Source organism: Bufo gargarizans, chromosome 11 (genome assembly GCF_014858855.1).
Source record: "Bufo gargarizans isolate SCDJY-AF-19 chromosome 11, ASM1485885v1, whole genome shotgun sequence".
NCBI lineage: Eukaryota > Metazoa > Chordata > Amphibia > Anura > Bufonidae > Bufo > Bufo gargarizans.
The window spans coordinates 46,400,523-46,472,611 of record NC_058090.1 but is presented as its reverse complement, the minus strand read 5'-3'; the positions used below and the strand labels follow the sequence as shown (position 1 = coordinate 46,472,611).

At 45.9% G+C, this 72,089-nt stretch overlaps 1 protein-coding gene across 1 annotated transcript; it reads right to left on the bottom strand.

Annotated features, from left to right (window-relative positions):
- Positions 1–12,923: 12,923 nt before the first annotated feature.
- Positions 12,924–57,430, bottom strand: LOC122922179 (carbohydrate sulfotransferase 9-like). The gene is made up of 4 exons (XM_044272694.1): positions 57,382–57,430; positions 20,225–20,359; positions 15,752–15,778; positions 12,924–14,214 (listed from the first exon to the last, which is right to left on the bottom strand). Exons 2-4 carry the CDS (start codon positions 20,319–20,321, stop codon positions 13,361–13,363), a joined length of 978 nt encoding a protein of 325 aa, XP_044128629.1. The 5' UTR covers positions 20,322–20,359; positions 57,382–57,430; the 3' UTR covers positions 12,924–13,360.
- Positions 57,431–72,089: the final 14,659 nt, after the last annotated feature.

The window sequence follows — 72,089 nt, the reverse complement described above, 5'->3', positions numbered from 1 at the left end:
AGCCCGCAATGTAATATGGGCAGGCGAGGCGGCACTTATGTTTTCCCAAGGGGCGGGCCCCCCCTTCTGTACTCAGCAGGGGGCGCCCGGCGCCCATTGCGGTAAAAAAAAAAGTTGCTTATATAAGTTGGGGGCGGCTGGCGGCGCCCCTCATTCTGCGCCGCCTGAGTGGCTTGCCGCTCTAAAGAATCCTGCCTGCGCCTGTTAATGTAGCGTGGCCGAGCTCTGTTAGGTCCGCGGTACAGGAGCTTTTGTTTCCTGTACCCGGCCGGACTGACAGGAAGTGCTCACTTAGTGTGCACTTCCTGTCAGTCCGGCCGGGTACAGGAAACAAATGCTCCTGTACCGCGGATCGAACAGAGCTCGGCCACGCTACACTAGAGGTGGAGGTGGGAGTAGAAAGAGAGTGACAAGGGGGGAGGAAATAATGAGAGTGATGGGGGGGGGGGGAAATAATGAGTGATGGGGGGGGGGAATAATGAGAGTGATGGGGGGGAATAATGAGAGTGATGGGGGGGGGATAATGAGAGTGATGGGGGGGGAATAATATGAGTGATGGGGGGGAATAATGAGAGTGATGGGGGGGGAAATAATGACAGTGATGGGGGGGGAAATAATGACAGTGATGGGGGGGAATAATGAGAGTGATGGGGGGGGGAATAATGAGAGTGATGGGGGGGGAAATAATGAGAGTGATGGGGGGGGAATAATGAGAGTGATGGGGGGGGAATAATGAGAGTGATGGGGGGGGAATAATGAGAGTGATGGGGGGGGAATAATGAGAGTGATGGGGGGGGAATAATGAGAGTGATGGGGGGGGGAATAATGAGAGTGATGGGGGGGGGAATAATGAGAGTGATGGGGGGGAAATAATGAGAGTGATGGGGGGGGAAATAATGAGAGTGATGGGGGGGGAATAATGAGAGTGATGGGGGGGGAAATAATGACAGTGATGGGGGGGGGAAATAATGACAGTGATGGGGGGGGAAATAATGACAGTGATGGGGGGGGAAATAATGACAGTGATGGGGGGGGAATAATGACAGTGATGGGGGGGGAATAATGACAGTGATGGGGGGGGAATAATGACAGTGATGGGGGGGGAATAATAACAGTGATGGGGGGGGAATAATGAGAGTGATGGGGGGAATAATGAGAGTGATGGGGGGGGAATAATGAGAGTGATGGGGGGGGAATAATGAGAGTGATGGGGGGGGAATAATGAGAGTGATGGGGGGGAATAATGAGAGTGATGGGGGGAATAATGAGAGTGATGGGGGGGGGAAATAATGAGAGTGATGGGGGGAAATAATGAGAGTGATGGGGGGGGGAATAATGAGAGTGATGGGGGGGAATAATGAGAGTGATTGGGGGGGGAAATAATGAGAGTGATGGGGGGGAAATAATGAGAGTGATGGGGGGGAAATAATGAGAGTGATGGGGGGAAATAATGAGAGTGATGGGGGGGAAATAATGAGAGTGATGGGGGGGAAATAATGAGAGTGATGGGGGGGGGAATAATGAGAGTGATGGGGGGGGAATAATGAGCGTGACAAGGGAGGGCGGGTGGAATAATGAGAGTGACAAGGGAGAGGGGGGATAATGAGAGTGACAAGGGAAGGGGGGGGGGAGAGAGTGACAATGGAGTCCCCAGAGCCAGACTGCAGCCAGAGTCCAGATCATCTTATTGTCCTGGTGGTAAGTAGACAATGCAATATGTTTATTATTTAATTGTTTAGTTATTAATACTACATTGGAAACAAATTTTCTCAGCTGGACACCGGCCGACACTGTGCATGCGCTGGGAGCCTCACCAGCGGTTAGGGTAGGGAAAAAGCACTGGCCCGTACGTAATTGTTCCCTTCCCTAACCGCTGGTGAGGCTCCCGGTGCATGCGCAGTGTGGCCGGTGTTCAGCTGAAAACATCCATCCGATCACTGCGCATTGGCCCATAGTTTTTCCCTACCCTAACCGCTGGCGAGTCTCCTGGCGCATGCGCACTCTGCTGTGAAATTTCCCTAACCTCTCGTTGTGCGCCTGCGCGGCGCTGCACACCTCCTCACGTCATGTCCGGTGCGACCGGAAGTGACGAGGGTAGGGAAATCTCACGAACTAGGGAAGTATAACATTACACCGGCCTTTGGGGTGTGAGGGCTGGTAACTACTTGGTTGGATAGTCAGCCAGCCTATGCCATGATGCCAGCAACAAGCAGTGTTTTTTTTTTTTTGGGGGGGGGGGGGGCGCCACAAGGTTAGCTCGCACAGGGCGCCTGAACACCTAAGGCCGGCCCTGGTCTGGATTGTCAGTTTCGGTGGCCGGCCATGTCTTGGTAGGTTTGCAGTTGTGCCATAATCCATCCATTTTCAGATGATGGATGAAACAGTGCTCTGTGAGCAGTGCTCAGTGCTCAATCATCATTCCAGGGCAGCAGATTGTGCTGTCTTAACAGCACTCTGCTGCCCAGAGACAATGAATCTGTATGGGGACAAGCAATAGTAGCAGCCATCGGAGGTGATCTCTGCATGTAAATGCAGCAGCATCTTCACTGAGGAGCAGGCAAAAGGAAGGAACGCTTCCTTCCCGACAATCGGCTGCTTCATCAGGCTGTGTAAATCCATTGTCAAACTGACATATCTAAAGGGCCCTTTACACGGACCGAGAATCCACCACATAATCGCTAACGAGCATTCATAGCTCATTAGCTACTGTCTTGCGGTGTAAAAGTGCTGCCGATTACACAATGAACAAGCAAAATGCTCGTTCATTGGGTAATAGATCATTCATGCGGACACAAATTGTTTGCAGGCAGCAGATCGTGCTGTGTGAACAGCATCTTCTGCTGGCAAACAACGAGCCTGTATGGTGATGAGAAATGGCATTCGTAAACGCTTCTCCCAATACATAGTTACATAGTTGATAGGTGGGGACGCGAATCCCAGAAGGAAGTGAGACTCAGATTTCTACACGTTTTCATAAGCATTAATGTTGTTTACCTTTAAGAATTCATCTAAACCCTTTTTAAAACTGTCCACTGTTCCTGCTGTGACAATGTCCGGAGGAAGTCTATTCTACAGATTCACAGTTCTTACAGTAAAGAAGCTTTGACGCTTCTGGAGACTGAACTTTTTCTTCTCCAGTTGTAGGCCCTTGTCTTTTGAGGTCATTTTACATGAAACAGTTTTTCACTGTATTTTTTTTTATGGCCCATTTATATATTTGTATAGGTTACAGTACAGTAATCATTATAGACGTCTCTATAGATGTCTCTTCTCGACTAAATAAATTCAATTATTTTAATCTTTCCTCATAACTAAGACCCTCCATGCCCCTTATCATTTTAGTCGCTCTCCTCTGTACTTGTTCCAGCTGCAGTGCATCCTTTCTATGGACTGGTGCCCTGAACTGAACTGCATATTCCAGATGAGGCCGCACCAACGCATTGTAAAGTGGTAATATTATATCCCTGTCGCGAGTCCATGCCTCGTTTAATGAATGACAATATCCTGGTGGTATTAGAAGCAGCTGATTGACATTGTATGCTGTAATTTAATCTACCATCTACAAGGACACCCAAATCCTTCTCTATAAGTGACTCTCCCAGTTTTACATCACCTAGGACATATAAAGCACAGAGATTACTGCCAAAATGCATAACTTTACATTTATCCACGTAGAACCTCATTTGCCAAGTTGATGCCCAATCACTCAGAGTGTTCAAGTCAGCTTGGAGTTTATGGACATCTTCCATAGACCGTACAGTACTACACAGCTTAGTGTCATCTGCAAAAATAGAAATTGTGCTATTAATCCCATCCTCGATATCATTAATAAATAAATTAAATAGAGGGCCCAGCACTGAACCTTGGAGTACACCACTTATAACCCCAGACCATTCTGTATAGGAATCATTGACCACTACTCTCTGGACACGGTCCTTCAGCCAGTTTTCAATCCAATTACAAACTATACTTTCCAAGCCTATAGACCTTACTTTACCTTTTAAACATCTATGAGGAACAGTTTCAAAAGCCTTTGCAAAATCCAGAAACACTACCCCTCTGTCCAGGCTACTACTCAGCTCCTCATAAGAACAAATCAGGTTAGTCTGATAACTTCTGTCCTTGGTAACCCCATGCTGGTTATCACTTATAATATTATTTACAGTCACATACTCCTATATATCGTCCCTTAAGAGTCCTTTAGACATTTTTTCCACAACAGAAGTTAAACTAACTGGTCTATAATTACCTGTGAAGGACCTAGATCCTTTTTGAATATGGGCACCACATTTGCCTTGCACCAATCACTTGGCACTGTACTAGTACCTAGAAAATCTTGAAAAAATTATAAACAGGGGCACAGCAATGACTGAACTGAGCTATTTAAGCACTCTTGGGTCTATTCTATCTGGACCTGGAGCCTTGTTCACATTTACCTTATTTAACTTATCTACAGTTAGCCAATTGAGTATATTCCTGGATGTATTAAGAGCCCAAGCACCACAGCTCCTTTCTCTTCTTTTGTATATACAGAGCTAAAAAAAACAATTAGTAACTCTGCCTTTTCCTTATCTTCAGTGACTACCCCCCCCCCCCAACTTTACCGTTATTTAGGGGACCTACCTGCTTGGAACTTGTTTTTTTTAGCATTTATCTATTTAAATAATTTTGGGGGATTTGTTTTGCTATCTTTTGCTAATTTTATCTCCTTTTTACAGATTTTATTAAGCCTTTTGTAATCTTCAAACGCTACAGCTAACCCCTCAGATTTGTATTTTTTAAATGCCCTTTTTTTGTCTTGTATTGGCCTTTTTACAGTAGCTGTAAGCCATGGGGGGTTTAATTTTAGCAGTTTATACTTGTTGCCTAAAGGAATAAATGTTTTAGTGCAATTACTCAATGTGGATTTAAAGCTCTCCCACTTATCCTCAGTATTATTATGTGACAGTAGCTGTTCCCAGTCTATGCCCTGAAATGCTGCCCTCAACCCAGGGAAATTAGCCTTTTTAAAATTCAGTGTCTTTGCTCTGCCTGACAAAGTTTGCTTCTTATAGTTTAGGGGGGATATAATTATATTGTGGTCACTATTGCCTAGTGTTTCTCGAACAGTAACATTTCAAACAAGCTCTGCATCATTAGAAATTTCCAGATCCAATAGAGCATCGCCCCTAGTGGGAGCTTCTACAAACTGGCCCATAAAGTTGTCCAGAATCATGACCCCAGTCAATGTCTAAGAAGTTAAAATCTCCCATTATGACCACTGTACCAGCCTGTGCCGCCGCTCTATTTGGTTATACAGTTGTGTTTCTATCTCCTATGTGATGTTAGGGGGTCTATAGATTACATCAAGTATTATTTTTTCAGTGTTTATATCCCTTTGAACTTCCACCCATAAGGTTTCCACATCCTCACCATCTTCACCCACAATTGCCTCTTTCACACTTGTCTTCAGATCACCCCTCACATTCAGACACATGCCACCACCTTTTCTATTGACCTGGTCTTTCCTAAATAGTGTAAAACCCTGAATATTTCCAGCCCAGTCATGCAAATAATCCAACCATGTCTCAGCCACATCAACTACATCTATGTGTTCTTCTAGTACCATAGCCTCCAGCTCTCCCATTTTGCTAGGTAGACTTCTGGCATTTGTGAAAATACATTTTAAATTACTATTACCTGTAAAGTGAATATCTGGTATTTTTGGGTTACCTTGGTTGATGTTTGTATGTAACAGGTTCTTGTTACCAGCAGTTCTATTTTTCATCGTGTATAGTTCTGCCCAGTCTTATCCCTACTTTCCTCACTAACCCCTGCCCCCACTAAATCCCCACGGTGCCCTCCTATATCCCACTCTCTATCTACACTATCTACCCCCTTATTAGTATGACCCCCCAACCACCCAGATCCTAGTTTAAAAGCTCCCCCAGCCATATAACTATTTTTTCCCCCAGGGCAGTTGCACCCTCCCCTTTAAGGTGCAGCATGTCCTTACTGTAGAGCCTGTAACTGGCCGAGAAGTCAGCCCAGTTCTCTATAAACCCAAACCCTTCCTTCCTGCACCAGCTTCTGAACCACTTATTTAACTCCCTAAGCTCCTGTTGTATCTCTGTTGACGCTCGGAGCACTGGTAGTATTTCTGAAAACACTACCTTGGAGGTCCTGGACTTGAGATTCTTTTTCATTTTTAAGGACCTTCCATCTCCCCCTGACTTTGTCAATGGTGCCAATGTGTACCATGACCTCCGGGTCCTTCCCAGCCCCACCCAGAAATCTGTCAATCTGATCCGCAATATGCCGAACCTGAGCACCCAGAAGACAACACACTGTTTGGCATTCACGGTCTCGGCGACAGATGACCCTGTCTGTCCTAATAATAGAGTCCCCTAACACCAGCATCTGTCTAACCTTTGCAACACTCCTTTTCCTATCCTTCCTGCAGCGTTCATCCTCCTGGTTGCTAGGAGAAACGCCCTGCTGCAGTGTTGCTGGCCCTGGGCTTTCATCCCTAATATCAGCCAAACAGGCATATTTACTAGGGTGTTCCAGCTCAGGACTAGCCTCCCTGGCACTTTTCCCTCTACCCCTTCTTCCTACATTAACCCAACTGCTGACCTGATAGTCCTGATCTTGCCCTCCTCCTCCCACCTCCATTTCACTGACCCCAGTCAGCGCCTGCACAGTCAGGGTCTAAGCCTCTCTCCAGGTCTGCAATGCCCCTAAGTATTTTAAGCTTCTTATTTAGATCCAAGATCTGGGCTTCCAAATATGCAACATGATTGCATCTAGTGCAAATGTATTCACCCTCGAATGGTTCTTCAAGGCACGCATACATTGCACAGGGCACACACTTAGTAGCATTGTCCAGGCTGCACATGTTTAAATGGGGATGAACAGTAAAGAAGGATTACAATTAGACCCTGTCTGCTGTAGTTGGAGTACTAGCTAGAATCAAGCCAACAACACACAAGGAAAATCTATCAAACCTTAGTTTATTGCTCCTTGTCTTAAACGCCCGTTCTTTAAACACCACTTATTCACAAGCCCACTTAGTACAGCAAGCCCAGGTGGAGCGAGCTCAGGATGAGTTCAGTGGTGCAATTGACACTGGGTTCACACCTGAGCGTTTTACAGCGCGTTCAAACGCGCTGTAAAACGCTCAACACATGAAACCCAATGCTTCCCTATGGCCCTGGTTCACACTTGAGCGTTTTACAGCGCGTTTGAACGCGCTGTAAAACGCCCTACGCTCAAAAAAGTTCTTGAGCTTCTTTGGGGCGTTTTGTCGCGCGTTCCCGTACAAAGACTTTCGGGAACGCGCGACAATGGGCGTTCGCTTGTCTCTGTATGCGCGATTGCAAACGCCAGGTACAATCGCGCATACAGAGCGCTCCTTTCAGAACGCTCAGGTGTGAACCCAGCGTAATAGCATCTGGAAGCACAAACCACTCTCCTTAACCAGGTACACAGCAGAGAAAAAAAATGGATTTAAATGTCAGTACCAAAAAGCAAGCATTTAACTCACAAGGACCTTTGCTATAAACTATATGCAGCTATTTGCAATAACTCCCACAAAATCACACTCAGCGACAGCACTCCGGTTCTTTAAACTCCACTTTTTCACAAGCCAACTTAGTACAGCAAGCCCAGGAGGAGATCGCTGCATGTAATGTAAATGCAGCACTCTCCTCCACCGACAAGCAGGTGCTTGTCAGCAAGGAACGCTTCCTTCCCTGTTGCCGCTGGAACTCCGGCCTGCCCCCATTATAGTCAATAAAGCCGGAGCAGTAGACCAGGGGAACGCGTGCACTAGCGGCAGCACGGATCCAACAGGCTGTTCACCCGCCCGAACAGCCTGCTGAAGTTCCTTGCCGCTAGTGGGAAACTAGCCTTATTTGTTAAGTTATTTCCATCAGTTATTGTGAGCCAAAACCAGGTGCGGCTCTAAACACAGCACAGGTGCAGGTCTTTCTATTATGCCTTATCTCTGAGTAGGCTTCACTAATGGTTATGGCTCACAATCAAGCCTCATTCACACATCCGTTTCCATTCTAAAATCTGTGAAAAGGTGGTCAGTGATGCATCCGTGAAGCTGTCCGTGTGTCCGTTTTTTTGCTAACTGTGTGTCATCCGTGTTTCACTGAACCTGCACAGCCGAAAAATAATTTTCAAAGCATCTCTTCCTAATGATCCATGAAACACGGATTCAACACGGATGGCATCAGTTTTGCATCTGTGGCTTTCACGGATCCATAGACTATAATGAGCATGATGGATCTGTGAACATGGACAAAATAGAGCATGCATCTGTGCTAAAAACATGGACTGTGCTAAAACACTGATGTCTGAATACACACACTAAAATGAATGGGAACGTGTGCTGTCCGTGTTCTCCATGGAACACTAATGTGTGAACAAGGTTTAACTGATGGAAATAACTGACCAAATAACTGAAGTGTGAACTCATCCTAAGGCCTCATGCACACGACCGTTGTTCTGGTCCGCATCCGAGCCGCAGTTTTTGCGAATCGGGTGCGGACCTATTCACTTCAATGGGGCCGCAAAAGATGTGGACAGCACTCTGTGTGCGGACCTCACATTGCATTTCCGGTCGCGACCCCGAACTTCCGGTCCGCGGCTCCGCAAAAAAATAAAACATGTCCTATTCTTGTCCGCAGCTGCGGACAAGAATAGGCGTTTCTATTGGGGTGCTGGCCCGGGGTTTTGCAGATCCGCAAAAGATTCCAGGCGTGTGAATGCACCCTAAGGGCTTGTTCACACGAATTTAAGGGCTCCGTGCCCATGCTGCGGGCTGCAAATTGCGCTGGCACCGACCGTGGGGCAGCCGCATGCGGATCGCAGATCCATTCACTTGAATGGGGTCTGCGATCCGTCCGTTCCACAAAAAGATAGAACAAGTTCTATCTTTGTGCGGAACGGAACACTACAGAAGCACTCTGTAGTGCTTCCGTGGGGTTCTGTTCCGTGCTTCCGTTCCATTCCGCACTGTATTTCCGGATTTGCGGACTCTTTCAAGTGCCGGTGACCCGTGTATTGCGGATCCGCCGTATGCGGCCCACAGCACGGGCATGGAGCCCTTACGTTCGTGTGAACAAGCCCCAAGTCTATTACGGCAACAAATTCTGCCCTGACCCAAGGTTAAGCTGAGACTTGCTACTGTAATACAGGAGTACAAATGTAAAACTGGCTTTCATGCAGTTGAAAAGACCATAAGGCATCATGTACACAGCTGTATAATGACTCTGTATAACATCCAAAAGCCTTAATATGCTGTATGGACCCCTACACTACCTCTATATGCCCCCAACTTCATATGGAAGAAAAAATAAAGAGATGTGCCACATCATTTCTTCATCATATTCCTACATAATATCCTACATCATATCATGCCCAATGGAGGCACCATGCAATGACAAATGTAGTGCCTGGGGTTATATAGTACAGAGATACAAGGGCTCATTGTGCTGCCTAAGAGGCTTTGTCTGCGTTCTTTTTCAAAACATTTTTATCTCAGCAGGTGAAAGGTAAGGACGTTGAAAAATGGTGAATAACTACGGCATAAAACAAATCAATATGATAAAATAAATTATTATTTGTGCAATGCTTTTTACTTCAAGTTTACATCACTGAAGATAGATTCAGCCACTCCACATAGAAACAGCATTTATAATCTACAATAAAAATTATCTGTTTAAAAGTTCTTTAACCCCTTCAGGACCCTGCCATTTTTCACCTTAAGGACCAGGTCATTCTTTTGCAAATCTGACATCTGTTACTTTATGTGGTGATAACTTTAAAACACTTTTACTTATCCAGGCCATTCTGAGATTGTTTTCTCGTCACATATTGTACTTCATGACAGTGGTAAATTTGAGTTAAAATATTTCATTTATTGAAAAAATACCAAATACCAAATTTCAATTTCTCAGCTTTTATTTTAAAACAGATAGTGATATTCCCATAAAATAGTTATTACTTTACATTTCCCATATGTCTACTTCATGTTTGGATCATTTTGTAAATTAAATTTTTTATTTTTTTTGGGACGTTAGAAGGCTTAGAAGTTTAGACAAAAACACAGAAATATAGTGGCAAATCTGGGGGAGCTGCTCAACCCCTAACACTGTAGCGTGTTTTTCATTGGGGGAGCAGCCCCACCGCATGTGGACCGCAGCAAACGACTATCCCCAGCAAAAAATATTTTGCATACGGTGGAGGATGTCGGCACGGTCCACATGCACCACAAAGGCATCCTACACAAAACGGAGCATTGTGCGGATGAAAATATAATCATAAATCACAGAAAAAATGCACCAAACGGATATGCCACTGACTATACTGGCTAGTCATAAATGCAGATATTAAAAGCTGAGACTTTTGCCAATATATTCCTGTCAGGAAGATATCGGAGCCCCAAGCACCACGTCACGGTTCTCAGCATGGCAAGGGGTCCTACCACTACGCTACCTATGGTGTGAACAAGGTCTGAAGGTGATGTAATCCAGCTCACAGCCAGGCTTCCACACAACCGCCTAGCAGGACAACTAGTGCAATGTGAACAAAGCCAGACTGTAAGCCACACCCATATCAGACCATGTGATGGAGGCTACCAGGTGCAGAGGATAGTGTTTGAATGCCAGGTGAAGGCACATACACTACATATAAAACAAGACAAAAACACAGAAATATAGTGGCAAATCTGGGGGAGCTGCTCAACCCCTAACACTGTAGCGTGTTTTTCTGTGATTTAAGGCTTAGAAGTTTAGAAGCAAATCTTGAAATTTTTCAGAAAATTTCCAAAAGCCAATTTCCGAAGGACCAGTTCAGGTCTGAAGTCACTTTCTGAGGCTTACATAATAGAAACCACCAATAATTGGCCCCATTTTAGAACCTACACCCCTCAAGGTATTCAAAACAGTTTTTACATACTTTCTCAACCTTTTAGGTGTTCCACAAGAATTAAAGGAAAATGTGAATGAAATTTCAGAATTTAACTTTTTGGGCAGATTTTCCATTTTAAACTATTTTTTTCCAGTAACAAAGCAAGAGTTAACAGCCAGACAAAACTCAATATTTATTGCCCTGATTCTGTAGTTTACAGAAACAACCCACATGTGGTCATAAACTGCTGTACGGGCACACGGCAGGGCGCAGAAGGAAAGGAATGCCATTGGAAGACACCCTGATGCACCCCTAGAGTAGAAACTCCCAAAAAGTGACCCCATTTTGGAAACTATGGGATAAGGTGGCAGTTTTGTTGGTACTAGTTTAGGGTACATATGATTTTTGGTTGCTCTATATTACACTTTTTGTGAGGCAAGGTAACAAAAATTGCTGTTTTGGCACAGTTTTTATTTTTTGTTATTAACAATGTTCATCTGACAGGTTACATCATGTGGTATTTTTATAGAGCAGGTTGTTATGGACACGACAATACCAAATATGACTAATCAGTGTTACATAATAAAGCATTTTAAAAAATATATATTTTTAGTACCTTCATATTCTGAAAGCCATAGTTTTTTTTTTTTGTTTTTTGGATGACTGTCTTTTGTAGGAGCTCATTTTTTCGGTATGAGATGACGGTTTGATTGGTACTATTATAGGGTGCATATAACTTTCTGATCGCTTGGTATTACACTTTTTGTGATGTAAGGTGACAAAAAATGGCTTTTTGACACACTTTTAATTTTTTACGGTGTTCACCTGAGGGGTTAAGTCATGTGATATTTTTATACAGCAGGTTCTTATGGAGGCGGCGATACCTAATATGTATCCTTTTTTTATTTATTTTTTTAAACAAAAAAAATCATGTTTTAGTATTCTGAGAGCCATAGTTTTTTGTATTTTTGGGGCCATTGTTCTAGGTAGAGTTAGTTTTGAGCGATTGTCACCTGAGGGGTTAGTTCATGTGATATTTTTATACAGCAGGTTCTTACAGACACGGAGATACCTAATATGTATACTTTTTTTATTTATTAACATTTTACACAATAACAGCATTTTAAAAAAATAAAAAATCATGTTTTAGTATCTCCATATTCAGAGAGCCATAGTTTTTTTTATTTTTTGGGTGATTGTCTTATGTAGGTTCTCATTTTTTGCGAGATAAGATAACGGTTTGATTGGTATGATTTTGTGGTGCGTATTACTTTTTGATCGCTTGGTATTGCACTTTTTGTGATGTAAGGTGACCATAAAATAGCTTTTGTGACACCGTTTTTTAAATTTTTTTATGGTGTTCACCTGAGGAGTTAGTTCATGTGATATTTTTATAGACCAGGTCTTTACGGACATGGCAATACCTAACATGTATACTTTTTTATTTAAGTTTTACACAATATTATCATTTTTTTTTAAACATAAAAAAGTCATGTTTTAGTGTCTCCATAGTCTGAGAGCCATACTTTTTTTTTTTGGGGGGGGTGATTGTCTTAGGCAGGGTTTTTTTTTTTGCAGAATGAGGTGACGGTTAGATTGGTACTATTTTGGGCTGCATACGCCTTTTTGATCGCTTGGTGTTGCACTTTTAGTTATGTAAGGTGACCAATTTTTTTTTTTTTTTTAGCACAGTTTTTATATATTTTTTTTACTCTGAGGGGTTAGGTCATGTTATATTTTTATAGAGCCGGTCTATATGGATGCGGCAATACATAATATGTCTACTTTTCTTTTTTTCCCTATTTTTTACAAGTTTTGTTTTACTTTATTTTGGGAAAAGGACACTTTTTTTTTTTTTTTACTTGAAACTTTTAACTTTTTTGTAAAACTTATTTTTTTACTTCTTTTTCTTTTTTTGTCCCACCCTGGGACTTCAACTTTTGGGGGTCTGATCGTTTTGTAATGCATTGGCTGTAAGTGTATTACCACTGTAATATGCTTAAGCCTGCTTGTCTGTGAGATCCATCGGGCTGCCTTCCCTGCCATCGGGTACCCGTCACAGCCCCGGACCTAGTAGGATCCCGCAGGTGCCGCGGTCAGCGCTGACGGCGGCAGTGCAAGGGTTAATGCATCGGCATCAGTGTTTTCATCTGTGTTTTGTGGCAGGAGTTCAGGCAGGCTGTTATGGCAGAGAACCAGCTCCAGCATTGGCAGATGTTACCAGAATGTCTGTCTGCCCCATTGACTATAATGGGTCCGTGGGAGATCTGGCTGGTACCTGGCAAATATACTGGGAGTCAGCCGGACACATTTCTGCCGGAACCCATTACAGTCAATGGCGCTGGCAACACACAGAACTTTTTGATGTTTTGGCCACTGTGATCTAGGTTTCACTATGTCCCACCAAGGTTTTAAAAATGATCAAAAAGTAGTCTAGAAACATCTACGAGCGATGCCATTAATAGATGTAAGTTGTTTTAGGGATTTTAAAAAATTCACTTTTGTAATAACTATATTCAAACATGGAGAAGTCAAGTCCGTAGATCTTCATAAGTTTCCTAAATAGAACTGGAGGAAGCATTTCTAGGTAATGTTTGCTTATGTCTTCACTTGTACGGGACTCATTAGAATGATGTTTAATTGTGGGGTATTTCAAATTTTGGGAGGCCCCTATGGTTCGTAAAACAAGATCTGCATCCTCTGCTAAGGTTTCAAACTTGCCGATAATATCATATTGGATTTTGCACGGATCACACAGCTCATTCATAGGCTTCCAGTGAGTGTCTCTATAGGATGGATTTTCCTGAACGATAAAGCAGGCAAATTGTTCAAAAGTAAGTTTTGCCTTGGAATGGATACCAAGTGTATTTTTGATCAGATTTGAAATGTTGGTACTGTAGTAAACATCATCATAATGAAGAAACTTGTCTCTGTAGGCAGAAACAACTCGCTCTAGGGGATCTCGAGTAAACATCACTTTAGTATAAGTTGCTAGAAGTTCTTTCTGAAGGGAGGGAGGATATGAGCTCAACTTGACGAGTTGTTTTGACTTATGTACCTGGAAATGTTGAAGCTCATCTGCAGAGAGATCAAGAGATTTGTTCAGTAGTAGGATGATTCTTTTCCAGTTTGAGCAGCCTACCTTGGGCACCTCACAATATATAAATTTATGGCTGTGTTCAACGTATAACTGGGCAGCTACATTACGAGGCACCACAAAGGACGAGCCGTTGAGATTGTTCCTCTCGCATACAGATCTTATATTAGCCTTCCTCTGTTCTTGAGAATCCACAATTGAATACTGTGGAGCAGCTGCATCACAAAGAAAAGTGAACAAGTATTTTACAAAAACCTTAAATAATTCAAATTAACATACTGTACTATTATTATTATTTATTATTTAAGCGCCATTCATTCCATAGCGCTGTACATATGATAAGCGGTGCACATACATAACAGACAATTGTACTAATCATAAACAAGATGAGTTACAAACTGGTACTGTATAAGGCTCTATTCACCATGTATTTTGACCCTTAGGTCTCTTTCACACAAGCGTGGCGTGTGAGGGCCCGATAAGATGCGGGTGCGTTGCGGTAAAATGCGCGATTTTTCCGTGCGAGTGCAAAGCGTTTTAATGCGTTTTGCGCGCTCCTGAGAAAACTCGCCATGTTTGGTACGCAGACCCAAACCCGGACTTCATCACTAAAGTTCAGGTTTGGGTTAGGTGTTGTGTGGATTTTATTATTTTCCCTTATAACATGGTTATAAGGGAAAATAATAGCATTCTTAATACAGAATGCAAAGTAAATTTGGGATGGAGGGGTTAAAAAATAAAAAATAAAGTTAACTTACCTGCTCCATAGCTGCCGGTCTCTGTTCTATCTTCAGGACCTGGCAAAAGACCTGTGGTGACGTCACTGTGCTCATCACACGGTTCATCACCATTGTGAGGGACCATGTGATTGGACCATGTGATGTGACGTCACCACAGATCCTTAGCCGGCAGCTCAACATTACAGAAGAAGACAGAGATCCGCAACTATGCGATCAAGTGGACTCGGTGAGTTAATTTTTTTTATTTTTAACCCCTCCATCGCTATTTTTTTTGCATTCTGTATTCAGAATGCTATTATTTTCCCTTATAACCATGTTATAAGGGAAAATAATACAGATCGGGTCCCTAGCCCGATTGTCACCTAGCAACCATGCGTGAAAATCGCACCGCATCCGCACTTGCTTGCGGATGCTTGCGAGTTTCACGCGGCCCCATTCACTTCTATGGTGCCTGAAAAACGTAGAATATAGAGCGTGCTGCGATTTTCACGCAACGCACAAGTGATGCGTGAAAATCACAGCTCATGTGCACAGTCCCATAGAAATGAATGGATCCAGATTCAGTGCGGGTGCAATGGGTTCAACTCATGCATCGCATCCGCGCAGAATACTCGCCCATGTGGAAATGGCCTTAGGCTACTTCCATATTAGCGGCAGCCTTCTCTGGCAGGCTGTTCCTGCGGGTGAACAGCCTGCTGGATCCATGCCTCCGCTAGTGCACGCTTGCCATTCACTATAGGTCCAGCTGCAGCACGGCAAACATGCAGAGAGGCGCTGGAATAAAACACGACATGTGAAAAATGATTTTTAGCTTAAAATGAGTAAAATGCAATAATAAAAAAATGCCCCAAAAGATGTTCATAGCCTTTAAGCTTCTTTCACATGAGCAATACACAATGTGTCAGAGTCTTTTAAGTAAAAAATGGATGGATTTACATCAGTTTTGTCGTACAATTGTAACACACAAGAATTCCTTGTAACAGACCAAACACATATGCCAATTTTCACTCACCTAATGACTTGAATGAATCAGTCCTGCCTGAAAAATAAATGAAGATGGAATGTGTTGTGATTTCATGAACAGACACCTGGTCAATGGTAAACAATGCTCATGTGCATATACCTATTTAAATGAATGGGTCAGTGTTCACACCTAATGCTATCCATTATAATGGCCTATATCCAGATGGAAACATTGGGGCACATTTATTATGACTGGCATTTTAGATGCCAGTCTTAATAAAGCCCCATCGCTGGCAGTGGATTGCCGAAGTTATGAAGAGGCCCCGGCCTCTTCATAACTTTGGCGTATCCAGCGCCACTTTTGAATGTGAGACCGCTTTCTAGCTGTGTTACATTTAGACAATGGAAAATGAGATGGGCCTGCTGGTTAGCCCACTTTTTTAGATCCGGTGTGAGTGGGAAGAAGTTTTAGACTGCGGCATGGCTTCATATAGGTGAATGGTAATGAGAACTTCCATTATGGAAGTGTTTATTAGTACACAGTAGGACTGGGGAGCAGTGATTACAGCACTCCTTGTGCTGGCTGTATTCACCGCTTTCTGGTCTTCTTCTGCCGGCGCCGCACAGCGTGAGGATGTAGGCACTCTCTGTAACCTCACATTGTGTGATGTCGGATCACAGGACAGAGTGGCAGGAAGAGCACTGGATCTCCCAAGTGTCGGCAGTCCGTAGAAGGAGAGGTAAGTTTGTCTGATCTGAGGTATTACGAACCATGGGAGCCTGATCTGAGGTCTGAATAATTTTAGGGTCTGATCTGGGGTTTAATTAAAGCCGAATGCACACGGCCGTGGAACACGGACGTGAGCAGTCCGTGGTATCCCGGCCTGGCATCCTGCTGACAGCAGGAGCGCACTGAGTCATTGGTTGCTATGACGCCGTGCGCTTCACGCCGCCGATGTACTACAGTAATACACTTGTATAGATCATACGAGTGTATTACTGTGGTGCAGCGGCGGCATGAAGTGCACGGCGTCATAGCAACCAATGACTCAGTGCGCTCCTGCTGTCAGCAGGATGCCAGGCCGGGGTCACACTTAGGGTCGTATCAAAACTTTAGGATTTTTGGACCCCGGACCCAAACATTTCAGTGAAAGTTCGGTGTTCGGCGATTTCTTGTCGCTTTTTGAAAGGCTGAAGAGCAGACAATCAACAAGTGTTTAAATCTGAGCCTTTAGAAGCCATCACAGCCATGCCTACTAATGGCATGGCTGTGAATGGCCAGTGCAGCATGTGACCCACCCTCTATATAAGCTGGAGTCTCATGTAGCGCTGCACGTCACTCTGCTGTTACTAGTGTAGGGAGAGGATGCTGCTGCTGTGAGGGAGAGAATAGGAAAGAATCTGTTATCAGAAGTGCTTGTGAACTTAGCGATCTACATACATTTAGTTTTGTGGGTGCAGTGCACAATCTTTTTACCCTGCCTTGAGCCCAGTGACACAGAAAAATAACTTTTATCCATCTGTTAGTTAGGTGAGCGGCGGCGGACATTTTATGCAAGCTCAGTGCACCAGCACTGCATTTGTGCTTTTGTGACATTGATATCCAAGCTTGATATACTGCAATAATAATCTGGGTTTAAAAAAACACCCATTTTTGGCAATAGCCTACATCTGGTGCCTTTGCAGCATTAGTCAGTGTGCAATTTAAGCTAGAAATACAGCTATAATTTTGAAAAATAATCTGTTCCATTGGTGGGTGACATTAACCCATTTCTGGCGATGAAAACCCCCTGCTCTGCATAGGTGACAGGAATTTCTAAAATTCGTCTTTAATTCGCCCTTTCATTCGATCCTTCTGCATTAATAACTTGTCCCACATTTCCGCTTCATCCTATTGCAGCCATTGACCTCCCTTGGATGAGGTCTCCCTTTCTCATGCTCCCTCTCCGGCATGGAACCCTGATTCGCCGATAACCATGATCAACATGGTAGGCTCAGAAAAGAACATCGAAAGTTGATAGAGAAGATATCCAAATAGCCTCTCCTGTCTAATGTTTCCAAATCCAAAATACCCCTGTGACATTCCCTATAATTTTTTATTAATCATTCCAATAACAGGGCATCTTAAGAGTCCTGTATTGTTATTTATCGTTACTACCTCCCCGAGTCGGGAGTGGGTAATTGCCGCGCGCCCCCTCCTTAACTCTGTGTCACGGCCTATGGTGTGTTTTGTGACACTTTCCTTCGCTTGGTGGCCCGTGGCAACGTGTGGTCTTGTGTGCATGTGGTGGCAGTGTCTCAGCCCTATGGCTGATCCCCAGGACATGGTTGCCACGCATGCCATTGCCCGCAGCAACAGGTGAAGTGTGTGTTTATGTGTGTACTTCCCCTTTAAGTGGGCGTCTTCCCTTGCCTTGTGTTGGAAGGGTTAACTCCCTTCTGTGTGTGTGATCACCTGGTGTGTCTGAGTGTGGGTGTGGCTACTTTGGGCTATAAAGCCTCTGCTGTTTTCAGTTAGCTGAGGGGTTCTTCAGCCATGGTTGCTGGAGACATCCTCCTGTTATACCATCTGCCAGTGGGGGCCACCCTTGTGGTCATAAGCTTGATGTATGGTGTTAAGTAGATGTTTCTTTGGTCTTTATTTATTGCAGCATATGGTTTCCTGGCTTCCCGTGTGTTGTGTGCTGTGTCTCTTGTGTTGTTGTGGACAGCAGCACTTATACTTGGGTTCCAGGCTCTGTGTCGGTGGCAGGTAGGTGTGGTACTAGTCTCACTTACCTGCCATTGCCATATGTCTGTTTCTGTTTCCCCTGTCTTTATAGCTTGGCCAGTGAGACTCCTGTTCCTCCGTGTCTATGAGGAACAGGTCGTCTTACCCTGCTCCTAGTCCAGGGCCACCCTGAGGGCTAGCAGGAATATCAGGTTCCGGAGTATGAGCCCTCCTACCATCAGGGTCGGCTCATACAGGCTAGGAGACAGGGTCAGTATTAGGGATTGTTTAGGAGGTGACCTGATCCCTGTCCTGGCCATGCTCTGACCATCCATCTGCTGATACCGCACGGCTGAGGGTTTTCCCCATCCTCAGCTGTGACACTCTGTCCCACATTTCTGCTTGATTACATTTAATTTCATCCATTGACCTCCCTTGGATGTAGTATCCCTTTCTCAGGCTCCCTCTCCGGCCTGGAACCCTGATTCCCTGCCACCCGTGATCACCATGGTAGGCACATAAAAGAACATCGAAAGTTGATACAGAAGATATCTAATTGGACCGTGGACATCACGGGGATGTGCGACATGGTGAGGCAGTAAGTGTGCACATGCCTACACGAACTGACTGGTGGGTCTGCCCCCTTCAACTTCTGGGTCTCCAAATTGGGCACATGGCCTGAGCTTGCCCTTTACGCTTTGGAGGTGCTGGCCTGCCCTGCAGCCAGTGTATTGTCTGAACGTGTGTTTAGCACGACCGGAGGGGGTTATCACAGGTTATATTTCCCAATGTTTTGGGGTTTACCCTAATTTAAAAAAATAAAAATAAAGTTAAAACAAAAAAACTGTGTAGGCTACCTCCTCCTCCACCGCTCCACCATTTAAAGTTATTTCCCTATCCACTTTTGTTTGCAGAACACTTGCCATGCTCTTAACCACATTTTGATGCATTTGCAGCCCTCTAGCCCTTTTACATGACATTTTTACAGCCATTTTAGTGCTCAAAAGTTCGGGTCCCTATTGACTTCAATGGGGTTTGGGTTCAGGGTCAAGTTTGGGACAAGTTCGGGTCCCGAACTCAATTTTTTTTTGAAGTTTGGCCGAACCCGTCGAACCCGAACATCCAGGTGTCTGCTCAACTCTAGTCACACTGTGTGTGTTCTGAAATCTGGGGCCTCACACCCATCTACTACATTATCTGTGTTATCTGTGGTGTTACATAGGACTGCAGGTGATATCTACTACATTATCTGTAAAAAGGGGCATGGTCACAAGTTGGGGGGGTGGGGCGCGCAATTCTTGGCTTGCCCCAGGTGCTGGCAACCCACGCTAAGCCACTGGGGACCATTTAATGATCCATTTTAGTTGGAATTGGAAAAAAATCAAAGTGGGGTGAAAATGGAAAACAAAACACAATTCTGCCATTGTTTAATTTTTACAGCGTGCCCTATGTAGTAAAACTGACGTTACCTGCTTTCTCAGGGTATGATCGCAGTGATACCAATTTATTTTTTTTTTCTTATGTTTTAATACAACAAATGTAAAAAGTTGAAAAAATGTCTCAGCATCGCCATATTCTGAGATCCATGCATTTTTTGTATATTTATGTCTAGAGAGCTGTGTAAAGGCTTATTTCTTGTGGGGCTGTCTGTAGATTTTATCAATTCTATTTTGGAGTATGCATCAATTTTAACTCTCTATGCTTAGTCATTTAAAGATAGCAGTCAATTAATAATTTATTTATGACCTTACCTGAGGAGCTTCGCGACAAAATTACCATTTTTTTAATATATTTTTTTTAAGAAACACTTACTGATAGGAATGAGATGTTTTTTCCATGTATATAGGAAGAAGGCACAGAGGAATGAAGAAATGAGGAGAAGAATACGTTTTTGTTGCAGTTTTCTCATTTCGGTCTGATGCACAATAAGAACGTCAGTCCTGAATACTAAAATGATAAAAAAAATATATATATAATAATAATAATAAAACAATTCTATAAGTAATAAGAAAAATAGTTTGTCTTATTTTCCTGTAAACATGAAATGCATTTACAGGAACATCTTACAGGTTATGGTTACACTACAATTCTAATACATATGAAGTACAGCACATTCCCTCATGATACAATTACAATTACGTCAATCTAGCTGGTCTAAATTGAAAAAACAGCCTTTATTCATTGCTAATCTATCTTAAAACTGAAGTAGTTATATGCATGTCTTCTGTATGTTTACTGTATATTGCACTGTTTATAATTAAGTCAAATATCATAACTGATTTATTATGTTTTCACATGTCTCTCACTTGCTTTATGCATTATCTTCATTGTTCTGGCCTCTGGTTATGTTCTGGAATAACTGAAGGACATTCACCCCTTCATTGTCAGAGCGTTTACCCCCCTGTAGCAATGGGCCTATCTAACTGCAAATAACTAATTTCTGAGCTAACCTACATGTGTTTGATATTATTTTTCATGGGACACCTTAGACCTTTTCTTTGTGCCATTAGATGACAGATATAATATTTTAAAAAATATTTAAGGAAAAACAGATTTTTTTTCCCTTTCTTATCAATATTTTTGTTAACTGTTACAAAAGGTTTCAAGCAGCAGGGGGTGCTCTCACATCCAGAAAAGTGCTCTCCTCCGGCTTTTAAATTGTACACTGCAGGGCGTGGCCTGGGCGTCTAAGCAGATGGCGGCGTGAACGCTGAGCTCTGCCGCTGAAAGAAACAAAAAAGGGCTTTAAAGTCGGAGCAACGCATCCTATGGGGAAAAAATTACCCCTTAAGAAGCCAGGTAACGCTCCGATCCCCATCCCGGCCAGCTATACGCTGGATAACTACTTTATAAGGGTCCCAACACTCATGGCTCCGATTTGCGGCCTACCTCAGCCTGAGGCCTCTGTGGAGTACAGCAGTGCGACCACTCCGACACTCTGCCTGCCACAAAGACAGGAGCGCACCATCAGACAGCAGATCAGGCGGTCTGTCCTCTCGCATGCAGCAGAGGAGTTTGTGCCCGGTCAGGGTTAACACTGGGCTGATAAGCAGGCAAATATAACGGCAGAGCCCTCCGCTAAGGCCCTTTTAACACTTGAAATGACACCTAAAATGGCACAGAAGCAGACGAGGCAAGCAGCAACCTCGTCACAGAAGAGGATAGATTGGGGTGATGCTGCAGGGGACCTTACAGAGCCAGCACAGAGCCTGGGGAGAAACGAGGGTGCAAATGTATGCTGGGATCAACTCTCAGACTCTGTAGATGAGGGGGAAGAGTATGCTGTACCATTCTCACATTCCTTGCTACTTCACCAAACTCTGAAACATTTGCCTACCAAAGAAGACTTCAAGGCACTGATAGCCGAGATGAGGAGTGCTTGTTAATCCGAAATATCTTCACTGCGTCAAGATTTTAAACAAATGTCGGCTCACATTGACTCTATAGAATCTGATCATGACGATACACGTCGCTACGTGACTCACTTGCAGTCAATTGTTACTAGTCAATCTCAGGCTGTTAAAGATTACTCTCGCCATTTAGAAGACTTAGATAACAGGGGGCGCAGGAACAATATCAGAATTAGGGGCCTACCAAAATCGGAGTTGGATGAACACCTGGACGACTTACTAGGAGAACTTTTCAATATGATATTAGGCTCTCAACCGCCAATAGCTATTTAATTGGATTGAGCACACAGAGCATTGCGCCCTAAAGGTACCTCAGCATTACCACGTGATGTGATTTGTTGCCTACATGACTTTCAACTTAAGGAATCCATTATGGCTAAGGCTCGTTCCCTGTGCTCTATTGAATTCCAGGGTACTGTCATCCAGCTGTACCAAGACCTTTCCCGACTAACACTTCAGAAAAGGAGAGCCCTGCAACCCCTACTAGCATGTCTGCGTGATAAGAAAATACTATACAGCTGGGGATTTCCGTTCGCCTTGCTGGCCTCTAAGAATGGCAAAACATCTGTCTTACGGAGTCATGCGGATTGGCTACTTTTTGGTTCTGCTTTGGACATTCATATTCCACCTTTTGATGATTGGGAGATTCCAGAAGCTTTGCCCCGGTGTGGCACTCCGCTCGTCAGAAACAACATCGTTCCCCTCCTGTCACGAGGGTGTCAAGAGCCACGCCTGACTCCGTTGTACCCGGGGTCAGGAGGTCGCAGCGGTTGGCTGCACGCTCTATGTAAGATAGGGATGTTTCCTTATTGTAGCTTTCTGGGTTTGCTTTGCAAACCCTTTTGGCTCACTCAGGGATCCGTAGCTCCTTCTCTCAGCTGTTCCTTGTCCAGCACTCCCAATCCTCCTTATATTCCCCTCTCACACTTCTCTGGTTGCCAGATATAGAGCTTCCTGCCTGGACATCTATTCTGACCCACTGGAGCTGTGTTGCTGCGTTCTCTGATTGTTGCATCAGAACGCTACCCTCCGGATCCCTGTTGGACCTTTGTGGACTGCTGTGGTCGCCCACCTGGGTGTTTGTGTTTGTCTGTGTTTGTCTGTCCTCTCCCTGGTGTTTCCCTCTTAGTGCAGTGGTGAGGACTAGCGATCCCACCGGCCCGTTCACTATCCAGGGCTCATTTCAGGGAAAGCCAGGGTTTAGGCACGTGATCGCTGCACGGGTGAGGAACCTGTCTAGGGACGTCAGGGCAGTCAGGTACCAGCCGCAAGGTGAGTTAGGGGTCACCACCTTTCCCTCTCCCTTGGGCAGGGCTTTCCCTGTTTTCCTCCCTGTGCATGTTGCCGGTCATTACATTATATCTGGCCCTTATTTTGTGTAGGTAAAAAAAATAAAATATATATATCTTTTTTTTTTTTCTACCTACTTAGAATCCAGTATGGATCAAATTGCTGCTCTGACCGAACAATCTCATGGCCTGTCTTTGGTGAAGGCATCGGTCCTCCAGCAACAGCAGCAATTACAACAGACCGCAAGCCCAGCGGTTGCTACTGGTAACCAGGTTGTTGCGGAACCCAAGGTCCCTCTCCCTGACAGATTTTCTGGGGGAAGGGACAAGTTTTTGATTTTCCGTGAGGCCTGTAAATTATACTTTAAACTGCGCCCTTACTCCTCTGGTAATGAAGAACAGCGGGTGGGTGTGGTTATTTCCCTGCTGCAGGGGGACCCGCAGTCCTGGGCGTTCTCTTTACCTACTGATTCTCAGGCGCTTCGGTCAGTGGATGAGTTTTTTGGGGCCTTGGGTCTCATATATGACGACCCTGACCGAGTCGCACTGGCTGAATCAAAACTACGGAGACTCCTACAAGGAGAGCGGCCGGTAGAGGAGTATTGCTCTGACTTCCGTAGGTAGGCTACGGATACCCAATGGAACGACCCGGCTCTCAGGAGTCAGTTCTGCTCTGGGTTATCCGAAATGGTTAAGGATGCGCTTGCATTGTATGAGACCCCCTTTTCCCTTGATGCAGTTATGTCCCTTTCTATCCGTATAGATAGACGCCTTAGGGACAGGTTGAAAAAACCGGAGCCATTGGTAACCCCTCCCAAGCAGCAGTTAGTCTGTACGGACTTAGATGAGCCTATGCAGCTAGGAGGAACTACTCGTCAGGTCCGTCCTCCTGTGGTTCGCCGTAGGCTGGGGGTTTGTTTTTGTTGTGGGGAGAGGGGTCATTTCATTAATGTTTGTCCCTCCTTCCTCAGAAACAAAAAAAACGTCGGAAAACTACTAACCCCAGGCTGTGTGGAGGATGTCAGCCGGGGGGTATACGTTTCCTCCATACGTACATCGCAATTTGTGTTGCCAGCGGTGATTGTTTTTGGTGATAAGACAGAGACTATTTCTTTCTTTCTAGACAGTGGAGCAGGGGTAAATTTGATAGATGCCCATTTTGCCCGCACTATGGGTTTGTCTCTCTGCACACTACAGAGACCTATTCCCATATTTGCTATCGATTCTGCTCCTCTGTCTCAGAGAAATCTCACCCACATTGTTCATAACTTACACCTTCGGGTAGGGGACCACCATAACGAGATGCTCTCATGTTATGTTCTAGAGGGGCTTCCCGCTCCGGTAGTGCTGGGTCTTCCCTGGTTGGTAGCGCACAATCCAGTGGTGGATTGGCAGGCCAGGGAGATATTGGAGTGGAGTGAGCCGTGCAGAGAAAATTGCTTAAATAGCAATTGCTTAGTCGCCTCCATAGCTACCCTACCTACTTTTGTTTCGGACTTTGAGGACGTTTTTTCTGAAAAGGGTTGTCAGAAGTTACCACCTCATCGTCCTTATGATTGCCCGGTTAACCTTATTCCCGGCGCAAAATTACCCAAGACCAGGTTATATAATCTTTCAGGTCCAGAGAGACAAGCCATGAAGGATTATATCTCCGAGAGTTTGGCTAAGGGACACATCAGACCCTCTTCTTCACCCGTGGCTGCAGGGTTTTTCTTTGTTAAAAAGAAAGATGGGGGCCTGCGTCCTTGCCTAGATTTTCGTGAATTAAATCGGATAACCATCCGAGACCCATACCCTCTTCCTCTCATTCCTGACCTGTTTAACCAGATTGCGGGTGCTAGGTGGTTCTCCAAACTCGATCTTAGGGGGGCCTACAATCTGATTCGTATTAAAGAGGGGGATGAGTGGAAAACAGCTTTGAACACCCCTGAGGGGCATTATGAAAATCTAGTTATGCCTTTCGGCCTGACCAATGCTCCTGCCGTCTTTCAACATTTCGTTAATGACATTTTTAGTCATCTAATAGGCAGGTTGGTGGTAATATACCTAGATGATATCTTAATTTATTCGTCTGATCTGAGAACACATGAGGAGCATGTCAGACAAGTACTACAGGTCCTACGGACGAATGAATTATATGCTAAAATTGAAAAATGTGTTTTTGCCGTTCAGGAGATACAATTCCTAGGTTATTATTTATCTGCGTCAGGTTTCCGTATGGATCCTAGGAAGGTCCAGGCAATTTTGGATTGGGATCTTCCTGAGAACCTCAAAGCACTACAACGGTTCTTGGGCTTCGCGAATTTCTATAGGAAATTCATTAAAAATTATTCGGTGATCGTAAAACCCCTTACTGACATGACTAGGAAGGGGACTGATTTTTCTAAATGGTCTGACGCCGCTAAAGTTGCTTTTTCCTCTCTAAAAGAGAGGTTTACCTCAGCACCTGTACTAGTCCAACCTGATGTCTCTCAGCCTTTTATTGTTGAAGTCGATGCATCAGAGGTGGGAGTGGGGGCTGTACTGTCTCAGGGTCCGTCTCCTGGCAAATGGCGTCCTTGTGCTTTCTTTTCTAAAAAACTATCTGCAGCAGAACAGAACTACGATATTGGCAATAGGGAACTGTTAGCTATTAAACTTGCGTTTGAGGAGTGGCGTCACTTCTTAGAGGGGGCAGTCCACCCCGTCACTGTGTTTACGGACCACAAAAATCTGCTGTACCTCGAATCAGCTAAGCGTCTCACCCCTAGACAGGCTAGGTGGTCGCTTTTTTTTTCCAGGTTTAACTTTGTGATTACCTATCGTCCTGGAGCAAAAAATACCAAGGCTGATGCACTATCTCGTTGTTTCCCTGGAGGGGGTAATGTGAGTGATCCGGTGCCCATTCTTCAAAGAGGGCAAAATGGCACACTTCATTGCGTTACCCGCACTACCTAATGCTAAAACTCTTGCTCAGGTATTCGTCAGTGAGATCGTGAAGCTTCACGGGGTCCCCTCCGATGTTGTTTCGGATCGGGGAACCCAGTTTATTTCTAAATTTTGGAAAGCTTTTTGTTCCCGTTTCGGAGTTCACTTGTCCTTTTCCTCAGCTTTCCATCCTCAGTCGAATGGACAGACTGAGCGTACCAACCAAAACCTGGAGACATATCTAAGATGTTTTGTGTCTGAAAACCAAGAGTTGTGGTCGTCATATTTACCATTAGCTGAGTTTGCCATAAATAATCGCCGTCAGGAATCCACTGGCAAGTCACCATTTCTTGGTGCATATGGTTTTCACCCCCAATTTTGTACTTTCAAAGAGGGGGGGTCTTCTGGGGTTCCCGACGAGGAACGGTTTTCGTCATCTCTTTCATCGGTATGGCAGAAGGTGCAAGCTAACTTGAAAAATATGGGAGGTAAATACAAATGCATGGCTGATAAGAGACGGTCGCCAGGTCCGGACCTAGGAGTGAATGACTATGTGTGGTTATCTACTAGGAATATCAAATTGAAGGTTCCCTCTTGGAAACTGGGTCCTAGGTTTATTGGTCCATACAAGATTGTAGCCATCATCAACCCCGTGGCTTTTCGCCTGGAGTTGCCTCAGACTTTTAAAATCCATAATGTCTTTCATAAGTCGTTGTCAAGGAACCATGAACCAGACGTACAACAGAGATAAGTGGAGAAGAAGAAGGTTTTATTGAAGAGCAAGCCGTAAGCAAAGTCCAAACGGATGGCTAGACCGAAGCAGGGTCTTGCGGAGACAGAGGTCAGGAACCAGAAGGGTAGTCAGACGTAGCCAGGATCAGGAACCAACGGGGTAGTCAGACGAAGCCGGAATCAGGAACCAACGGGGTAGTCAGACGTAGCCAGGATCAGGAACCAACGGGGTAGTCAGACGAAGCCGGAATCAGGAACCAACGGGGTAGTCAGACGAGGCCAGGATCAGGAACCAGAAGCAGCAGCAGTCTTGGAAGCATGTGAACACAGGAGGACCAAGCAAGGAACTGAAGCCACAGACCTCCTATATATATGAGCTGGGCATCCAGCTCCTCCCAGTGGGAAGGAGGAGCCGCAGGGTGGGAGGCTACAAGAAAACCCAGAAACCAAGATGGCCGCCAGCACATGTCAAACGAAGGGAACAGCAAGGAGGTAAGACCATGACAGTACCTCCCCCTCAAGGGCCCCTCCTCCGCGGAGTAAGGAACGGTTTCTGAGGGAAGCGTGCGTGGAAGGCTCGGAGCAAGACAGGAGCATGGACATCTGCGGAGGGAACCCAGGAACGCTCCTCTGGACCATAACCACGCCAATGGACCAAAAACTGCACCCGGCCGCGGACCAGGCGTGAGTCCAGGATATTGCTCACCTCATACTCCTCACGATTGCCCACTTGGACCGGACGAGGCCGAGGAATCGAGGAAGTGAAACGATTACACACCAGCGGCTTCAACAGGGAGACATGAAACACGTTGGAGATCCGCATGCCAGGAGGAAGCGCAAGGGCATAGGCTACCGGGTTTACCCTGCGAAGCACTCGGAAGGGACCAACAAAGCGAGGCGCCAGCTTGGGAGTGGGCACTCGAAGGTTGAGGTTGCGGGTGGACAACCATACGCGGTCTCCGACCTGGTAGGAAGGAGCGGACGCTCGTCTGCGATCAGCCTGGAGTTTCTGGCGCTGCGCAGAGACCTCAAGGGACCTCTGGATCTGTACCCAAGAAGCACGTAGGACGGAAAGGTGATCCTCCACAGCCGGAATATCCTGGGGAGAGAATATCTCCGGTAACACGGCAGGTTGGAACCCATAATTGGCCATGAAGGGAGACGTCCCAGAGGAAGAGTTCACCGCCGTGTTCCTGGCAAACTCAGCCCAAGGCAGGAGGTCAACCCAATTGTCTTGGTGATCGGAGACATAGCAACGAAGGAATTGCTCCAAGGCCTGATTGGATCGTTCTGCGGCCCCATTGGACTGAGGGTGGTAGGCCGAGGAGAAAGAGAGATGAATCCCCAACTGGGAGCAAAAGGCGCGCCAGAACCTGGACACAAACTGACTCCCCCGATCCGACACAATCTCCTTGGGCAAACCGTGCAACCGGAAGACCTCCCTGGCAAAAATCGAGGCCAACTCTTGTGCAGAGGGTAACTTCTTGAGAGGAACACAGTGGCACATTTTGGAAAACCGATCCACTATCATGAGAATGACCGTATGGCCTCGGGATGCAGGGAGGTCCACAATGAAATCCATCCCCAGGTGTGACCATGGACGCTCCCCGGTGGCTATGGGTTGCAAAAGGCCCAACGGAAGGTGCCGAGGGGACTTACTCTGGGCACAAACGGAGCATGCCGCTACATATGCGGCGATGTCGGAACGTAGGGAAGGCCACCAGAACAGACGTGAAACAGCCCAGGACAGCTGATTCTTTCCAGGATGCCCCGCGGCCTTGGAGTTATGGTAGGTTCGCAACAACCGAGTGCGCAACTCCTCAGGCACAAAACACCTGCCGTTGGGTCTCCCAGAGGGAGCACCAGATTGAGCCGCCAAAATCTGCTCACCCAGGGGAGAGGTCAGGCTGGTGCGAATGGCGGCCAGGATCTGATTCGGAGGTATGACCGAAGTCGGAATCGACTCCTCCCCGGACAGCTCGGAGTACTGCCGTGATAAGGCATCCGCTCTGATGTTCTTGGAACCGGGTAGGTAGGAGACCACGTAATTAAAACATGACAAGAACAGAGCCCATCTGGCCTGACGTGGTTTCAATCTCTTGGCCTCAGAGAGGTAGGTCAGATTCTTGTGGTCCGTCAGGATGAGAACCGGAACCACCGAGCCCTCGAGCAAGTGCCTCCATTCTTTAAGGGCCTGCACGATGGCCAATAACTCCCTGTCACCAATCTGATAGTTGCACTCCGCGGAAGACAGTTTCCGGGAGTAAAACCCACAAGGAAGCAGAGGACCCTCCGGTGTTCTACGCTGAGACAGGAGGGCGCCTACTCCCGTCTCAGACGCGTCCACCTCGAGGACAAACGGCAACCCAGGGTTGGGATGCGACAGAATCGGAGCCGACACAAATGCGGATTTTAGAGCCTCAAAAGCTCGGATGGCCTCGGGCGGCCAGACCTGGGGATTACTTCCCTTCCTGGTCAGATCCGTGAGAGGCTTGGCTAGCAAGGAAAAGTCCCTGATGAACTTCCGATAATAATTGGCGAAGCCCAAAAAGCGCTGCAGGGCACGAAGACCACTGGGCTGGGGCCACTGTAAGACAGCCGAAACCTTCTCAGGATCCATGGAGAACCCCTCAGCGGAAATGATGTAACCTAAGAAGGTTACCTGGGATCGGTGAAATTCACATTTCTCAAGCTTACCGAACAGCTTGTTCTCTCGTAACCTTTGCAACACTCGTCTGACATCCAGAATGTGGGCCTCCATGGATTCAGAATATACCAAGATGTCATCCAAATAGACCACCACACACTGCTGCAACAGGTCACGGAAAACATCGTTGATGAATTCCTGGAAGACTGCGGGCGCATTGCACAACCCAAAGGGCATAACCAAGGATTCATAATGACCGGTCCTGGTGTTAAACGCGGTCTTCCACTCATCGCCCGCCTTGATCCTTACCAGGTTATATGCCGCCCTCAGGTCGAGTTTGGTAAAGACCGTGGCCCCTTTGAGGCGATCGAACAGCTCGGAAATCAAGGGTATCGGGTAAGCGTTCTTGATCGTGATGCGATTGAGACCCCTGTAATCGATGCAAGGCCTCAACTCACCGCCCTTCTTTTTCACAAAGAAAAATCCAGCCCCTGCCGGGGACGAGGATTTGCGAATGTGTCCGCGTGAAAGCGCCTCCCTCACGTACTCCTCCATGGCCTCATTCTCCGCTACCGACAGTGGATAGACTTTGCCACGAGGAGGAACGGCACCAGATTGTAACTCTATGGCACAATCGTATGGGCGGTGCGGAGGTAGGGCAACCGCACGCACCTTATCGAATACATCCCGGTACTCCTCGTATTCAGGAGGCAACAGAGAGTCCGAGGAAGTACTCAGCAACTTGACAGGCCCATGGATGCAACTAGCCCCACACTGCGGTGACCACGAGAGGATCTCGGCCGATTTCCAATCGAAAGTCGGATTATGCTTCTGGAGCCAGGGGTACCCCAAGACCACCGAGTAGTGTGGAGACGAAATAACCTGGAGACAGACCGACTCTCTGTGAACGGCACCAATGACCATCCCCACTGGAAGGGTCTCATGAGTCACGTGTGGCGGCAGAAGGGGTCTGCCGTCTATCGCCTCAAGAGCCAGTGGGGAACCTCGAGGCTGCAGAGGAATGGAATTGGCGGCGGCGAACACACCATCAATGAACAAACCACCAGCACCAGAGTCCACCAACGCCTGGGTCGTCACCGAGCCCCCGACCCAGGAGAGGACAACAGTAATCAGTGGTTTGTCAACACGGGAAACCGGGGACGAGGAGACTCCACCCAAGATCTGCCCCCGACAGGACCTCAGGTGCGAGCGTTCTCCCGGACGGTTCGGACATGCCAACCGAAAATGCCCACCGAGACCACAGTACATGCATCGGCCCTCGCGTCTCCGGAGTGCCCTCTCCCCCTCGGAAAGGCGAGCAAACCCCCGCTGCATGGGTTCACCCCCAGACAAGTCATCCCCAGGAGGCGTGGGAGGAGAGGGAGGCACGGGTGGGACAGCAAACGTAGGCGCCAATCTGTTAGGAGACCTCCGCAGGCTCTCCTTAAAGGAAGGTCTCTCCCTGAGTCTGGTGTCAATCAAAATCAGGAAAGAAATAAGAGACTCGAGCTCCACTGGTAGGTCCTTAGCTGCAACCTCATCCTTCAAGGCATCCGAGAGACCATGAGAGAAAGCAGCGACCAGAGCCTCATTATTCCAGCCCACCTCTGCTGCCAGGGTACGAAACTCAATGGCGTATTCAGCTACGGATCGTGAACCCTGTCTGATGGACATAAGGAGCTTCGCAGCAGAGGCAGCACGAGCCGGCACATCGAATACCTTCCGAAGAGAAGCAACAAAACCGGAAAACTCGGCAACCACCGGATTGTTGTTCTCCCATAAAGGGCTGGCCCAGGCCAAGGCCTTGTCCGAGAGCAGCGAGATCAAGAAGCCCACCTTTGATCTCTCAGTAGGAAAGGCATGTGGCAGCAACTCGAAGTAAATGCCCACCTGGTTAAGGAAACCTCGGCACTGAGTTGGCTCTCCCCCAAAGCGCTGTGGAAGGGGGGCAGAACCGGTCATACCCCGAAACACCACAGGCGCAGCAACAGGTGTCGGGGTAGACTCTGGCGCAACAACCGGAGCGGCAGTAGGAGCGGGCCCAGGAGCGACAACCGACCCATCGGCAACGGAAGCTAAATGAGCCGTGCGTTCAAGCAGGGTTTGCAACGCCACAGCGAACCGACCCAACAGGTGATCCTGCTGATCAAGTCTGGCAACCAGCGTAGGTAGCGAGGGTGGCCCTGTACCGTCAGAATTCATGGCTTGGTCCTAATGTCAAGGAACCATGAACCAGACGTACAACAGAGATAAGTGGAGAAGAAGAAGGTTTTATTGAAGAGCAAGCCGTAAGCAAAGTCCAAACGGATGGCTAGACCGAAGCAGGGTCTTGCGGAGACAGAGGTCAGGAACCAGAAGGGTAGTCAGACGTAGCCAGGATCAGGAACCAACGGGGTAGTCAGACGAAGCCGGAATCAGGAACCAACGGGGTAGTCAGACGAGGCCAGGATCAGGAACCAGAAGCAGCAGCAGTCTTGGAAGCATGTGAACACAGGAGGACCAAGCAAGGAACTGAAGCCACAGACCTCCTATATATATGAGCTGGGCATCCAGCTCCTCCCAGTGGGAAGGAGGAGCCGCAGGGTGGGAGGCTACAAGAAAACCCAGAAACCAAGATGGCCGCCAGCACATGTCAAACGAAGGGAACAGCAAGGAGGTAAGACCATGACAGTCGTTACTCAAAAAATATGTTCCACCTCTAGAACCGTCACCGCTGCCACCCCCTCCTGTTGTCGTGGATGGTAATTTAGAATTTCAGATATCCAAAATTATTAATTCTCGTCGGGTCCGCCGCTCTCTCCAATATCTGGTGCACTGGAGAGGTTACGGTCCCGAGGAAAGAATGTCTGAGGTAAACGCCGACAGGCTAGTTCGGATTTTTCATGCCTCTCATCCTGAGAGACCTGGTCCTGAGTGTCCAGAGGCCCCTCGTAGAGAGGGGGGTACTGTCACGAGGGTGTCAAGAGCCACGCCTGACTCCGTTGTACCCGGGGTCAGAAAGTCGCAGCGGTTGGCTGCACGCTCTATGTAAGATAGGGATGTTTCCTTATTGTAGCTTTCTGGGTTTGCTTTGCAAACCGTTTTGGCTCACTCAGGGATCCGTAGCTCCTTCTCTCAGCTGTTCCTTGTCCAGCACTCCCAATCCTCCTTATATTCCCCTCTCACACTTCTCTGGTTGCCAGATATAGAGCTTCCTGCCTGGACATCTATTCTGACCCACTGGAGCTGTGTTGCTGCGTTCTCTGATTGTTGCATCAGAACGCTACCCTCCGGATCCCTGTTGGACCTTTGTGGACTGCTGTGGTCGCCCAGGTGTGTTTGTGTTTGTCTGTGTTTGTCTGTCCTCTCCCTGGTGTTTCCCTCTTAGTGCAGTGGTGAGGACTAGCGATCCCACTGGCCCGTTCACTATCCAGGGCTCATTTCAGGGAAAGCCAGGGTTTAGGCACGTGATCGCCGCACGGGTGAGGAACCTGTCTAGGGACGTCAGGGCAGTCAGGTACCAGCCGCAAGGTGAGTTAGGGGTCACCACCTTTCCCTTTCCCTTGGGCAGGGCTTTCCCTGTTTTCCTCCCTGTGCATGTTGCCGGTCATTACACCTCCACAGGGTGACTTATCCAGGCCTGGAATTCGGGATGCGCCTCCGTGAAAATGGTCGCATCTATTACAAGTCCCCCGCTTGATGCTTTATTACTCAGCGGCGGTTACAACACCTGAAGAAACTGTATGATGATTTTATTCATCATTCTATGTTTTTTTTCTGCTCTTTCGTCTTTTTTTTTTGTTGCAACCTCAGCCTTTGTGGGCGTTCAGTCGCGCTCCGACGGATGGCGTGCCCCTCCCCCTTCATTAGGGTTGTTGATGGATGGGGAGAGGTATGTGGGAACGTTAGGGTTGTTTTTTATACCCAACGATAATAGTTAATTGGATTCTCTTATATGTGTATTGTACTGTGTGTTTCCCTACTCCCTTCTGTGTCTTTTCTTCCGTTTTTCTACTTTCAGACATCCTGGCCATATTGTAGTCGAGGTGACAGCTTTGGATCAAATTTCTGGATTTGGGTTCTCCTGGAGGATTACTCTATGCACGTCCTAAACAGCAAGTATGGTTCTCTATACACACACATAAATTATTAAGTGTGTTTCACTGAATGTAAAGGGTCGTAACTCCAATGTCAAATGGAGATTAGCCCTTAACGAATGCCACTCTGAAAAGGCAGATGTCATTTTCCTTCAGGAGACTCACTTTGATCAAAATGGCTCCTTTATGTTTGCTTCTAGGTTGTACCCTCGAATATACTATTCATCAACTGACAAAAAGAAAGCAGGAGTAGCTATTCTTTTATCTACAAACTGCCCTTTGCAAGTTGAATCATCAGTTTCAGATGTAAATGGCAGATATGTTATACTTAAAACAACTCTTAATGGTAGTCCACTCATATTGTGAAATATCTATGCTCCTAATTCGGCTCAAATATCCTTCCTAAACAAAGTATTACTAAAGCTATCTTCCTATCTTCCTGCTGCGTTAATCGTAGGGGGGGATTTTAACCTCGCTTTTTCAGAACATATGGATAGAACCTCCATTAGTAGAAATACAGTCCCACACTCTCAACTTGGACTCTCTCGTGTTTATTTAGACAGTTGATCCAGAAGTTTGCACTTTATGATCTGTGGAGAATAAATTATCCCACGGCCAGAACATGTACTTTTTATTCCCATCCGCATCGCACGCATACCCGTTGTAAGATCCTCACCTGCTTTGCACTCCAGGGGAACCAAGAGGGGTCCTCGTGGAGTTGCGGGACAGGTTATGCGTGTCTCTGATGCACCAGCGCTGACTCCTTTGCGAGCCAGTGCGGAGATGCGTTCGCTTGGACATCGGAGGGGAGGACCGTCGGAGTCCCGGGGACAGAGTGGCCAGGAGAGTGACAAGACGCCGCGGCCAGGGTTGTCTCCGGTGTCTCCTGCGACTTCCGTTTCCGCATCTGGGTCCACGCGCTCGCATACTCGCGCTAAGTCAATCATGCGTCCGTGCGTACGCACGAGGGCAGGTTCGCAAAGGGATACACGGTCGCGAGTACGCGCTTCTTATGCACTTCGTCGACCAGTGGCGCATATTATACTGACTCACAAGAGCAAAGTGGATTAGGGAGCCAGCCATGGGTTAATCAACTTGTGATTGCCTTAGGCCTTGTCCTCAGGTGCAGGGCAATTTGTTCACCTATGGTAGTGGACACTTGGCACCCTGGGATTGGTCAGCAGGCATTTAAAAGGAGGTCTCTCAGGGTGATCAGTGCCCACTGTTATTTTCCCTCAACCAGGTATAGGTCACAACTCCTAGTGACTGAAGACTGCCAGGAACTTTGTCCTTTACAGCGGACCCAAGATCTGGAGTGACTCGACTGCCAAGTGCACAGCATTATTCTGCACTGGTTGGGACTATTCCTGGAATCTCCTTGCCTGGTTTTTTTGTTATTATTCCTTGTTACCAGCAAGTGTCCTGGACGTTTATGTTTCTGGTGAATAAACACCTTTTTGCTTTCATCACTGGTCTGTTTGTTGGTGCCTTGCATTACACCCGTATTGATTATTTTTTTGGTAATCTCCCAACCCTTAGGTTGCTTGGTGACGCGGAAGTCGGTGATATCACTTGGTCAGATAATGCCGCAATCTCGATTCTCCATAAAAACTTTTGAAATGCGTACTAGGGAATATCACTGGAGGTTAAATGAGACTTTACTCACTAGGCCAATACTCAGATAAGAACTTCAAACTACTCTTCCTGAATACTTTTCTATTAATCAGCCTTCTGTCTCCTCTGTTTCTGTGTTATGGGAAGGGCATAAGGCACTGTTTAGGGGTAGCTGTATTGCTTTGGGTTCGAGGCTGAAGAAAGATCGTGCTTTACTCCACTAAACTATTAAAACTCAGTTGAAAGATCTAGAGTCCCAGCTAGAGAAGCAGCGTTCTTATCACTTGTTACGCCGCATAGTGCTCCTTCGAGCTAGATCACGTGACATAGCCTTTGCTAAAACAGAAAAACTCTTATTATACTCGAGACAAAGTTTTTATGCTTGGGGCAATAAACCTCACACTATGTTAGCAAGACAACTCCGAGATTCTAACATTTTGGGATCTCCTACAGTCCTGAGACGTCCTGATGGGACTAAGGTTTATGACCCTGGAGAAATATCGAGGATCTTCCAGGATTTCTATGCCTCTTTATATTCCCTTCCACAACAAGTGTCATTTGACCAGGTGGGAAGAAATAGCCCCCTTACCTCATTTTTGAATAAATGCAATCTCCCAAAGGTAACAAATGAAGCACTATCGTCACTCAATGCTCAGATAACGATAGAAGAAATCCAAGAGGTAGTAAACTAATTGCCCAACAACAAATCCCCTGGTCTAGATGGTCTGCCCTACCTCTATTATAAGACCTTTTCCTCTACCCTTTTTCCACATATGCTAGGTTAGCGTATTGGTTACCGCAACTAGTGCATAAAGATCAGATGGGGTTTGTGATGGGTGGTCAGGGTGGGGATAACACGGGGAGAACTATAGACCTTATAGATAATATTAATAAACATAACCACCAGGCTTTTTTGTTGAGCCTCGATGCTGAGAAGGCATTTGATCACCTGATCTGGCCTTTTTTGTTCTCTGCATTTGGAGCTTATGGTATCTTAGGACCCTTTATTACTGCTCTACACACTGTATACTCAGCAAACGGCTACCATTAAAATGCCCCATATCCAATCTCAGCTGACACCCACATTCTGACTTTCGGATGATGAGGCATGGGTCTTTCATTTTCCACTGTTCTGCGTACCAGACATTTTATTTGTACAGGTTGGGTAAAGGGCATCTGTCAGCAGATTTGTACCTATGAATCTGGCTGACCTGTTGCATGTGCACTTTGCAGCTGAAGGCATCTTTGTTGGTCCCATGTTTATATGTGCCTGCACTGCTGAGGAAATTGAAGTTTTAATATAAGCAAATGAACCTCTAGGAGCAATGGGCTGAGCTCTTTCTGCAATGGCAATGCCCCCATTGCCCCTGGAGTCTCCTTTGCATATATTAAATATTTCTTTTTATATATTAATATATAATTTTTTCTCAGCAATCCAGGCATATATGAACCTGGGACCAACACAGATACCTTCAGCTGCCAAGTGCACATGCAATAGGTCAGCCAGTTTCATCGGTACAAATCTGCTGACAAAGGCCCTTTAAGTGTACTTTTCTCAAATTTAAGGTGCAATTGAATGTCCCTCCCCTTCTACAAACACACTGCGCACTTGTATTGACAATATATAATGGTAATACAATGCATTGACACAGGCATATAAATGGTTTTATAGCAGCACAACACATTCACTTATAAATCATGGCTTCTTGGTGCAATATAAGGAGTTAACTGGTATATAAATGCTGTTATTGGAGCACAACACATTTACTAATAAAGTATTGTATCTTTTTTATTAATTTTTTTCAAAACATTTTATTTCATTTCCGCAGACAGAAAATTATTCAGACATAGATACACATATAAGGATGTATACATTTCATATGACCCAGGTATCAATCTATATCAATGATATCCTGTCTTCCAAATTTAACAATATCACGAACACTGACAATGACAAAATAAAGAGCATTAAGTCTAAGAAATTAATAATGAATAAAGAAAGAATAACCCCACTCCCTCCTCCCAACCAAATACTGTCTGGATGTACCTCCTCCCTTATACTATTGTTACCTTGCCCAAAGAGCAATAAGAAAAGGCAAGCCTAAAATAAACCTCCTATATCTATATCTATTTCTCCTAATTCATGAAACTTTCAATTTTCCTAGAGTGCCTCTGATATCTTTCTGTTAGTACCATTCAATATGTTTAAAGTTACTCATGAGAGCTTGTGTTTCTTCCGTTGACAAATGTTTGGCAATAAATTTCGACCATTTATTCAAAAAAGCTGCTGAACTCCTGTTCTTATTGGACTCCGCATCTAATTGGTCCATTAACAGGAAGTGACGCATTAGACTGTGGAATTCTGTACCTGTGGGAGTCTGAGGCTCTAGCCATTTTTGTAATAAGCATTTCAATGCTACTAGTAACACCCCATCTATCAGTTTGGGTACTTGGATTGTGTCTGGAAATATATGAAATAGAACTACTTCTGGTTCGCATGGTAAATCAATATGCCACGTGTCTTTAATCCAAGACAGCAACCACTCCCAATACTGCCACGTCTTGGGACATAGCCACACCCCATGGTCCAAATCCGCCTTTAGGAGACTACATTTTGGACATTTATTTATCCAAGACTGTGTATTACGTGTATTAATTAAGTTGAACGCGTATATTGCTCTGTGCATTAGTTTCAGCTGAGTTTCCCTCCATTTTTCACATATTACTGCTTTCCTTGTCCTAATCCACCCCGTCATTATCCTCTCTCTCCAGTCTTGGTTCACCAATAGTTTACCCCATCCTAAAGTACTGTATCTTGACGCAATACAATGTGTTAACTGAAACTAGTATATTAATGCAGTCATTGAGCACAATGCGCCTGTTAATAATACACGGTATTGATGCAATACAACACATTTGTAACAGAATTTATGTTATCGATGCTGGTTCTGGGGTGTTAGCAAAAAGTTTGTAAAATATTTATGAATTGTAGAAATGTCCGGCTGGCTGCTCATTTACAGGATAGAAATGAGACTTGCAGGATTTTGGTTGCAAATTTTGCAGTGCAACGTGAACTTCTCAGTTGCTAGCATCTGTGTGTACTCTGAGTGAACAGCCCCTCCCTACCTAGGCTTTCACTTATAAAACTGTGATCTACCTAATTAAATGTCCTTATCCTGTCCCTATACTCTCCCTACCACACCTAGATTATTGACTTGTGTCTGTAATTGCTTTTTTTCTGAGACACAGCCAACATACATGCTCTGAGATCGCAAGCTGTGCTTAAAATGGTATCTCTCCAGCCTAGAAGTTGAAGAACCTTCCAAAATACAGCCCCTTATTGGCTAACAGGCTGTTAGCCTCTAAGTCGATTAGGGTAAGCCCCCTTTCTCCCATGGTCATGTGATCCTCCATCTTCATCTTTTCTGTTGTTTCCCCTGCTAATTCTCACAATAAAATGGCACAGATGCATTTTGTATGATTCCGATGCAAATCACTAAAACTTCTGATTTGTTTGACAGAAGAATTTTTGTTATTTATTCATAATGAATTCAATTCAGTTAGAATAGATTCACTCATCTCTAATCTACTGTATATATAGATAACATAGGATCCACCATTCACAGCAGATGATGGTCACAGTTTATCTACTGCACAGGTCATAGCATATGCCTGCAAAACTCTTCCAAATAATTCAGAGTCAGCTTCTGTCCATTGTGTATATGACCTATGTGGCTGCTATAAAAGAGGAACAAGTCTTGACGTGTTGTTAGGCCTAGTTACCAATGTGAGAACTGCACAATTTTTTTTAAATATAGGCAGAGGCATCAAGAATTCAATAAAAAACACCAAAATTCTATAACAATATGATTAACATAAAATCATAATTTAATCAATAGGTCATGTGTCTGGTGACACATTCCCTTTAGGGTACTTTCACACTAGCGTTATTCTTTTCCGGCATTGAATTTCGTCCTAGGAGCTCGATACCGGAAAATAACTGATCAGTTTTATCCTAATACATTCTGAATAGAGAGCAATCCATTCAGTATGCATCAGGATGTCTTCAGTTCAGTCTTTTTGACTTTTCAGGACGGAGATAATACCGCAGCATGCTACGGTTTTATCTCCATCCAAAATTCCGGAACACTTGCCGGCATTGTTCCGGAATGGATAATGGATAAAAAGTATACTTAAGTTCCTCTGTTTCAGTCCTTGAAGCCGTTGTGCAATCCGATTGGTATAATATCAGTGGACCCTGAGCACTGACATTCAGAATGCGATACAAATCCAGGTGTTAAGGCAAGGCAGGGTTGCCATACAATGCCCTGACAGCATCTTATAACAGTTCTAAAACAGGAGGTGCCAGCAGTTCTGCCTACCAATGGTACGAACGTGTGGGCAGGGTCGAGGAGGTGTCGGCAAGGTTTATGATCCAGCTAAGGTCAGCCTTGAATGTTTTTATTCTGGCTGAGCCCACAGTTCTGTGGAACCACTAAATACAGCTATGACATTAATGTATTAATGACCCTTATGATTTTACGACTCGAGTCCAACAAGACCAAACTTGACTCTGCTGGGGCTTGTGGTTCTGCAGGATGGCTTAAAGCTAGCTTTTCAGCCTTCCAAGGGCACAAGAATATGCCTACGACCAGAGATATTAAAAATGACTATGTTTGAGTCCATCAAAGGTTCAATAGGTCGCTTTCTCATCTCTTTCTGGTCCCCTGCTGGGACTGTAGTCAGAATGTCTGGCTAATGTTATCCCAGGATCCAGTATTGCGCAGTGAATGTCCGACCGCTTCCCTGTTCAGACATCTCCACTGCGCCTGTTCCTCGGAGCACTATGACGTCATCGGCGCAGGCGCAGTGGAGATGTCTGAGCAGGGAAGCGGTCGGACATTCACTGCGCATGCGCCGAAAACAGACGCGCACGGCGCATGCGCAAGAATTCGTCCGCTTGATCGCATTCCGGAGGAGATGGGCGGGCTGGAGGGAGGCGCTGGGCAGCGGAATTTTGTGAAGGTAGACCGATCCTCTAGGTGCTAATGACGCCCCCATAGCACCTAGAGGGTCATTAGCATATTAATAGAAGTTCTTTTTTTAGAGAAACGGCTGCCCCAAAAGCTATTATATTAGGATTGTTTGGCAGAGCAGACACTAGCGGATCGCTAGTGTCTGACACCTAATTATGTGAAAACGAAGTGGTAGAAACCCTTTAGAGCTGAAGCTGAATATAACCTCTTCTTAACTAATTTACTATATATGAGTGGAGGATTAGAGCATTTCCTTCCTCCAATGTTCCCGTTTGCCTTGCGCAGGGCAAGGTCTGTTTATTTGCTGGTTTGCTGTTTGCTAGTGATGTATAGGGCTTCTAGTTGTACCTGCCTCTAAAAGAGCCTAGAGATGTGCTACAAACCGGCCATTTGTGCCGGTGATGTTACCGGGCTCACTGCTAGGTAGAAGTCTCCGCCTAACATAATGAGAAGAAGCCTGGTATATTACGGCAGTATGCAAACAGACCTTGCCCTGTACAATGCAGCACAAGACAAGGGAGAGCATGGGGTATTTTTTTTTGTGATTGCATTGTACTCATTTTAATCTAAAAGTCATTTTTTTTATTGTTTTTTATAAAAAAATGTAGAACCCTTTTCTCTGTACAGCCTTGAGATTCTCTAATAGCCTTCTGTCTGTTTTCATTCTGTTCCATCAGGCAGCTCGGCTGACAGCTCCTTATCTCTGGTCTCTGACCCTATAATTCATTGTAGCTCAATTCTTATTTTACTGATAGGAATAGGCTTAAATACGTGTTTATAACCTTTTAGTAATTTAAAGATAAGGTTTATTGGATGACTGACAAAAAGTGAAACTACAATATACCACTCAAACAGCTAGAAAAACAGCTAACCCTTTGGGACAGAATGGCTGAATAATTTTTTTATGACGACCAATTGAAAAAATGATTTTTAGCCCAAAATGAGTAAAATGCAATCATAAAAAAAGAGATGTTCGGCTGACCTATAACTTGCCGCATAGGCATTTCAACAAATAAATAACATTTTTACATTCACAGCTAAAAAATTATTATCCCTGTGAGGGATGACAAATATAGTCACCTTTTATAATGTCATTACAATTTACACAGCACAGACACATAAATGTGCCTCATTTTGTGTTTTCAAATACCTGTCACAGGGCGCCAAAGGCGCACTCGGTCTCCCATCAGCCGCACACCTGCTGCTTAGCTTCGGGAGCGAGGGTCTGTGTTTGGCCTCGTTCCCAGGGCGGCTTTGCTAGCTGGGAGGCTCCCTGCTCTTAGGTCTGCCTTGAGCGCCGAGATGATCACTCAGCGCTCGACTTGTCTGTCTGTCGGTCATGTGACGCTGGCCACGTCACATGACCCTCAGACCCCACTATAAATACAGGCAGCCTGCTGGCCACAGGTTGCCTGTTAATTCTAGGTTCCTGACTAGTTGTTGGACTACTGATTACTTACCTGATCCTGTTCCCTGATGATCCTTTGCCTGCTCCTCCTGTACTGCGCATCCCTCTTGGTATTGTGACCTCGGCTCCCACCTGACTACTCTTTGCGGACTCCTCTGGTACTTCTCTACTCTCCTGGTATTTGACCCCGGCTTCTCCTGACCATTCTTTGCTTAACCCTTTGTACTGCGTAGCTCTCTTGGTTCTGACCCGGTCCGTTCACGTTCCGTATTTTGTCTTGTCTGTCTTCCCTGCACATATCCTAAGTAAGGGACTGTCGTCCAGTTGTCCCCTGTCATCAGGACTCATGAGGCAAGTAGGCAGGGTCAGGGGTGAGAGTGGAGGGCAGTGGTCACTATCCTTCCCCCTGTGTGTGTGTGGACGTGACCGTTACAATACCGTTGTCTTGACATCCAGTTAGGTACAATGTCAGCTCTAATCAATTGATTTGTAAAATACCTCACTTTTCTGTACACAAACACTGTCCAAACTTAGGGTCTTGTTGAAGGACAGTTTTCTTAATTAAATCAGAATGGGCCTCATATTTTGATATGAATAATGATCTTTCATCACTCTTCTCTCTTTCAACCCCTTTAGGAACAATCAAACTCTCTCTGTCCATATGATATACCTCAATTCCAACTTTTTTCACAGACACCTTTTCATATCCTCTGGCTGTGAACTTATCCAACATTTTCTCCATATTCCTCAGATAGTCAGTCTTATCATTGTAAATCCTTCTAGTACGAATCATTTGACTCTTAGGAATACCCTTTAAAGTCTGGGGAGCATGAAACTATTTTTCCTAAGTAAATTATTCCTATCTGTGGACTTGGAGAATAACGTGGTTAACAAGTTCTGTTCGTTCCTTGATATTTCTACATCCAAAAAATGTATTTAGTTCTCATCCTTAGTCCATGTAAATTGCAATAAATCATGCTGACTATTCAAATTCCGAACAAAAGTAACACGCTCCAACAAAAGGAAAATGTCATCCACACACCTCAACCACATAGAAATGTGGGAGACATATGGACCATTAAATACAGGGGCACAGCTAAAGGCTCATGGGCCCTGGTGCAAGAGTTCAGCTTGCCCCCCTCTCCCCCCCACACTCAGCGCTGGTGCACCTAGCTTTTCTGCTGCCCAAAATGCACCCCTCCCTCCAGTCCTACTGTTAAATGGGTTGTCCTCTTCTTACTACTGATGACCTATCCTCAGGATAGGTCATCAATATCAGATCAGCCGGGGTCCTCCGGAACCCCCGATGATCAGCTATTTGAAGAGAGGGCAGCGCTCATTTGAGACCTGCTTTTACTGTTCTGTTCCCCTGCTCGCCGTAGCATTTGCAGTGATGAGCAGGTAAACAGAGCAGAGAAAGCAGCATGCATACAAAAAAATTAAAAAAAGCGGACAACCCCTTTAACTCCTTAAGGACACAGCCATATTTCACCTTGAGGACCAGTCCATTTTTGCAAATCTGACCAGTGTCACTTTAAGTGGTGATAACTTTAAAACGCTTTAACTTAGCCAGGCCATTCTGAGATTGTTTTTTCGTCACATATTGTACTTTATAAAAAAATACCAAATTTACCAAAAAGTTTTAAAAAATTTCAAATTTCCAAGTCTTAATTTCTCTACTTCTATAATACATAGTAATACCTCCAAAAATAGTCATTACTTTACATCCCCCATATGTCTACTTCATGTTTTAGGAATGACATTTTAGTTTTTGGGGACATTACAAGACTTAGAAGTTTAAAAGCAAATCTTGAAATTTTTCTGAAATTTTCAAAAACCACATTTTTAGGGACCAGTTCAGGTCTGAAGTCACTTTGTGAGGCTTACATAAAACTACTGTACGGGCACAAAGTAGGGCGTAGAGGGAAAGGTGCGCCGTGTGGTTTTTGGAAGGCAGATTTTGCTGGACTGGTTTATTTACACCATTTCCCATTTGAAGCCCCCCTGATGCACCCCTAGAGTAGAAACTCCATAAAAGTGACTCCATCTAAGAAACTACACCTCTCAAGGTATTAAAAACCGATTTTACAAACTTTGTTAACCCTTTAGGTGTTGCACAAGAGTTTTTGGCAAATGGAGATGAAATTTGAGAATTTAAATCTTTGGGCAAATTTTCCATTTTAATCAATTTTTCCCAGTAACAAAGCAAGGGTTAACAGCCAAACAAAATGCTATATTTATTGCCCTGATTCTGTAGTTTGCAGAAACACCCCATATGTGGTTGTAAACTACTGTACGGGTACACAGTAGGGCGTAGAGGGAAAGGCCCACCGTGTGGTTTTTGGAAGGCAGATTTTGCTGGACTGGTTAATTTACACCATGTCCCATTTGAAGCCCCCTTGATGCACCCCTAGAGTAGAAACTCCATAAAAGTGACCCCATTTTGGAAACTACAAGATAAGGTGGCCGTTTTGCTGGGACTTTTTTAGGGTACATATGATTTTTGGTTTATCTATATTACATTTTTGTGAGGCAAGGTTACCAAAAATAGAAATTCTGAAATTTCATTTCCATTTGCCATAAACTGTTGAGGAACATCTAGGGTTAATAAAGTTTGTAAAATCAGTTTTTAATACCTTGAGGGATGTAGTTTCTTAGATGGGGTCGCTTTAATGGAGTTTCTACTCTAGGGGTGCATCATCATCGTTAGAAAGTGGGGTCATCCTTGTCCTCACTGGGACTCTCAGAGTCGGAGGCAAGCTGGGTGTATACCTCCTCGGCCGAGAACATCCGGCGGGCCATAGGGGAGTGTGTGTCTGTGTGTGTGCGTGATTAACTTTATTTGGTGTGCGTATGTGTGGGGGCACAGGTGTTCTCAAACTTACCCTAAACCTAACAGCCATAAAAAAGACTAACTAAAAAAAGGCCAAAAAATTTGAAAAAAAATTGGCCACAGTCGGTGTACGCCCCCCCAAAAAAAATGCCCCAAAAAAGTTGGGGGGGGGCAAGCTGCAGCACCCCTGGGGCGTCTAGGGTCACACAGCTGTGCTATGGACCCCAGACACCCGATTTAGGGTGATGCAATCAGCAACGTTTATTTTTTTTTTCCCTTCCACTAACTTTCCCAAAATACCTGATGGTGCTGGGCACAGATGGGGGTGCTGGGGCACAGATGGGGTGCTGGCTGACGATCCTGAGCTTTTTACAGATGGGGGTGCTGGCTCGAGATCCGACGCAGCGCTCCTCTCTCCTCGGCTCCTGGACTGAAAAGGAGGAGGAGAGGAGCACTGATGCAATTTGAAATGCCCGCCCACCCAGCCAACCAACCAATGAGAGGCAATCCTGAGAGGTGATGTCACCATCACCTCTCAGGATCGCAGGATGGTGATTAGTGGTGTATTATCACTATCCTGTTCCGGGTTATCGGGTCCCCAGAGACCCGAATAACCCAGAAACGCAGCAAACCGCAGGTCTGAATTGACCTGCGGTTTGCTGCGATCGCCTACACGGGAGGGTCACAGGACCCCTGGGCGCATTGTCCCCAGGTGCCTGCTGAATGATTTGAGCAGGCACCGGGTTCCGATCACCGCCCGCCGGCGGCGGTGATCGGAAATACATAGGACGTACAGGTACGCACTGTATCCTTAAGTACCGGGACATCAGGGGGTACCTGTACGCACTATGTCCGGAAGAGGTTAAAGACTTACTTGCAGAGCTACAGAACATCCAGGGTAGTACAGCGCCACATATGTACCTCTTACATCCAGTGACTTCTCTTCTCTGATGTATATATTCTCTTTCCTCTTCTTCTCCTGTCAGACCAGACCGCCATGGTGACTTCTTTCAGCTGCGCCTCGTCTCTACAGAGTTTAACAAACGGACATCTTACTTTCCTACTTTTCCATCCTCCTTCTCATCTTCTCAACACCCCTTCCTGCCACCCCCAATACTGTGTCCACTTTACTCCCCAATACTTTCCTGCAGAAACAATCCCCCTGATAATACTGGTACCACACAGAAAAAAACACCCCTTTATATTGTCTGCTTGTACCAAAAAATCCCCCTTTCCTTTCAGATAAGACGCCCATATAAAACCCTAAATGAGATCCCCCCATCTCAGACCAAATCCTCTATAGACCTCTATGTCATACCCCATATAAGACCCCAGTTTTAGACCTCACATCAGACCCCATTAGACCTCAGATAAGACCCCAAACCAATATCAGACCTCAGATAAGACTCCAGACCCCCATATAAGACCCCCATTAGACCTCCAGATGCCCATATCAGACCTCCGGACCCCCATATCAGACCTATAGACCCCCATTAGACCTCCAAACTCACACTAGACCTCCAGACCGCCATATCTGACCCCCATTAGACCTCTAGACCCCCAATCAGACCCCCATTAGACCTCCAGACCCCGATTCAGATCCCCATTAGACTTCTCGACCCCCAATAAGACCCCCATTAGACCTCCAGACCCCCACTCAGACTTCTCCAGACCCCCGAGTCAGACCTCTCCAGACCCCCGAGTCAGATCTCTCCAGACCCCCGAGTCAGACCTCTCCAGACCCCCGAGTCAGACCTCTCCAGACCCCCGAGTCAGACCTCTCCAGACCCCCGAGTCAGACCTCTCCAGACCCCCGAGTCAGACCTCTCCAGACCCCCGAGTCAGACCTCTCCAGACCCCCGAGTCAGACCTCTCCAGACCCCCGAGTCAGACCTCTCCAGACCCCCGAGTCAGACCTCCAGACTTTCCAGTCAGACCTTCAGACCCCCCATTAGACCACTCCAGACTCCCCTGTCAGACCTCCAGACTCCCCTGTCAGACCTTCAGACTTCCCTGTCAGACCTCCAGACCCCCCATTAGACCACTTAAGACCTACAGACCCCCCCATTAGACCACTTAAGACCTACAGACCCCCCCATTAGACCACTTAAGACCTACAGACCCCCCCATTAGACCACTTAAGACCTACAGACCCCCCCATTAGACCACTTCAGACCCCCAGTCAGACCTCCAGACTCCCCCAGTCAGACCTCCAGACCCCAGTGAGACCTCTCCAGACCCCCCATTAGACCTCCATATCAGACCTCAGATCAGACTGTAAAATAATAAAGTAACTTACCTCTCCTGCCGCCACTCTCCTTGTCCTGGCTGTCTTCTCTGAGCCCCCCTGGCTTAGGGGCTCGGTCACAACCACGACCGCTGCGACCCCTATAGTTACGCTAGTGGGTGGACTCAAAAGCAGAATCAAAAATATTAGCAAAATCTCATCGAATTCGCCTGCTGCTGCAAGTTAAATTCAGACCTAAACCAAAAATAATTCTTGGTCAATATCAAATACAATAAAGTCATCAGCAGACCAATAAATCGATACAATAAACGAGGATCCTTGCATAATTGTTCCCAAACTGCAATCATCCCTTCTCTATGAGATATATCGTATACAAATTTTGAATATCCAATATGCATTAAAAATAAATATCTGTCCTATCCATATGTGAAATCCTACTTAAAAGGCAGTTGTGTGCCTAGGGTGTTTGGCACCCAGGGCGGGTCCTTTCTCTGGCACCCCCACAATACTTTAAATAAATTGTACCCCCTCACAGTAGTATTGCCTTCATTGTACAACCTTCACAGTAGTTTTGTACAGATGTGCTCCCTCACAGTAGTTATGCCCATTGTGCCCCCTTAATAGTAGTAATGCCCTCTGTGCCCCCTCCATAGTAGAAATCCCCATTGTTCCCCCTTCACAGTAATAATGCCCACTGTGCCCCTTCACTGTAATAATGCCCTCTGTGCCCCCTTCATTGTAGTAATGCCCTCTGGCTCTGTGCCCCCTCCCTAGTAGAAAATGCCCATAGTGCCCCCTTCACATTAGTAATGCCCTCTGTTCCTCCTCAATAGTAGTAATGCCCTCTGTGCCCCCTCCACAGTAATAAAGTCCTTTGTGACCCCTCTGTATAAAAAAAAACACAAAGAAAAAACCCCACAGTAACTACTCACCTTGTCCCGTTCCTGAAGCTCACATACCTCTCTTCCCTGTGGGCACAGATCGCTCTGCAGCACGCCACTAGTTAAAGGGGTTGTCCGGGTTCAGAGATGAACCCGGACATACCCTTATTTTCACCCCGGCAGCCCCCCTGAGCCTAGCATCGGAGCATCTCATGCTCCGATGCGCTCCAGTGCCCTGCGCTAGATCGCGCAGGGCACAGGCTCTTTTGTTTTTAATAACACACTGCCGGGCGGTAACTTCCGCCCAGCAGTGTGTTCGGTGACGTCACCGGCTCTGAGGGGCGGGCTTTAGCTCTGCCCTAGCCGTTTTACTGGCTAGGGCAGAGCCAAATCCCGCCCACCAGTGCCGGTGACGTCACCAGGGTTCCTGTCAGCCCCATGGAGAGCCCGGTACGTCACCGGAACTCTGAAAAATGCCTTTGCCCTGCGCGATTTAGCGCAGGGCAAAGGAGAGCATCGGAGCATAAACTGCTCCGATGCTCCTGTCAGGGGGGCTGCCGGGGTGAAAATGGAGGGCTGTCCAGGTTCAGCTCTGAACCTGGACAACCCCTTTAAAGGGGTTGTTTGAGTTATAAAAAATATATATATAGCACTGTAAATCTGATGGGCAGCAATTTATAACTAAGCTAAGCAATTTTAGGCAAAAATATATATATTTCCTAATTTCCCTGGTTCTCTTCTGGCCCTTTGTTTACCTGCAATAGCAACAATCTCTGAGGTTTTCCTCATGAATATTTGTGCCCACCCCCTGCTCTACAAAGGGAGTGAATACAAGTCCTTCCCTGAGTGACATGTCCGCTTGCTGGGATACTCAGCAGCATGTTGTATGTGTAGGACTACAAATCCCAGCTGTACAATGACCAGGGGCGTTGCTAGGGTCTCAAAAGATCTGGGGCACAAGCCTCAATAAATATATTGCCCCCCCCCCCCCCCCCCTCTGCACTTTGCTGTACTTGCTATACAGCAGCACTTACCTGTCAACATCCAGGGCCTCCAGGTGACGTCTCCTCTCTGTCATCATCTTCTCTGTAGATCTTCTCTCTCATCATCTTCTCTACTCGGTCTGGAAAACTTCTCTCAGCCGCCTCGTCTCTGCAGAGTGTGACACACAGACATCTTAGCTTCCTCACATTCTATCAATATCCCCCAACTGGTGTCCCCACAGTCTTATCCTGCTGCTTGCTGTGCCCCCCCCCCCAGGGGTGTAGCTATAGGGGGTGCAGAGGTAGCAGTCGCTACTGGGCCCAGGAGCCTGAAGGGGCCCAAAGACACTTGTGCATAACAAGACACACAAAGCACTGAGGGAAGGGGGGGCCCAAGCTGAACTCTTGCACCGGAGCCCATGAGCCTTTAGTTACGCCCCTGCCCTCCCCCAATACCCCCAAATACTATCCTGAAGAAACATTACTGCCCCCCATAGTAATAGTGCTCCTCATAGTCCCACCAATAGTAATTCCCTTCTAGAAAGCCCTCATAGTAACACTGCCCCAACCGTGATAATGCTCCTCAACAATGCCCCATTATTAGAAGAGCCCTCTAATATTAATAATACCCTCACAGAGTTCCCAGTAGTAATAAGGTCCCCTATTGTTCCCCCAGTGGTAATAAAGCTCCCTACAGACCCCTCAGTAGTAATAAGGCCCCCATAGTGCGCTTAGTAGAAATAAGGCGGATCTATAAGACCCTATAGAGCCGCCAGTAGTAATAAGACCGCCTATAATGTCCCCTGGATCTGCAGTGCCCCCTGCAGTTATACTCCTCCCTCCACCATACAGTCCCATGTAAATAACATCACCTCCTCCCCAGCCGCCTCCAACACACAATCCCATGTAAACATCACCCCCTAAGGCTACTTTCACACTTGCGTTTGTGCGGATCTGTCCTGTACTTGTACAGGACGGATCCGCACCGATAATACAAATGAATGTATCTGTTCAGGACCGATTAGTTTTTATTAGATTTGAATTTCTAAGTCCCAATACGGATCCGTACTGACTTACATTGAAAGTCAATGGGGGACGGATCCATTTACAATTGCACCATTTTGTGTCAATGCAAAGGGATCCAACCCTATTGACTTACATTGTAAGTCAGGACGGATCCGTTTGGCTCCGCAAGGCCATGCGGACACAAAAACGCTGCTTGCAGCATTTTGGGGTCCACCTCCAAAACGGAACGGGTGGCCGTACGGAGCCGAACGAATGCATTCTGAATGGATCCGCATCCATTCAGAATGCATTGGGGTTAAACTGATGCATTTGGGGCTTCTTGTGAGAGCCTTGAAAGGGAGCTCACAAGCGGATCCCCAAATGCAAGTGTGAACGTAGCCTAAACATTAAGTCCCATGTACATAAACATCATTCCCCCCACCATCCACTTTCAACATACAGTCCCTCAACACACCAGACACAACACATACAGCCACCTCGAGGCACACAGTTCCATGTCAATAGCATCCCTCCCTTCAGCCCTAACATACATCCCAGTTAAATAACTACAACTCCCAGCATTGCTCTGCCTCTCCCTTCACTTACCTTTTCTCATGTACAGACATCACCATTAGGATCCTTCTCCTCTTCACTCCGGTCCAATCCTGCACTGGTCACATGATGGTGACATCATCCAGGTCATCCTATCACAGCCTGTTTTGCTGATCACATGACCTGTGATGTCACCACAGGTCCTTCAGCTCTTCCCAGTGTATTAGATTCAATTGTATTGCCGTTCTGTGTACGGCAATACAGTTGTATCTAGCAGGCAGGCAGGACATTCGGGGCATGGGAAAAAACAGCCTCGAATGTTTTAACCTAGCGACGCCCCTGACAATGACACTGCTGATACACACAGGATCTTCCCCCTACATGTTCTTGTGCAATGATCTGCAGAACTCCTCTAGTCTGTGAGCTTCTGTGCCCAGCATTTGTCTCCTCACTGCCTGCAGCTATTCAGTAAAGCCTTCAGCCCTGAGTCTGTGCTACTAAGGGGTTAGTTTTTCCTAATAAATCCAGGGAGAGAGCAGATGGCAGTACAGGGCTGTGTTGCCAGCACAGTGAAGTCTGGTGTACAGACACAGATCTGATCTCTCAGGCTTGTGCACGAAACATCATCAGACTAGGGAGAGAAGCTGACATCACAGGTCATGTGACCCTCAGTGAAATCCGAGAAAGCAGCAGCTGGAGATAAAGTAAGTGAATTGTAAAGTCCTTACATTTGCCTAGTTAGAAACATACAAAGAATAAAAATATAACTCAGGCAACACCTTTAAAAAGTCACCCGTATCCTTGAGACAATTACGTGATCTTCTAACAATCTCCTGAAGGTAACTGTCAACAAAAAATAGCCACTGGTTGAAATAGAGAATTAACCCCCAAGACTATAGGACATCCTGGGGGCTTGTCTAGATTTTTGTGAACTTTAAGTAGTAAATATAAGACACAGACCCTCAGGGATTGGTTCATCATAGCTCTACGTTGGGAATCCCTAATAATCCCCTCTGAATATGCATCCAATAACAACTGATCAAGCTCTTTCTTAAAGGATATTGTAGGATCCGCTCTAAGTTTATGATACACTTTTTCATCCACCAAGTGGGCAAGAGCTTCTGCCAAATACTGGTCCTTATTCATAATGATGGTAGCTCCGCTTTTGTCTGCTTTTAAAAATACTATACTATATCTCATTTCTAAGACTGTTAATAGCTCTCCTCTCAGCAGCAGATACTTTCTGGCCCCCAATGTCGGTCTATACAATATGCTATAAAGATATGCTTCCAATACAGGCAGGAGCATTCAGAAAACAAGTCAGCGGGGCTATGGGGCATTTCCAATTCCCAGCCACAACCCTGATGCCTAGTAAAACACAGAGCATCGAGGCTAAAGCCACATAGGGCAGCTGTGTTGCAGTTGGAACACCACGTACAAGCCACAGCAGGATCAAATTTATTAGAACCAAGTTGTTTATTCAGTTTTCATTGTTAACTTCCCCATGGTTCAGGTCACCATGTAACCGATAGTCATAAACAATCAATAAACATTCCAATCTCAGACATCCCAACCTGCAAAGACTCATTTCAGGGAGGTGCACTTCTCATTTCCGGGAGGTTTTCTTTTTAATTTCTTTCACAAACTTTTTATTACATTTTCCAAACATATGCAGTATCTGCACACTTTGCTCTATGGTGTGGAGGACTGGGCTCATTACTCTGCCCCAAATTATCATATTTATGTATATGATTAAAGGTATTCTGTCACCACCTATAAGCCCTGTGAGCTAAACATATGCTCATGTCCAGGGTAGCATTCTGATTTCTAAGGTGGCCTTATAAAAGCTATTTGTAAAAAAACAGATTTTACTAACCTGTCAATCCAATCATTAAGGTGCCCAAGCAGGGGAGGTCTGTGGATGCATGGTGCCCGGCCGCACGCATCGCCGTTTGTGCCCAGCACCGCCTTCTACTCCTCAGTGCTGCCTCTTTTTACATAATCCCCTCTGTCACATCAGCCCTCCATGCCAGATTTCACCCCCTCAGTGTCACATTTCTCCCCCTCTATGTCAAATCACCTGTGTCACATCAGCCCTCCATGTCACATTTCACCCCCTCAATGTCACATTTCTTACCCTCCAAACCATGTCACATCACCCCCTTCGTGTCACATCATGAGCACATCATTACCCCCTATTGTGTCACATTTCCGTCCCCATGGCACTTCATTCCGCCCCCCCTTCCCAGCCGGCCCTGGTCCCATCCCCATGTCACAGACTGCAGATATTGTCCCCCCTCCCATCATGTCACGGTCACCATCCCCCCCCTCCATTTATGATTGTTGTTTATGTAATAATTTTTTTTAAACACATTTATGCCGTGCACTCTGGCGCTAGTGCGCTCATCAGTGATCACCTACCCACCTGTCCTGCTGCTACGGTGATCTGTCTGTGTGTGAGTCAGACTCAAAGACACAGTCAGCTCCAGTCCCTGCTGCCACCTGCCGCCGCTGCGCCACTTGCCAGTCACACCTCCCTGGCCTGACCCCATGACCGTGTTGCCGGGCCCGTGCCGCTCTGTGAGTGAGGGTCAGGGCCACAAGGCGTACGCAGGCTGGGGCGGGTGGCTGGCGACGTTGCGGCACAACTCACAAGTAAGTGATAAGAAAAAAAGAAAGTTAATTTTTCCGCCCTCCCCCAGGGTGCGCCCTAAGGCAGCCGCTTGGTTTGCCTTATAGTAGCGCCAGCCCTGCATCCAACCACTCCTTGGCCACAAGCTGACTGGGTCTCAACCGCAGCACAGCCATGCCCTGTGGCCACAGTCTTATGGTTGGGTACTGAAGAGCACTGAATGTTTACAGCAGTTTATAGGATATAGTTGGTTTATTTCTGTTCATAAGGATTCTTTGTTTGCCCCCCTGCGCTGGCAGAGAGACTCAGGACTCGTCATAAATAAGGCGCCCTCCTGGCAGTCCATGGGGCACATTTATCAAGGTCACCTGTTTTTTTGGAGTGAAAAAAACAAATAGGCGTATTGGAAACAGTTGTCTTTAATTTGCATTTCATTTATTGTCCCTTAACCCCTTCTACCCCGGAGGTTTTTTTGTTTTTGCATTTTCATTTTGCACTCCCTGCCTTTATAGAGCCATAACATAAAAAATTTCCGTTCACATAGCAATATGGGGGCTTGTTTTTTGTGGGACAAGTTGTACTTTTCAATGACACCATTTAATATTGCATATGATGTAGTGGGAAGCGGGAAAAATAAATCAAAATGGGGTGACATTGGAAAATAAAAATCAATTCTGCCACAGTTTTATTTTATTTTTTTACGATGTTCGATGTGCAATAAAACTGACTAGTTACTTTAATTGTACAAGTCTGTCCGAATCTGTCCATACCTTATAGGTCTAGTTTTCCTTACGTTTTGATACTGGTAAAATAGTTTAAAAAACTTTGGGAATAAAATCTGTTTTATTTTTTCGTCACCATATTCTGACCCCTATAACTTTTTTGTAGTTATGTGTATTCAGCTTATGTGTATTCAGCTGTGTGAGCATTTTTTTGCATGGTGATCTCTACTTTTCATTGATACCATTCTGGGGTATTTTGATAAATTTTTATTACATTTTTTGTGGGAAATGAAGCGACCAAAAGCAGCGAATCGGCCATTTTTATGTTTTTTTCAGTTTCACTGTTTGCTGTATGTGGAAATTATTTTCATGTTTTTATAGTATGGGTGTTTTCATACGTGGTGATACCTATGATGTATATATTTATTTATTTTTTCATTTTTTTTATTTTTTTTATCTTTTTAAAACGTTATTATTTTTTTCTCATATTTTTAATTTATAGTTCCCATAGGGAATAATAACAAGCAATCATTAGATTGCTATGCTCATAGACTTCAATGCATTAGCATTGGAGTCTATGATAAATGTACTAGTTTCTTATGGAACCCTGCTATAGAAAACACTATGCATCAGCCTCTTGTCATTCTCTTCATACATGCTTCGGCTCCTCCGATCACCACACGGGGGAGCCAGAGCCTACCAGGTGCTCGCTCTCAGGTTTGCATCCGCTCAGATGCTGTATTCAGTCCGCATCTGAAGTGTTAAATTGTATGAAACAGCAGGCACCCCACCCTCCGCTCATCTTTACTAGTACTAGTTCGGTGCTGGTTGGGAAGGGGTTAATTTGTGTCTCATTTATTGCCCCTTAATAAATCAGATTTTTCTGTTTTGGTTTAAGTCTGACATCTAGTGGTTGTTTTCGTGTACGACAGGTTCATTTTCAGTAAGACGGTTCTAGTATATAAATGTGGTGCAAGTGAGCTAAAATTAGGTGCAATTGCGGACAAGAATATACATTTTCTTTGATAGCGGCGGCATGTGCAGTCTGCAAATTGCGGAACGCGCATGGCCCGGTATCTGTGTTTTTCAGATCCACAAAACACTACGGTCATGTGAATGTAACTATATATATATATATATATATATATATATATATACACACACTTGCACATGTAAAGCAGGGCTTATATATGCATATATACAGCAAGGTTTTAAACATAGTGCTCGATCAGAGTAGCTGACTGCTGTATGTGAGAGAACTCCTATCACAGACCCCTCAGATGCCATGGTCAACTGCAACCACAGCAACCGAGGGATCATTTACGGGGAGGCGGCTGCTCCTAGTGACTGAAGGGCTCCCCTGTGCCAAGGTCGGGGGAGCCGTTCAGTTGCAATGGCAGCCAGGATGTCCAAACTAACAAAATATACAAGTATTTATCATGTACAGTGAATGCTGTAATGGAAAATAAAGTAAAAATGGCCAAATTCCCTTTTTTGTTTTTGTTTGCTTCCTAAAAAAATTTAATAAAAAGTTATCAAAAAGTTGTACACACCCCAAAATACTGTAAAAACTAGAACTTGCCCTGCAAAAAATTAGCCCCCACACAGTTATGTAGAGAGAAATCTTAAAACGTTCTGGGTGTCAGAATATATCAATGCAATTATTTTTTAAATATTTTAATTAAAGCATTTAACACAACAACAAAACTATATTAAAGTGGTATTGCTGTAATCTCATTGACCTGCTGAACTCACAGTTAAAAACCAGAGATCTACGAACAGGAATGAACTGACTGCACCATTAAATGCTATGATATGGTAAATTTAGTTCAGGGAAGCCGCGGTCTTCCCAAGAGATCCAGCAGACACACAAACTGTGTTTTCCGGGCTAATCACAGTCATGTGCATGAACCCATAATCTGAAAAAAAGTTAATTTGCATGATTTGTATTCATTTTGTATATGAAAATAACAAAATACAACATACATTTATTGCCAGATAAACTGGCTAATAAACTGCTTAGAGCAGGGAGTGTAAAAATACTGGTTGTACGAAAAGTGAGATAAACTATAACTGTATCAATTTTGCAGATATAGACTTTCATTAGGCTGCATAAAGCTACGTCTACACAATGACATTTGTCGCGCGACATTTTGTTGCACTAATGTCGCGCAAGAATTTTTATAATGGCAGTCTATGGTGTTGCACTGCAACATGCAACATGCTGCGACTGCGACGCAACAGTCGCAGAAAATCCATTCGAGATGGATTTTTCTGCGACTGTTGTGCCGCAGTCGCAGCATGTTGCATGTTGCAGTGCGACACCATAGACTGCCATTATAAAAATTGTCGCGCGACATTGGTGCAACAAAATGTTGCGCTACAAATGTTGCAGTGTAGTTGTGCTCTATCTGTCGCGCGACTTATTTTCGCGCAACAAATGTCCTCGTGTAGACGTAGCCTTAAGCACCACAATCACTTAATGTAATAAAACAAATGTAAAAATAATGTCATGTTCATTTCTTAACTACAACAGGTTTGAAAGCTCCCATATTGATGCCGTACACACAATCAGCCCTCTTTTCAGTATCTGTGGCTATATTTCAACGCTATATATATTGCAGATTTGCAATAAACTTTAAAATTTCCTTCTTAGGCACTGGGTTTACAGAGTCCACTTGATATCAGAGTCAGACATATCCATAGACGACAGAGACCTTTTGGCCTCTGTTGGGCTGATATATGTTAGTATACCTTTTTACAATTGTGTCTAAGGCCTCATGCACACGACCATTGTTTGGGGCCGCATCGGCTCGGATGCGGACCCATTCACTTCATGGCTAAAAAAATATAACATGTCCTATTCTGAATAGGAATTTATATTGCCGGCGCCCGTTCCGTTTCGCAAATTGCGGAAGGCAACACGGACGGCTTCAGTTTTTTGCGGACTGCAAAAAACGGAACGGTCGTGTGCATGAGGCCTAAGGGCTTATTCACATTTCAGTAAATCACAGAATCCACTTATTTTAGTGTTTGTATTCACACAGCCTTTTTTTCCACTGATTGTGGGGCAGTAGAAATGCAACGGAGACATGCAAACTAAACAAGTCTAACTGTAAAAACCACAGTCCGAACACGGATGCCATATTGCTAATCGCCAGGCTGTATCTGTACTTGCTATTGTTCCACATGGAAAGTACAGGTTTGGCCTAGCAATCAGGAGTAATCTGTATGTGGACCCGCTGTAGGACCACACTATGCACAAGCACTGTAAAAGTACATGCACACAGCAGTGTAGTTTATGTGGATTTTCTTTTCTTTTCTGCTGCATCAAACCCACACAAAAATCTATATGTGCTGTTGTGAATTGCCCCAAATTTTACAGGTGAAATCTGCACAAAAAATCTGCACAATGCTGGATATTTCAAAAGATTTCCGTACAGAAAATGTACGCACCACATACATGAGATTTTGAAAATCTCTTCTATCTAGTTGCTACTGAATTACACTGCAGATTTTCAGCCCGAAAATCTGCACGTAATATATGCCGTGTGCATAAACCCGAAGAATTTGTTACTAGGTGCTAATCGATCACAGCCCAAGTCTATTCTAGTCTTGGGCTACAATGCGACTTTTTGTAGCATGACTGATTGGTTTTAACTATTGAATGCCAGCTGCAGCTCACAAGATTGCATTCATCTTAAAGCATTTATAAGGACTGCAACTATAGTTAAATTGTTCAAATCAATTGTGCTACAAAAGGTCAATGTAACCTCACACTTAATATACAGTACAGTACAGTGTACGTTTGTCCCTTTTTGTTACCTGTGATTGCTCTCTTCCCTTATACAATACAAGACATACTACAATTAACTCCTATTGGAAAAATCCTAACACTTAACAGTAAAATATAGTAAAAGTACAGTCCCTGAAACCTTACATGAAACATTTAGTTCTGCTATCTCTCTGTCCCAATATAAATAATATTGCTTACCTGATTCAGTACACCCTGTGCTGCTTGTATACCTGTCTTGTGGACCTGTCCTGCGGAAATGTTGCCAATTATTCCCTATTTTACCACCTACTGCTGTTATGTAACCACACCTCTGAGATAGATGTCGTTATGTAGAGTGCATTTCCCTGTGAAAATTGTGCTGACAGTTAAGGTTTTTCAAGTGTGTAATGAACAGTTATCTGCTCTATATAATAGGTAGAGATGAACGAGTTTCATGTTATGAAATTTGTTAACGCTTCGTTTGGTGGTAAAAGCAGAATTGCGTTATGGATTCTGTTACCAAGAACCATAACACAATTTTATGACAAGACACGGAGGCTTCGTATTGCATAACTCTTTCTTTACTAAATCCTCAGCAGCAAAGAGTTAACATAAAAAATCAAGGACAAACCCCCAAGTAACCCCTCCCATAAACAGTCCATAAATAGGTCTTCCCACTACGTATCTCCCTCTTTCTTTGCTGCTCCCCAGCAGATAAGTACCTCTCATTTGTATTGTTCTCCTATGGTATTGGATTAGATTGTACCTCTTGGTTATATTGCACTATCATTGTTTTGTTGGACGTGGGGGGGTTTATCGCGACCCCCTTTTCTTGTCTTTGCCCCTTTTTTCCCTTACCGGAATATTTCTATCTTATTTCGTTTTATCTCCTTGCCTAATTCAACCTTTGTTTTTCCTTCGCTCGTTGAGCGCTTTTGTCCTCTTATCGCTTCCCCTTTTCCCCCCCCTTGGTTTTGTCCTTGTACCTTGTTGTGATCTCCGGCGCCATTGCTCCTCTTCTCGCTCCAGCATTCGCGCTTCTTGCCGTCCGAAATCTTGCGATTTCCGAGATTTCGGCGGCATTCTCTTGAGGGGCGGGTCGCGCCGGGCCCGAGATTCTCGGGCGCCATCTTGCCTCACCCGTAGCTTCGTTTTATTGCCGGCTGTGCGGCTGTTCGGCCGCCATCTTTGTACACCTAGGGTGTAGGGGGGGGGCGTTCTTCCTTCCCCTACTCCCTCTTCCTGTTTCCGGTCTGTTCTCCGTCTGCACGCCGCATCGCCGCCGGAGACTGCCTCTGATCTCAGCTGCCACGTTTTCTTTATGTGTGTGTCCTACAGGAGTGACTAACTCCTTGTCATGTCTTTACCCTCTGCTTCCCCCCTGCCTCTGGGGAATCCTCCCACCAGCCCCTTTGCACCACCTGCTGATGTTAACCTCAGGCAAGCTGACCCTAACGCTATGGATTTACAACAATCCATTACTTCAGCTATTGCCAGCGCCATGGGGAATATGTCCTCTATTATTTCTCAATCAGTCTCCCAGGCGCTTAGAGCGCAAACCCAGGTCACCACCCCCACTGTGGGCCCGACTCCTAGTACCTCCAGAATTGATGATGTAGATGGCTTAGTTCCATCAAGAGACGACGTGCCAAGGTCACGTAAAAGAGCCTGTCAGCGCCAGGCAGAAAAAACGCGCCACTGGAAATCCGCTCGGGCTCGTCCCGACTATAGTTCTGCCTCTGATATTGAGTCAAATGAGGAGGATTTGAGGGAGGATCATTATACCTCTGATTTGGACCTGGAAGGGGTTCAGGTAGCTGACGAGTATTCGGGTTGCTCCCTTCCCCCCCCTCCCGCCGCAGGTCCAGAAGCTGGTACCGCGGGTCCGGACTCGCTTGTTGATCCGCAGGGTGAACCCCTGTTTGATCCTGACAGCCTGCACCATCCCAGGTCGGCTGAATGGTTACCCATCCCTCATGTTGCCCACTATTTGGAGAATAGGGTGAGGAAGCCGCTCTCCAAGGAGACCCGGAATAAGTTAAAGGCGGAATGCCCCCGTCCCCTGATACCAAATAAGGTGTGCGAAACGCCAAATGTGGATCCCAAGATGATCCAATTTCTCTCAAAATCAGGCTTCAATCCCCGCAAAGGCCTTGATTCGGCCCTCCGGGCTTGTCAGGATAAGCTCCTAGACAGCCTTGGACCCCTGACAAAAATGTTTGAAATGGCGGAGACTGCCAGATCTGAGGGTACGGCCATTGGCCCAGAAGAACTAAGTGGCTGGGCGCAGCGCGCCATTTGTTTAATAGGGAATGTCAATTCCTCTCTCTCCATTGAACGGAGGAAGGCTCTTCTTATGAAGATTGAGCCCAAATTGTCCAATATGGCGCTAACCGAGGCGGGCAAGGAGGCTCAGGGGCTCCTCTTCGGGGATGGCTTCATAAAAGATTTAGGGAAGTTTGTGGGAGCGTTTACCGCTCTTGACAAGGCGCAAAGCTCCATGCGCAGGGTTTTCCAGGGGCGTGTCTCTAGCAGGGCCGGCAGCTTCAGGGGCCGTCTGTCCGGCCGTGTCCACTTCCAGTCGCGTGGAAACGCGCGAGGCTCCTACCATCAACGTTCTTCGTTCCAAGACCAGAGGCAGCAGTCCTCCTCCTTCTTCCCTTCCAGGGGCCAGTCTTACCGTCCCAGAGGCTTCAGAGGCGCTGTTGGTTCGAGACGTCCACTCGGTAAGTCCTCAAACTCTATGCTTTTCTTCCAGCCATTGTATCGGGGGCAGACTCCGACATTTTTTGCCCGCTTGGAGCCGTGTCACATCCGACCCGTGGGTGCTGGCCACGGTTCAAGGCTTCCAGATAGACTTGGTTGTTGCTCAGCTGTCACTTCCGGAGCCTCATCCGCTGGTCTTGGCGGACTCGGCCCGGTCTCTCATGGACCTAGAGCTCCATTCCCTTATGGTCAAAGGGGCGATAGAGAGAGCCCCTCCCCATACGGTCGGGGTGATCAGCACTATCTTTTTAGTAGAAAAGAAAGGAGGCCACTTCCGTCCGGTGATAAATTTGCGGAGTCTGAACAGATTCGTCTGTTACCGCCATTTCAAAATGGAGGGGATTCATCTACTCAGGGACCTTCTGCTTCCGGGAGACTGGTTGGCGAAGTTAGACCTGAAGGATGCCTACCTGACGGTGCCGGTCTCCCCCCAGTCCAGACTTCTCCTGCAATTTCGCTGGCACGGCCTCCTCTGGCAGTTCACGTGCCTGCCGTTTGGCCTCTCGTCAGCCCCTTGGTGTTTTACCAAGTTGATGAGACCGGTTGTGGCTTGGCTTCGCAGTCAGGGTGTTCGTCTTGTGATTTATCTAGACGATATCCTCTTCATGGCTCAATCCCCTTCCGAGCTCCTGTCTCACTTGCACTCGGCAATGTCCCTCCTTACAGATCTGGGCTTTGTCATCAACACCGAGAAGTCCTGTCTGCAGCCCTCCAGGTCATTGGAGTTTCTGGGTTTTGTTGTGAACTCCACCGAACTTTCCTTCTTCCTGCCACGAACCAAGATCAAGTCCATACGGAAGGAGCTTCGTCACGCTCTTACACTTGCTCAATTGTCGCTTCGTCACTTAGCTCGCATTATCGGTCTCCTCTCCTCCTCCATCCAGGCGATTTTTCCGGCTCCTCTTCACTACCGAGCGTTGCAACGACTGAAGATTGCCCACTTGCAAGCGGGAGCTTCCTATGCGGATCTGGTGACTCTGGATCGCGAGACGAGGGACGAACTGGCGTGGTGGATATCCAACCTCGACGCGTGGAACGGCAAGGCCATCGTGGGACCACAACCCGATCTGGTGGTGGAGTCAGATGCCAGTCTTCTCGGCTGGGGTGCATATTGCAATGGAGTCTCCACCGGAGGTCCCTGGTCAGGCAACGAAACTCACCTCCATATAAACGCTCTGGAACTTTTGGCAGGATCTTTCGCCATTCGCAGCTTCACCAGCGACAGGGTTTCGGCGTGCATCAAGCTCAGGATGGACAACGTGTCGGCAGTGCGTTATGTGAATGCCATGGGGGGCACCCATTCTTCGATTCTGACCCATATGGCGAAGGAGTTTTGGGCCTTTTGCCTCGACAAGGGCTTCACGGTGGTCGCGGAGCATATTCCGGGGCTTCACAATACCTTCGCGGACTGGAGCTCTCGCCACTCATCGGATTTCAGCGACTGGAGGTTAGATCCGACGGTGTTCTCATCCATCTCGTCGATTTGGGGACCCCTGTCTATAGATCTCTTTGCGTCTCGTTGGAACGCGCAGCTTCCGCGGTTTTACAGTTGGAGACCAGACCCCCTTTCGGAAGCAGTGGACGCCCTCCTCCAGGATTGGTCGGTTCATCGAGCTTACGCCTTCCCTCCATTTGCTCTCATCCCACGGGTGTTGTCGCAGGTGCGTCGTCAGCTGGCGGACTTGGTGTTGGTGGTACCCTTTTGGCAGGCCCAATCGTGGTTCCCTCAGCTCCTGGAGCTTCTAGTGGAGGATCCCCGACTGCTTCCTTCATTTCCGGATCTCCTTCAAGGGCCCCTGGGCCAACGTCACCCGCTGGTATTCGACGGCTCTCTCACTCTCCTTGCATGCAGGGTTTCGGGGATCAATGGATGGTCTCAGGCTTATCGAGAACAGCTCATAGCCTTCTGGAAAACGCATGGGCCCCCGGCACCCGACGGGCTTATCAGTCGGCCTGGGGGCGCTGGTCTGATTGGTGCGTGGGCCGGGGTCTGGATCCCTTTTCAGCGCCTGTGACGGACATGCTTGAGTTCCTGTCGTCCCTGTTCGATGAAGGTAAAGCCTACAGGTCCATTAACCTCTTCCGTTCTGCCATATCTTCTCGCCACCAGGGTTTTGCGGGCTGTCCCGCAGGTCGTCATCCCTTGGTCTGTCGTCTTCTTAAAGGCTCGAGGTTATCTCGCCCGCCCAGACCCCGTTTCACTTCTTCATGGGATGTTATGCTGGTCCTTCGTTTTTTCTCAGGTTGGCCCCTCAATTCGGAGTTATCCCTTCGCCAGATTTCGGCAAAGCTGGTCACCCTTTTTTGTTTGATTTCCTGCAAAAGGGTCTCGGACGTGCGAGCCTTGGATTTCAATGCCTTATCTTTTACTCCTGGCGGGGTGTCCTTTAACATCTCTCGCCGCACCAAAACTAGTATCCGGTCGGTTTCCTATCCGGCTTTCCCGGATAACGTTTCCCTTTGTCCGGTGCACTGTTTGCAGGAATATTTAAACCGCACATCTTCTTTACGGGATCCGCTCTCTCCTCCACTCTTCATTTCTTTCCGTAGGCCTTTTCGGCCGGTTTCGGCTGTCACCTTATCCCGTTGGGTTAAGTGGATTTTGTCTCTGGCCGGAATTGATACCTCTATTTTCACGGCTCATTCGGTTAGGGGAGCCTCTGCTACCTCCATGACTGTTGCTGGTGCTCGCTTGGAGGATGTCCTTCGGTTGGCGGACTGGTCTAGGGCTTCTACGTTTCGGGAGTTCTACTTCAGGCCGCCCCCTCACGCTTTTTCTTCGGTTATGTCGTCACTTTAAACTTGCAATACGAAGCCTCCGTGTCTTGTCATAAAATTGCATGATTTTCCTATTCTATGACGTAAAGTCATGATTTTATTAAAGACACGGAGGCGAGTATTGCCCACCCTGCTTCGCCCGCCCTTTTGGTTTAGGTTCGGGGTTTTTTCCTTTTTACCAGGTATTATTTATGTTATTTATTTTATTTATCTGGTGTTTGTATTATATTATATTGTATTGTGATTTGTTATATTTGATTCCATTCGTGTTTTATATTTGATGCCTTTCGCTACATGATTGGGACGCTTTTCAGTTTCTACGTATTACCGTCTTCTGTTTCTATTGTTTCCTTAGGCTGAGGTCGGTTTCTTCGTCCTGTTATGGTTCCGTGCAGGTTGTCGTTCCGGTTGACCGCTATTCCGGATAGGTTCTGAGGTTCAGTTTCCAGTTCCACGGATCCGGACCAGAGTTCGCTTGGAAGAGTGTTCGAGTTTCGTGTTTGGTTTGGCTATTCCCATCAAAGAAAGAGGAAGATACGTAGTGGGAAGACCTATTTATGGACTGTTTATGGGAGGGGTTACTTGGGGGTTTGTCCTTGATTTTTTATGTTAACTCTTTGCTGCTGAGGATTTAGTAAAGAAAGAGTTATGCAATACTCGCCTCCGTGTCTTTAATAAAATCATGACTTTACGTCATAGAATAGGAAAATCATGCAATTCTATGACAGAATGCATTCTGTCATATTAGAAGTCTATGGCCTGCATAACAGATCCGTCCAGAGAGGACTCCCCTGCATAACGGAAACGGGACGTGGTAATGAAATCCATAACGCAATTCTACCTTTACCACCAAACAAAACGTGAACAAATTTCTAAATATAAAATTCGCTCATCTCTAATAACAGGAATCGTGCAACCCAGCGATGTGAAAAGTAATATGCTCTGTGTTGTTAGATATTATGCAATGAATTAAAGCTCACGTTCCTTGTTACTTAGTTCATACAATGTAGGGCTACTTTCACACTAGCGTTGTTTGAATCCGGCGTTCAATTCCGACACCGGAACTGCCCGCCGGATCCGGAAAAATGTGTGAAAACTGATTACATTTGAATCCTGATCAGGATTTTGATCACAATGGAAAAATGCATTGGCAAAAACGGATCCGCCATTTATGGACTTTAACTTTTTTTTCAAATTTTTCGGGTTTAACATGCAAAAGCCGGATCCGGTTTGACTGAACACACGGCGCCGGATCCGGCGGTAATGCAAGTCAATGGGAAAAAGGCCGGATCGGGCGTTCAGTCAAAGTGTTCAGGATTTTTGGCCGGAGGTAAAAATACTGCATGCTACGGTTTTCTGAAAAGCCTGATCAGTCAAAAAGACTGAACAGAAGACATCCTGATGCATCCTGAGGGACGGACTCTCCATTCAGAATGCATTAGGATAAAACTGATCAGTTCTTTTCCGGATTTGAGCCCCTAGGACGGAACTCAGCGCCGGAAAAGAAAAACGCTAGTGTGAAAGTATCCTAAGGCAGCTCTTTCACCAGAGCGAGTTATAGCTCTAGCTGACATTGGATATTCCCTACATACAGGCAAAAATATACAAATGTGCATATGCAAAAGATTTCATTAAGTCCTCATGCACACGACCGTTTTTTTTTAAGGTCCGCAAAAACGGGGTCCGTAGGTCCGTGATCCATGACCGTTTTTTCGTCCGTGGGTCTTCCTTGTTTTTTGGATGATCCACGGACATGAAAAATGAAAAAAAAAAATCTAAGTCAAGTTTGCCATTAAAATGATAGGAAAAAACGGACACAGATCACGGACACGGATCACGGACACGGATGACAATCTTGTGTGCATCCGTGATTTTTCACGGACCCATTGACTTGAATGGGTCTGTGAACCGTTGGCCGTGAAAAAAATAGGACAGGTCATATTTTTTTCACGGCCAGGAAACACGGATCACGGATGCGGCTGCCAAACGGTGCATTTTCCGATTTTTCCACGGACCCATTGAAAGTCAATGGGTCAGTGAAAAAAAAACTGTAAACGGCACAACGGCCACGGATGCACACAACGGTCGTGTGCATGAGGCCTTACGGAATTAATCAGGTTTCTGAGGAGACATCAATCTTCTGAGCCAAAACAGAAGAAAGCATTCAAGAATAAATTATGAAACTAAACCAGGAATATCAGTGAACAGTATGTGCAAAGCAACACCAACTATTGCTAAGAAAAAATGCTCTATAAAACAGAGAATGCATAATATTTATAACCAACCCAATATTTCATTAGAATATAGCACCATTCATACAGTCAGAGGCTATCCAAGATACAGTGAAATTATGGGGGCTGTCCAAGATCGTAAAAATTGAGGCAAAGGCAAACAAATTACAAAAAAGGCATTATTTAAAGTATCTGTTAAATCACCCAGAGGGAGAACTGGCCAACTGGGGAACTTCAGGGCACTGACACCATTAATTGACAATTGGAGTGTCAAGTACTTATGTACCAGGCTGGCAGCCACAGGTGTCCTTCTGGAATTCAACTTTGTTGACTTGCTCTAAATGGTGAGAAAGTGGAATACCACAGGAGTAAATAGCTCCCTGCAGGGGTGGACTGGGAACTTAAAGTGGTCCTGAAAAAAAACTACAACTGGCCCCATGTTGTAAGCAGGTCCAAACTGACAAGGTCAACACAATTAGATGGGGCCTGCAATACCATATCCTGCCCTAGCAGAACAAAATACCACAGTACAGCACAAAATATGTGGTGGCCAGTGCCAGCTGCCACATTCCATTATCCTCCAGTTGGTTCAGGATGGCAAAACTGTTAAATTCAGAAGTCAGGAGGGCATCTGCGGCCACCAGCCAGGTACTTATAAGTAAGTTCATTGTCCCTCCTAGCGTTAATTAGCTCAGAAGGAATAGGATCATTACTTATCTGGCTGGCAACTGTTAGTGTCACAGTCCCGCCTGTGACAGGGACTAGAAGATCGTGGAGACTGGCTGCACGTGATTGACAGCCTCTTTGGTTTCACCTTTCTGTGTTATTGCTGGGGATGACCACTCCTCTTGTCTCAGGTGTAGCTTAAGTGGTCATTCCTTCTCCTCTATTTAGTTTAGCCTCACCCATCATGCTATGCGGTTGATAGCTCCTTTTGGTTGTGAAGAGCTGGTGTTTGGTTCTCCTCTGAGTTCCTACTCGTCTGCATATTTTGGAGTTAAGTGTCTTTTCCCTATTTCTTGTGCGTGGTTTTCCCCTACCTTTTGGTATTAGACCTGAGGGAGTCATTTGTTCCTTCAGCTGGGAAGGAACAGGTCATCTCTTGTCCTGACACTATTTCCAGGGACCTTTAGGGTCAGATAGGGCCCTAAGTTCCAGCATATGAACATTCCTACCATCAAGGTCTGTTCATACTTATAGTTAGTGTTGGGCGCGAATATTCGAGTAGCGAATATTAATCGTAAATATTGGCACTTCAAGAATTTGCAAATATTTAGAATATAGTGATATATACGTAATTTCGATTATTCTAGATTTTATTTTCATCGGTAACTTCCTTTCTTGCTTGTGGGCCAATGAGAAGGCTGCAATGTCTTTGTCTGAGCTTAGCAACATCCCTAGCAACCAATAGGAAAGTTGCCTACCTCTTACTATATAAGAACCTCCCCAGCAGCCATTTTCTGCATTTTTTTTGTAGATCTGAGAGAGACAGCAGTGTTATTGCTGTACTCTCTGCTTTCCTGTGTCATTACATTAGATAGTTACCGTAGTTAGTTAGCTTATATATATAATACAGATAGTTAGTGGTAGATAGTCAGTGTAGGTTAGATAGTGATATAGTGTAGCTGATAGGTTCTGCTGTCCATATATACATGCTACAGACATAGTGCTGTATGCTATGTATATACATAGTGCTGTGATCTCACAAGTTCACAACAATACTTGCACCAATCACTAATAAGTAGTCAGACCTGTTAAAATGTGAAGTTGCATGTATTGTGCCAAAATATTCACATCATTAATGCTGATTTCTCAATTGCAAATATATTCGAGCACTCTATCTGCTAATAAAGCTATTATTATTATTTTTCATTAAAGCGCCATTCATTCCATAGCGCTGTACATATGAAAAGGGGTAGACATACATAATACAGACAATTGCACTAAGCATAAACAAGACGAACTACAAACTGGTACAGAAGGAGAGAGGGCCCTGCCCGTAAGGGCTTACAATCTACATGGTATGGGAGAAGGACATAGTAGGTGAGGGTGAAGTTGGTCATGGCGGTATAGAGGTAGCAGGGTCACTGGTTGGAGGCTTGTCTGAAGAGGTGGGTTTTCAGGTTTCTTTTGAGGGATTCCACTGTGGGTGAAAGTCTGATATGTCGGGGTAACGAGTTCCAGACTGTGGGGGATGCACAGTACAAATCTTGGGGGTGATTGTGGGAAGAGGTGATAAGAGGAGAGAAGGAGGTCTTGTGAGGATCTGAGATTGCGTGTGGGGATGTATCAGGAAAGTAGCTCAGAGATGTAGGAAGGGGACAGGTTGTGGACGGCCTTGTATGTATTTGTTAGTATTTTGAACTGAATTCTCTGGGCAATGGGGAGCCAGTGAAGGGATTAGCAGAGGGGAGAGGCAGAGGAGTAACAGGTGGATTAGTCAGGCAACAGAGTTGAGGATAGATTGGAAGGGTGCGAGAGTGCTAGATGGAAGGCCACAGAGGAGAATGTTGCAGTAGTCTAGGCAGGCGATGTAATGTTCTGCCATGCCAACTATTTTTTTCCAGTCTCAGGAAACTTCTAGCAGCTTGAAAATTTTTGCTATAGTGACCCACGCCTGTATTTCGTGCGCATTACGCGAATATTAGATTGACAATTTTTCGCGATCAAGAAAATAATCTCGAATTTGCAAATATATGAATAATATTCTACCAAATATTTGCCAAATATCGCAAATTTGAATATTGCCTCTGCCACTCATCACTACTTATAGTAGTCAAGGCTGATGCTTTGTCGCGTAGCTTCCCTGAAGGGGTAGTCTTATCCGCCCTATATCCCGACCTTGAGGCAGAAGTGTTGGTGGCCCAGGGAGATGCACCGGATTCTTGTCCTCTGGGGAAGTTGTTTGTTCCTTCTGATTTACGCCACAAGGTGTTCGAGGAACATCACTGTACGGTTCTCACAGGACACCCTGGGAGCAGATCCACTGTCGATCTCATCTCTCGTAGATTCTGGTGGCGTAAGTGTGTTGAGGACTATGTGTCTGCTTGTAGTACTTGTGCACATGCTAGGGTGACACATACTTGGCCTTCCGGATCTTTACTTCCATTGCCCATCCCATCCAGACCTTGGACTCATTTGTCCATGGATTTTAGCACAGATTTGCTGAATTCTTCAGGAAAAACTGTGATTTTGTTGGTTGTTAATCGCTTTAGTAAGATGGCGCACTTTAAAGCATTTCCAGGTCTACCTAATGCTAAAACTCTTGCACAAATATTTGTCGATAACATTGTGAAATTACATGGTATTCCTTCTGATGTGGTGTCTGATAGGGGGATTCAGTTTGTTTCCAAATTCTGGAAGGTGTTCTGTACTCGTCTGGGGATACAATTGTCCTTCTCTTTGGCCTTTCATCCTCAGTCGAATGGACAGACTGAACGCAAAACATGAATCTCGAGATTTATTTGAGATGTTTTGTCTCAGAGAACCAGGAGGAGTGGTCTTCATTTTTATCTTTAGCTGAATTTGCCATAAATAACCGTAGACAGAAGTCGACGTTTTTTGGGGCATATGGGTTCCACCCGCAATTTGGCACATTTTCTGTGATGGAAACTTCTGGTATACCAAAGGAGGAACGATTTTCCTCTTTTTTGTCATCTATTTGGCGGAAGATATACATTTGCAAGACGCGAGATGACGCTCACAGCCGGCCCACGCATGCGCATCGCGGGTCTTCAAAAGTTAAAGGAGTGTTACATCATCAGCCTGCCAGCCAATGATCATCACTGGCAGGCTGATGATTTTTTTTTAAACGAATCACAGGCCATATAACACCTTATATTTATAGATATAAGGTGTTAAATGGCTTCTCTGCTCCTCTGCTGGTTCTTTTGGTCGGTTGGTTCCAGCAGAGGAGCAGACATCCCAGTGAGTACACCAAACAGCACACTTAGCCCCCAGATCACCCCTCATCACCCCAATTAACCCCTTGATCACCCCTGTCAATCACCTAGAGAAAGTGAAAAAAGTGATCAGTGTAAACTGTCACTTTTTTTTTTCACTGGTATTGACTGATAGGTTTTAGGATAGTATAGGCCCCTTGGTTATGTAGTTAGCGATCATTTAGTGGCCAGCCCAGCGCACCGCAGTCACTGCGTATCGCTAATCAGCATTTGTACTTTTATAGTATCTGTAAGTGATCAAAACTGATCAGTCAGATCTATAATAGTATTAGTGTCACCTTAGTTCGCCCTCCACCCAAAACGCAGTGTTTACCCGATGAGGCCTGATCAGTCGCCCACACGTGCGTTCACCCACGCCCGCCCCGCCGCAGTGACAAAAAAATATATATTTTTTTTATCACTGCACAATCTGTGTACAAGCGCTGCGTCGATAAAAAATTCAGTTTTGATATTTTTTATCAATCGCAGCGGCCTCCGGTACTTCGCTAGCCTCCCATTTGTAAGACAGGCTTGCTTTTTTTCTTAGGTAGTCTCAGGGAATAGGCCCTAAATTTAGTAGTCCAAATGTCAAACAAGGGGTATTCTTCTGAAGAGGCCTACAGGCTTCTGACCCAGTCGGATGAGGAATGGGAACCCTCATCTGACGAATCCAGCGGGTCAGAATATGAACCTGTAGAAAGCAGTGGCGGTCTGACCCAAAGTTCGGACGAGGAGGTTGAGGTCCCTGATACAAACAGGCGTACCTGGCCCTGTGTTGCTACACCACAGGTTGCGCAGGATCCGCTTCAAGGGCAGCAGAGTGGGGCTGGCGCTGTCGGATTACGTGGTGAGGCATACACCAGCAGCGCAGCCCACCCTGGACCTAGTACTAGCACTGCCGTACAACATGGTGAAGTGGCGAGCACCAGAAGGGCAGTTGAAGCTGGTACGGTGGCATATGCAAGACTTACCCTGTCGCAGCCACCGCACAGACAGGCCCGTAGAGCCCCTAGAGTCCCTGAGGTGCTGGCAAACCCTGATTGGCAGTCCCCAACTTTAGCCGCACCATTAGTTCCCCCTTTCACCGCCCAGTCTGGAGTTTGGGTTGAGACAGCTCAGATCGGTTCGGCACTGGGATTTTTTGAGCTGTTCTTGACTGCGGAGCTCATCATCATAGTCGTGGCAGAAACAAATCGGTCTGCCACTCAATTTATAGCCGCCAACCCGGGAAGCTATTATGCCCAGCCTTTCCGGTGGAAACCCGTCCAAGTTTCCAAATTAAAAAAATTTCTGGGCCTTCTCCTCAACATGGGTCTAACCAAAAAGCATAAATTGCAGTCATATTGGTCCACAAACCCAATTCATCACATGCCCATGTTTCTGCTGCCATGTCCAGGGCACGATTTGAGGCCATCCTGCGTTTCCTGCACTTTAGCGACAACACCACCTCCCGTCCCAGAGGCCACCCAGCTTTTTACCGGCTCCACCAAATTCGGCCCCTCATAGACCACTTCAACAACAAATTTGTAAATTTGTATACCCATGAGCAAAACATCTGCGTAGACGAGTCCCTTATACATTTTACCGGGCGCCTTGGCTTCAAACAATACATCCCAAGCAAGCGCGCTCGGTATGAGGTCAAATTGTATAAGCTCTGTGAAAGGGCCACAGGCTATACCCAAAAATTTCGGATCTATGAGGGTAAAGATCAGACCCTGGAGCCGGTCGGTTGCCCTGACTACCTGGGGAGCAGTGGGAAGACAGTCTGGGACTTGGTGTCACCCTTATTTGGCAAGGGGTACAATCTTTATGTGGACAATTTCTACACAAGTGTGCCCCTCTTCAGGCATTTGTTCCTAGAACATATTGGCTGCTGTGGCACCGTGCGACCTAGTTGCCGGGGTTTCCCCCAATGGCTCGTTACCACCCGTCTTGCAAGGGGGGAGAGGGCTGCCTTGTGTAATGAATAACTGCTCGCGGTGAAATGGAGAGACAAGCGTGATGTTTACATGCTCTCCTCCATTCACGCAGACACGACAATACAAATTGAACGAACAACCAGTGTGTTTGAAAAGCCCCTCTGTGTCCACGACTATAATTCGCTCATGGGAGGGGTGGACTTCAATGACCAGATGTTGGCTCCTTATTTAGTTTCCTGACGCACCAGACGCTGGTATAAGAAGGTGTCTGTATATTTAATTCAATTGGCTGTATATAATAGTTTTGTTCTCTACAGTAAGGCTGGGAGAACAGGATCCTTTCTCAAATTTCAGGAAGAGATCATCGAGAACCTCCTGTATCCAGGAGGTTCCGTGGCCCCTTCCACCAGTGTAGTGAGCCGTCTACACGAGCGACATTTCCACAATGTCGTTGCTGGTACCTCAACCCAACCGTCACCCCGAAAAAGATGTCGTGTCTGTAGCAGGAGTGGAATAAGGCGTGACACCTGCTATTTCTGTCCTGACTGCCCTGACCACCCTGCCCTCTGCTTAGGGGAGTGTTTCCGGAAGTACCACACACAGGTACATTTAGCATAGGGATTGCAACTCACAGGACAAGCACACAGGGCTATTAGGTCCCATTCACACAGAGCTGCTGCAAACCTCTCCATTCACCTGGGACAAAGTGCATAATGTACTTCGCCACATCTCTGGGCGATTTGCGCTTTGCACATTGTCCCATGGGGAAGGAAAGGTTTGTCCTATAAAGGTAAAAAAAAAAAAAAATCACCAGTAAGCAAAAAAGTTTACATTCTGTTCAAAAAGTTAAATAAAGTTTATATGTTCCGTTCAAATGTTATTATAAAGTTAATAAATTTATTGTGTTGCGGCCTGTTTTTTTCATATTTTTTTTTGCCTTCCAGGTGGACCAACCGATCGACTAGCTGCAGCACTGATGTGCATTCTGACAGAAGCATTGCGCTGCTGTCAGATTACACAAAAGTCGGTGTATGCGGCGCTGCAAGACAAGATTTCTCCTCTGCAGTAAAAGATACGTTTGCCGAGGCATATGAGCTGAGGGGGCGGCGGTGTTCATATGCTTTGGCAAACACTTTGTGTATAAAAAAAATTAAATCCCGATTGATGTGAATGGAGAAATCGGGTTTGCCAGGGCATACGAGCTAAGTGGGTATGGATGTTGGGCGGAGCTCCTATGTCCTGGCAGACGCCTTTCCCCTCCTTTTTTTTTTGGCAGAGATTTTTTCATCCAC

Excerpts from the sequence above, each read along its gene's own strand:
- LOC122922179 (XM_044272694.1), bottom strand. The coding sequence starts at position 20,321 with ATGAGAAAACTGCAACAAAAACGTATTCTTCTCCTCATTTCTTCATTC. Across the intron at positions 15,779-20,224 it reads AAAACATCTCATTCCTATCA|GCAGGACTGATTCATTCAAG; the intron begins GTAAGTGTTTCT and ends TTTATTTTTCAG. Across the intron at positions 14,215-15,751 it reads TGATTCATTCAAGTCATTAG|CTGCTCCACAGTATTCAATT; the intron begins GTGAGTGAAAAT and ends TTTGTGATGCAG.